The 72,089-nt window shown below is 40.8% G+C and overlaps 1 protein-coding gene across 1 annotated transcript; it reads right to left on the reverse strand.

Annotated features, from left to right (window-relative positions):
• Window positions 1-36,958: 36,958 nt before the first annotated feature.
• On the reverse strand, window positions 36,959-38,320 carry LOC145797818 (uncharacterized). The gene is made up of 4 exons (XM_082885246.1): window positions 37,833-38,320; window positions 37,515-37,590; window positions 37,308-37,431; window positions 36,959-37,137 (listed from the first exon to the last, which is right to left on the reverse strand). Exons 1-4 carry the CDS (start codon window positions 38,318-38,320, stop codon window positions 36,959-36,961), a joined length of 867 nt encoding a protein of 288 aa, XP_082741372.1.
• Between the last annotated feature and the right edge of the window lie 33,769 nt (window positions 38,321-72,089).

Consider the following 72,089-nt stretch of genomic DNA (forward strand, 5'->3'; position numbering starts at 1 on the left):
GAAGCAGCGGTGAGTTGCTTCTTAATCTCACATTTAGGGCCATTGTTGCATGCTAGCTTTTCCCTGTTTTTGTTTGCTGTTTGGCCATGCTTAAAACTGGAAACATGATTATTTTGGGGCTGCCTTGCTTCTGTATTTTCATTCCATGTACCAATTATGCATGCTTTGTATAGCTGTAAGCCATTTCATGTACCTAGTTTTGCATTTCGGGAGAAATTCCATGCATCGGGTGTCATTTCGCCTTATTTCGGGGCTGTTTTTCCCCTCATTTTGCTACTGATTTTTGTATGTTTGCATATCATACTCCATGTCTTTGCCATGTCTCATTAGAGTGGCATTTCGGTGCCTGAGGGTCGGTCCTCGGTTTGCGTGCACGCGTGCACGCATTTCGAGCTGTCTTGTTTTCATCTGATGGCCTCCTATGTGAGTGTGGCTGAGGCTCTTTCATGTTGATGTAAGCCCATTATTGCATTGCGTATGCCATTTCATCCATAGCATTGTGTATGCCCGGTTGTATATTACCTCGTATAGCGTGTATGCCATTCCATAACATTGTGTATGTTAGGATTGTATCTTAGTTGCATTTCATGCATATCATGCATATTGCATCGTGTTCGGGATAGGAGTTAGCCCGGGCACGCGAAACGAGGTGCATTCCGTACTCCGAGTGACGGAATGTGTCTCAATTCCCCAGTCACCAACACTCTGGATTATCCATGATGGAGTTAGGTTTTAGTTGTATTTTCATATGCATTCATTCTATATTAAATTGTGCAATTCGATTCCTCGGCCATCATGCCTCGTATGCGTGATTGGTGGCACGAGGATCGAGGCATGCATATATTTGTGAAAATACATTGCTATGCCCCTTTCCTGCTCTCTGTTGCAGCAAAACAAGAATCAGCGGTCTTCCGAGGATTGGCACGCATTTCAAGAACGGGTGCAAACAGAGGCTAATTGGGGCATCGTCATGGATTTCGCGCAAGGCAGCCCAGACATGCATCATTCATCAGAAGCAAGGCAGTCCCTGGCTTGCACGCCAGTTTTACAGCTTTCTTAGTTAATTTGTAAATTAATTAGGAATTTGTATATTATTTGGACTGTAATATTCTTTTATTCGGGACTGTATTATTTATTCGGACCCTTTGCGCGAGGGCACAACTGTAATAAGTGTGCGTGTGTGCGTTGTATGTCTTCCAACCCCACGTCTTTCTTCCCTTTTATTTACCAGCTTATGATGGTTACATTAGGGCATATTTCAATTAGCATACAGTATGATAGCATGTTTGCATTCATTCATCTGTTTTGCATGCACCAGGCTCGGTGCATCATACTAACTGCATTGTACTTTCAATTCCAAATTGAATACATGTTAGTTGTAGCATTTCATATACCATGTTTAGAATAGCCGAGCCTGCTATAGTTGCATTTTGCATGTGTTGCATTAAGCATTTCTGTATACTTAGGATCATGCATGATTTCTAATGTAAACTGCTGTTTTGGCTTGGAGTACTTGGTAAGTTTTGTGCTTTAGCATCCTTGCATGCGTGTGAGTGACTGCCATGAATAGCATGCTTACCATGAGGCTATGTGCTTATGTGATATATCTGCCTGAATGCCTGTGGGTGAAGGTTGGGTTACTTGAATTGGAACGAATCATCAACTGTGAGTTTTAAGCCCACTAGATAGTGGCAAAATCATATTTTCTAAGCCCACCTGAGGGTGGCAAATCCACGTCTTAGCCTACTTGCGAGTAGCACCATCAAACCATTTTCAAACAAACAAACATGAAATGTTTTGTTCCAATTCAGGCAACTCAGTCTATACTTGTATGCTGTGCGCATCACATAGCAACCTAGGCTAATAACCGGAATAAGAACATACAATGTTTTCAAAAATAGATATCATGGTTAGTAGAGGCCGATCTTTGATCGGGCGAGCGGGGGTGCTCACGAAGTGACCTTCCCCAATCGTACCCAAGTTCCCGAGCCGAGGCAACTTTGGTGATGACGGACACGTGGCCTTAGGCAACGAGTCAGGGTTTCCTAAATTTCCCAAAATAAAATATTTAGGTGGCGACTCTGTATCTGGCAAAGCAGTCCATGTTTGGCACTTCTTTCAAAAATCTGTTTTCTCAAAGTGATTTGCCGGATTTGGACTCTTTGGTTCAGATTAAGAACCGTGACATTTGAGAGTCCTGAGCTGTAGTGACCCCAAATGAATAGAATGGGACTCACCCTCTCGGGGCGTTCGGGGACGTCTACAGTTTCTGGCGACTCTGCTGGGGAGTTAGAGAACTTGACTCGAACTCATGATATCTGTTTTTGACTACAATTGTGTGTTTCTTTGCATTGCATGTGCATTGGTGCGCCTAGGACACCGTGTTTGCCATCTGCTATTCCTGAACGGTTTGCCGGAGGCTTGTCTTGTCAAGGCATGACCATAAGGCTGACCGGTTGTGGGCTCTGCCAGTATGGGAACACAAACCCCGGTTTTACCGGGGCACCCCTTTTGACCATTCGACCTAGTGCATATTCGGAATCCATAGTGACCATTCCAAGCTAGGACAGGTTACTTACCCAATATAGGTTGTTTGAAGCCGCTGCGTGCGTAGTGAAACCCTAGCTCCTGACAAAATAGGACAGGGAAACCCTACCCCAACATAGGGGTGTTTTGGTTGTCAATTATCTGTTATATGCTATCAGAGTGTGTCTCTACAGGAATGCATGTATCAGTTTGCAAGTTTGGGCATCAGGCCTGCGGGCACCAGTTCAGTATTTTGGGATTCAGTTTACCCGAGGGTAACGGTTTACAGGCCAAATTTTGGGGCAGAATTCAGTAGAGAGCACACTCATTCAAATAGGCTCATATCTGTTCAGGTGAAATCAGGCTGAGATGCTGCATGTTTCCCCTTTTGCTAGGTAGTCTTGGAACCATAGCTTCAGAAGGCTTCGATATCCCCCGGGTACATTGGACTAGTGCTGATAGACTCTGTTAGGTCAGAGATTCAATTCAAGGGCAACTAGTGTTCTTTCACTGAGGCAAGGTAAAGAAAAGCCGGTCAGGGCTCATCTGTTCATCTAATCCGTCAGTCGCCAGTCACATCACCTTTGTTCAGACTCAGCAGACCGTGATGGCACAAGGTTCGGAAGAATTTGCGGCCGTGATAGCAGCGCTAAATCAGGGAACTGCCATGCAGGCTGAGACCAGTATTGAAACGCAGCGCCCATCTGGGGCATCTGCCTCACATCCAGCTTTGGGACCCCAGCCGAACTTTGACCCAATTCCGCCAGTTGAAGATTTGCAGTGTCTGAATCCTCGAGAAGGGTTGGCTCAAGCTCAGGTGCTCAGACCCCTGGTGCAGCCTAATGAGAGAACTCAACCCTTTCATGTTGATGAGTTCAATCTGACTGCAGTGAAAATTGCAAACCTTGAGAAACAATTCAAAAAGGCACAGGGCCTTAACTCCATTCCTGACATTGAGGATGGGCACACCGAGGCTGCCATCCGGCTCCCAGACAGATTCAAAATGCCATATATCGACCGCTTCGACGGGTCTAGAGATCCAATGGTACATATCCGACTTTTCTTAGATGTCCTGAAGCCGATGGGTCTGACTAAGCCACAGAAACTGTCTCTGTATGGAAGAACCCTGTCGGGTGTAGCAGCCACTTGGTATGCCAAATTGGAGGATACAGTGAAGCAAAACTGGGAAGAACTGGCTGAGGCCTTTGTCGATCAGTATTCCTACAATACCCAAGTTGAAATGACCATCCAAGAGCTTGAAGCAACTCGCCAGAACCCAACAGAGCCTTTTGTGGAATTCGTTGCAAGGTGGAGAGCAAAGGCAGCACAAATGACAGATCGTCGCCCTTCTGAGAGGGATCAAGTGCAGATGATGGTCCGAAACCTCGAGCATGATATGTTGCAAAAGCTGATAGTCGCTCCACTATTCACTTTCAAAAGTTTGCATGAACTGGGGGTTCAAGTCGAGAATGCGTTCAACAGCAGGATCATTCCCAGAACAAGGGAACTGACAAGGAAGATGATTTCAGGGAGTACCAACGCTGGTAGTAGCGCTATTTCCAAACCCACCGAAATCAATACAGTCGCCACAGCCGACCCTTTTACCAAACCAAGCCTACAAACAGCTGGCCCAGCCCGAGCTCAAGGTAGAACTTTCACCCCCCTCTATATGAGCCTGACTAGCGCACTAAAATCCTTGATGGAAAAAGGGCATCTCAAACCCCTCGATCCTCAACCTCTTCCCGACCCACTCCCAGCCAGACATAACCCCGCCAAGTACTGTGTGTACCATCAGCAGCACGGTCATGGCACCGACCGTTGCTACCGCCTTCGTCATGAGGTCCAAAATCTCATCGACAACCGGACGATAGCTCTACCTTCAGACCCCAATGACCAAACATCTCCTGCCTACCTCAATCTCATCCACATACTGTCATCCACCTATGACCCCAGCATATACATCACCCCGGCCCATCTACCCAAGCCTGAGGTGTTTATCCCAGAAAGCATGGACTTATGCATGATGGGTGCACCTGAACCTCAACCATCTCAAACCCGTGAACCCACTACTTCTGAGTTGATGGGAATGATTAAAGATCTCCAAAGAACCGTGACGGATCTGGCCTCCGGGACATTGGCTCCATCATCGACCACACCACATACCGGGAACTTCATGTCAAAAGGCTCCCCGATGTTGGGACGGGCTGCATTTGAGGAAGGCCAATCCCTTGGCAAAGTGGGGACGAGTGGAAGGAACAAGATAGGGGAGGACATGGATCCCAATGAACATCCTCTGTTGGCTGTTGAGGCTTTGAAAGCCGAGGGACTGAACAAAGAACAAGTCCTCGCAGTTGTTGCAAAAGCTGTGGACGACACTTTCGCTGCTCAAGTTGGGGGCGGTCTGAATCAAAGGGAACATCGGGAGAAGGACTGTCATACCAGAGACGATCCTGCTATCTCTAATCCTCCATTCGGAAGAGATCGGCAAACCAGGCCAGCACCTGCCGATCCCTGTGCTGGTGCGCCCAGTAAAAATCCACAAGCCTTGAAGTACCAACCCCGAGGTCGGAGGGTCTTCCATGCCCTCTATATGCCTTTGTCCAAAGCTCTCCAAATCCTTGTTGGACAAGGCCATCTCAAACCCCTTGAGCCTCGGCCTCTCCCGAACCCTCTTCCGGCTACACATGATACTACCCAGTACTGCGCGTACCATCAACAAACTGGCCATACTACCGACGACTGCTTCCGTCTTCGCCATGAAGTACAAGATCTATTTGACAACGAGGTCATCCCCACACCAGGTCCTGTAAAGCCTATCGGCACTTGATCAGTGAATTTGGGGGATAATGTGATGTGATTGGGGGGATGAACCACCTGCAGGCAGCACTCGATTAACTCCAGACTTGGGGGTGGCATGCACTGTTCTGAGCATTATGCAAATACCAGTTTTCGTGCTTTCTGACTTGGATATTGGGTCAGTCTTGTTATGTCGTGCGGAGTCAGTCTTCTCTTACTGAGTCAGTTGGGTCTGTCTTGTTGTACCGAGTCAGTCCTGTTTTGTTAAAGTCAGGTGATCCCGGGGGTGTTACCTCGGACATCACTGTTTTATTTTGTGTTTGTCTTTTTGCTTTCTTTTGAGTCTGTTTCTGCCTTAGAGCCAGTTGTACCAACAGATTTGAATGAAACAACAGTGGTTTTTCATGCTTTTGTGCTGACTTCCGCCTTGTGCCAGTTGTGCTAGAAAGTTTGAATGAAACAGCAGTACTTTTCACCTACTCTTCTGCACCCCAAAATTCATTTCATTGACCTAAGTTTTTCAAAACGTTTTGAACACTGCGGTGAAAACGAAGAGGAAGGAATTCCTCGGGTTTTGCAAAATTTGATCATTTGAGAGAAAGAGAGGCGTGCTAAGCCCTTAATGAATGAAATCATGCTTGTTAGCGTGAGTACTGAGAAGGACCCTGGCTTGATCCAGACTGGTTTCACACTATCTTTAGCACGAGCGATTTGTCGCTTTCTTAAAAACTTTCAAAAACAAAATGTTTTGCGCGGTCCTGCGAAGACCTGTGTGGAATCGCTCTTGAGATTGTGCAGCCTAGGATCGCTCTCAGCCTCGAGACTCAACCCCTTTGCTTCCAAACCTTGAACTTGAATTCAGAGTGTTCAACGGTCAACCGCGATATGAGGCCTGTATGGTCGGATTTGAAGCAGCCCTCGAACAAGAGGCCAGGAAAGTCAGATCAAAAAGATCAGAAGTTCAGAAGAAGCTTGCAAAGCTAGAACAGAAGTACCCCTCGAACTAGGGGCAAAGATATCAGACATGCTCAAAGAGCTGAAGATGAGTCCTCTTGCAAATCAACAGCCACTCTCCTGGATACGGATGGCTTCGAAACCCTATAACCATTTGGCATGGACCAAGCTACACTTTTACCCTTGAGAGGCTCGCTGGGCCGAAAACCCGGAAGGGCGACCCAGGGAAAAGTTAGAGCAAGAAAAAGAAGAATAGAACAAAAAAAGAAAAAATACAAAAAAAGAGGAGAAAAGAAAAGAAAAGAAAAGAATATCAAAAAAAGGAAGAAAATAATTGAAAAAAGAAAGAAAGAAGAACAAAGCTCGCAAGGTCGAAAACCCGCAACGGGCGCCTTGGCAAAAGTTAGAGCCTAAAAAGGAGAGGTTAATACCCGAGTGTACCTTAACCCCGAACTACGTGAGGCTTGATTCCCATCTTTGGGATACGTAGGCAACTTCATTCTAAAGTCCAGCCGTAAAACAATTCGATTATGTCCATGTGATGGTTCTGGTCATCTTTGCCTTCTCTGTATTCGAGGATTTGGTTGTGTTCATCACTCTGAGGACTGCCTACAATGCACTGCGGTGCCATCCAAACAAGGGGCAACTTTCCGTTGCCATTCAACGCGCCGCGGTACTGTCCAAACAAGGGGCAACTTTCCGTTGCCATTCAATGCGCTGTGGTGCCGTTCAAACAAGGGGCAACTTTCCGTTGCCGTTCAATGCGCTGCAATGCCTTTCAAACAAGGGGTAACTTTCCATTGCCATGCAGTTCCCCTTAAGCAAGGGACAATTTTACTTCGAATCCGAGGTTGTGCATCTCGAGAGTAGGTTCCGTGCTTGTTGAGCAGTGGTCGTTTGCAAAAATAGTTTTTGAGAATTTTTACTGAGGTTGACTAATCTTCTCGAAAAGTACTCCATTTTTCAAAACTGGACCATTTATCGGACCCAAAAAAGGAAAACGCTCAGTGCTCACAACCTAACTTGCATGATTTTAAATCAGAAAATCGAACAAACGCGTTAATCTAACTCTCATGTTGGTCAAAACTGTTTTAGTAGAAAGCAAAAAACAAAAAAATGGTCAAAATGATGAACTAGGGGCACAGTTGAGTCAGGCTTCCTGTCTTCCCTCCCCCCGTTGTTAGTGCATTTGCCGGAAAGGGCACCGTATTTGACCGAAGAGGGCACGACAAAGGGCAGAAAGCTTTCACATCCTCAAAGCAACGAGGTATCAAGCAAAGTGCGAAGCACGAACTAGAATGGGGCAAGATATTCCACCCTATCATCTGGATAGATCTTATCACGTCCGAACTCCCCAGCAAAGCATCATCAATTGATGTTAGCTGCAGATTTGCTACACACCCAGTTGTAGCGTAACCTTTCCATGAGAGGAATTCACTAGCTGTGAGCAGAAGAAAGAGAATCTAGCAAGATGCTAGGGACACGAGCCCACAATTTGCTGTTTATCCATCAACCACCCAGGGGAGGGATGAAAAATGAGAGATTGAAGAATAAAGAGATGTGCGCTGAGAGAAAAAGTGAGGAAAGGGCTTTTTTAGAAAAACAGAGCCTGAGGGCCGAGTGATGTGAGAATCACAAATAAGGAAAGGGTGGGAAATAATACCCGCAGAAACTGGCTCCTCGTGCACCAAGAGGTCTCTCGTCTTTGTAACACGTCTGAGTGTTGTGTCTTTTGTTTTGTCTCGATTCTTGCTTTGAGTCAGTCCGAGTGTGTCTCGATGTGTTTAGGTTGTTTACCTTTTGTTTTCCATTATTGAGTCTTTTTCGCTGTGTTCAATTGTAGGCTCAATACTCGGTCGAGAACTCATTTCTCAATTTCAAAAAATCATCTTGTGCTCAGAGTGCTGTGCTATTCTCCGCATTTGTGCAAAACAGGATTTATTCTTTCATAAAATTGCAGGGTCCACCCCCGATAAGTGTGAATGGTAAAACAAGGACCTATCTGAAGCTATATAAGTTCCGGACTGCAAAGCAAAAGAAAAGGAGGAAAATTTTGAGCATCTGAGTGTGTTTCACCTTCAGAAAATTCTGAGATTGCATTCCATATGTACCTCTTCAGGCCTTGTCAGTGCTCCGAAGAATGAGTGTATCTCGATCCCAAGTGTAAGCCTGCCTCAAGTCAGAATGGCAGTCCAAGCAGCACCCGAGGGTTTCACATGCAGATGTTATCTCTCGCTCATATGAACATGGTGTGCCCTTTTTGAGCTGAGTGAGTTGCGAAGTCCTCCAAGAGGCAAATCAGAGGCACCAGAGTACATATTTGATGCTCCTCCATTGCATGGAATGTGGACTTTCATATACACTGTTGTTGCACGTGTGCCCCGCATCGTTATGATTCATGCATAGAATATGCTTACTTTTGATTCTGCATAGAATATGCTTTGTTTGTTTCATGCATAGAATATGCTTGCTTTCAATATTGCATAGAATGTGCTTCCATACTCGCATAGAAAATGCTCGTATCTTTTGCATGGAAAATGCCCCCATACTTGCGTAGAAGTTGCACTTTATCGCACTTTCTTGTGCATTTTATCTCACTCGCACTGTCTTGTGCACTTACATTTTATCTCACTCGCGCTGTTTAGCGTATCGCACTGTCTTGTGCATTTCAAATCACTCGCGCTGTTTAGCGTATCGCACTGTCTTGTGCATTTCAAATCACTCGCGCTGTTTAGCGTATCGCACTATCTTGTGCATTTCAAATCACTCGCGCTGTTTAGCGTATCGCACTGTCTTGTGCATTTCAAATCACTCGCGCTGTTTAGCGTATCGCACTGTCTTGTGCATTTCAAATCACTCGCGCTGTTTAGCGGATCGCACTGTCTTGTGCATTTCAAATCACTCGCGCTGTTTAGCGTATCGTACTGTCTTGCGCATTTCAAATCACTCGCGCTGTTTAGCGTATCGCACTGTCTTGTGCATTTCAAATCACTCGCGTTGTTTAGCGTATCGCACTGTTTTGTGCAGTTTACATTCGCGCTATTTTGCGCACCTCAATCGCACTGTTTTGTGCAGTTTACATTCGCGCTACTTTGCGCACCTCAATCGCACTGTTTTGTGCAGTTCATCATTCGCACTGTCTTGTGCATTTCAAATCAATCGCGTTACTTAGCGTATCACACTATTTTGTGCATTGTACCATTCGCGCTATCTTGCGCATCTCACCTGTACTTGTTAGTGCACTGTATCGCGCTATCTTGCGCACCTTATCTGTATCGCACTGTATTGTGCATTTACCTTGCTCGTACTGTTATGTACACCTTTAGCATCGCACTATTTTGTGCATTTACCCTGCATCGCACTGTCTTGTGCATTCACTCTTCATCGCACTGTCTTGTGCACACCCTGGTCTAGGAGACCTTAAATCCTCCGGTCTACGGAGACCTTAAATCCTGCATCTTTATTCGCACTGTCTTGTGCACTCCACGGTCTAGGAGACCTTAAATCCTCTAAAGGTGCAATTCCTTTCGTGTTTGTCGTGCCCGAATGACTTCTGGTGGTCTGGTATAGCCACCTGCCTGTGTTTGCGGTGAGTCCCTAGGAGACCAACTGAGACGGTGGAAACTAGAGTTCGAATGGCTTATGCCTAGAACGCAAAGGTTCGGGATTTCTGAGACTAAAGTCTGGTTTAAATACCCAGGGGTATATCCTCGGCTTGAAATCTGTATGGCAGCCCCATAGATTGAGATAGCATCTGTATGCACCTCAATTCAGGATACTGATCCAACCTAGTCTGTCACCCTGTTGGAGAATAGGGAAAGCTGCGACCATAGTCAGGGAGAAAAGTAGTACCTGTGGTTCAACCAAGAAGAAGCGAGAGATCCCCAGCACCATCAGGCACGATATTGTATGTACGGTTCATTTGAGGCTGGTGTGACCAGACGAATCGCGCAGGTATCGTATCTTCTCCGTGTGAGACGTGGCGAGGATTGAATAAATCTCCGCATTCTTAACGGCATGAAATGTAGTTGTTGCTTTGCATTCTTACTTAAAACTGTTGCATCTATTTGCGAATACTTGCTTCATTACAGCTTGCTGCATTTGCATGATCATTGAGTTACTTCCGGTTTTCTGCATATCATTCTGCATCTTGTCCCCCTGCCTGCGGGCACATCTCTGTTTATTTCATATGTTTGTCTAAGTCTTCGGTCTTGTCAAAAATGGGTCATCTCTGGGCTTTGACATTCACTCCCGTCACTTGTGACTTCCGAGTTCTGTCAAAGAGAGGCAACTGTAGACACCCCATTTTTGACCGACCTTGAGACTCAAACTTCACCAGTTGAGCGCTTGGTGATGTTGCATATCGTGCTCGTTCAGAAGTTTCAGAGTCTCGGCCGTGAGCCCTGCCTCCGGATTTCCGAACCCTCTTCTGTGCCTTGCCTCGGTTTGCGAACCAGACTCGGTTTTCTCTGTTTCTTTTCCTGAGGGGAGGGAGAGGTCCCGTAGACCATCTCTCAATGGCCGTGGGCTACATTTTGTGGTCGTAGGCCATTTTGTCCATTTCGGAGCCCAGTTTCCGGTTTTCGGAGCCGTCAGGTCGTGTGCCTCGGTTCGGGACTGCTTAACCATCTCCATTTGCTCTGATTTCTGGCATACATCTTATTTTCTCCCTTTTGAGGGACACTGAGGTCTAAGAGACCCACTTCGTGGTCAAATACCACTTTCGGTGCTTAACAGGCAGTTTCCGGGGCCCCGAACTGCGTGTTTTGGCCCCCGAACATTCGTTTTGCGTCGGTTTTCATTCATTTTTGGCAGGTACCTCTGTTTCATCACCAGGAAGGCCGTAGAAGGGTGGGAGGCCAGAAATTATTTTAGCAACCAGTTATATATCCTCTGACGCCCTCCGACGCCCGTTTTTCTCACTTCCGAGCCAATGTTGAACACCCTTGGGCCATTTTCTTGAACTTTTAACCACATATTTGTGATGTACACACATAGGAGGACCCTAAAAGTTGGTGGCCGGCCACTAATGTTGCTTGACCCTTTTGAACCCCTCCTAAAAGTGGGTTGTTCTCTCTCTTGGGTCACTTTTTCCAGTGTTTGACCACATGGTTGTGTTGTACACACATGGGAGGACACCAATATCAGATGGTCGGCTACTAATTCTCATTGACCTTTTTGTCCCTTGGCCGGCCGGCTAGGGAGGTGGCCGGCCGGCCACCTGCAGCTCCAAAAAGTGGCCGGCCATGATCCTCAGGTTGTGTGCATTACAGCTATGCACTTTTTTGCCCCAAAAAATCTATATCCGGGGGACAACCCTTTTGGGGGAAAGAACTTGGTCCTTTTCCCCCACTTTTTCCCACCATTTCTCCCTCTCTTTGGTCTATATACTTAGCCTCCAATATTGTAAGAAGGGTTAGGAAAATTTTTCTTCAAGCTTTGGCATTACATCTCCCTCCATCTCTCTCTTTCAAGCTCAATCCTTCAAACCCTACACCATTTTACACTACACCACCAAGCCCCACCCTTCCATCCTTCATTCCAGCAGCTGGAGGCTGTTCTTCAAGGTCTAAGGAGCCACAAACGCAAGCCAAGAAGCAACCAAAGACTTGTCTTCAAGGGTGAGTAGTATTTTCCCCTTTTTGATCCATTTCTTGTATCATTTATAAGCCATACATCCTTGCTGTTTTGAGCTCCGGACCTAACTGAAAGTGGCCTTATTTTGAGCTCTTTTTCACTTTTGTTTAAGGGCCTCTCACTGTTTGAGGTCCCCATCATACACTTGCTTCATAATCCCTCTTGTATGCCATAATCTTGCATAGTATTTTTGGCCTATATGTGATCTGTTTTGGAGCATGATGTAAACTTTAGATAGGCTTATTTTGAGCCCCTCTTCAACATTGAAGAAGGGCTCATCACTGTTTGTGACCTCCATGTGCCACTTGTCATTATACCCCTCTTTGGCCCATTTCTTGCATGAGAGCTTAGCCATACCTGTGTTTGTTTTTGGGCTATTTTCGGAACTGTAAAAGATCATATTTTGGGCCCCTCTTCAATTTTGTTGAAGGGCCCTAATCTGTTTGGGGGAAGCAGCTGTGAGTTGCTTCTTAATCTCACATTTAGGGCCATTGTTGCATGCTAGTTTTGCCCTGTTTTTGTTTCCTGTTTGGCCATGCTTAAAACTGGAAACATGATTATTTTGGGGCTTCCTTGCTTCTTTATTTTCATTCCATGTACCAATTATGCATGCTTTGTATAGCTGTAAGCCATTTCATGTACCTAGTTTTGCATTTCGGGAGAAATTCCATGCATCGGGTGTCATTTCGCCTTGTTTCGGGGCTGTTTTTCCCCTCATTTTGCTACTGATTTTTGCATGTTTGCATATCATACTCCATGTCTTTGCCATGTCTCATTAGAGTGGCATTTCGGTGCCTGAGGGTCGGTCCTCGGTTTGCGTGCACGCGTGCACGCATTTCGAGCTGTCTTGTTTTCATCTGATGGCCTCCTATGTGAGTGTGGCTGAGGCTCTCTCATGTTGGTGTAAGCCCATTATTGCATTGCATATGCCGTTTCATCCATAGCATTGTGTATGCCCGGTTGTATATTACCTCGTATAGCGTGTATGCCATTCCATAACATTGTGTATGTTAGGATTGTATCTTAGTTGCATTTCATGCATATCATGTATGTTGCATCGTGTTCGGGATAGGAGTTAGCTCGGGCACGGGAATCGAGGTGCATTCCATACTCCGAGTGACGGAATGTGTCTCAATTCCCCGGTCACCAACACTCTGGATTATCCATGATGGAGTTAGGTTTTAGTTGTATTTTCATATGCATTCATTCTATATTAAATTGTGCAATTCGATTCCTCGGCCATCATGCCTCGGTATGCGTGATTGGTGGCACGAGGATCGAGGCATGCATATATTTGTGAAAATACATTGCTATGCCCCTTTCCTGCTCTCTGTTACAGCAAAACAAGAATCAGCGGTCTTCCGAGGATTGGCACGCATTTCAAGAACGGGTGCAAACAGAGGCAAATTGGGGCATCGTCATGGATTTCCGCGCAAGGCAGCCCAGACATGCATCATTCATCAGAAGCAAGGCAGTCCCTGGCTTGCACGCCAGTTTTACAGCTTTCTTAGTTAATTTGTAAATTAATTAGGAATTTGTATATTATTTGGACTGTAATATTCTTTTATTCGGGACTGTATTATTTATTCGGACCCTTTGCGCGAGGGCACAACTGTAATAAGTGTGCGTGTGTGCGTTGTATGTCTTCCAACCCCACGTCTTTCTTCCCTTTTATTTACCAGCTTATGATGGTTAGATTAGGGCATATTTCAATTAGCATACAGTATGATAGCATGTTTGCATTCATTCATCTGTTTTGCATGCACCAGGCTCGGCGCATCATACTAACTGCATTGTACTTTCAATTCCAAATTGAATACATGTTAGTTGTAGCATTTCATATGCCATGTTTAGAATAGCCGAGCCTGCTATAGTTGCATTTTGCATGTGTTGCATTAGGCATTTCTGTATACTTAGGATCATGCATGATTTCTAATGTAAACTTTTGTTTTGGCTTGGAGTACTTGGTAAGTTTTGTGCTTTAGCATCCTTGCATGCGTGTGAGTGACTGCCATGAATAGCATGCTTACCATGAGGATATGTGCTTATGTGATATATCTGCCTGAATGCCTGTGGGTGAAGGTTGGGTTACTTGAATTGGAACGAATCATCAACTGTGAGTTTTAAGCCCACTAGATAGTGGCAAAATCATATTTTCTAAGCCCACCTGAGGGTGGCAAATCCACGTCTTAGCCTACTTGTGAGTAGCACCATCAAACCATTTTCAAACAAACAAATATGAAATGTTTTGTTCCAATTCAGGCAACTCGGTCTATACTTGTATGCTGTGCGCATCACATAGTAACCTAGGCTAATAACCGGAATAAGAACATACAATGTTTTCAAAAATAGATATCATGGTTAGTAGAGGCCGATCTTTGATCGGGCGAGCGGGGGTGCTCACGAAGTGACCTTCCCCAATCGTACCCAAGTTCTCGAGCCGAGGCAACTTTGGTGATGACGGACACGTGGCCTTAGGCAACGAGTCAGGGCTTCCTAAATTTCCCAAAATAAAATATTTAGGTGGCGACTCTGTATCTGGCAAAGAAGTCCATGTTTGGCACTTCTTTCAAAAATCTTTTTTCTCAAAACGATTTTCCGGATTTGGACTCTTTGGTTCAGATTAAGAACCGTGACATTTGAGAGTCCTGAGCTGTAGTGACCCCAAATGAACAGAACGGGACTCACCCTCCCGGGGCGTTCGGGGACGTCTACAGAGGCCTTCCTTTATAGACAAAGGAGGCCAAAGCTTCTCAAAGAAGTTAAAAACCAAGGGCAAAGATCCTCCATACACGTGTATGGAGGATGCAGTCTGTGCCTTCCAGCTGGCACAGTTGGCAACAACTCACAGAGACAAAACTGGAGGGAGCAGGCCGACCAGTTAAGGTGGTCGGCCGACCACTTTCCCTGGTCGACCGACCAGGGTGAGTGGTCTCCCTCAAGGAAAAGTGGTCGGCCTGCCCATTTGATGGTCTCCCAACTGAATGCAAGCTAGTGGTATGGTGGGAGACCAGCAAATGTGGCTCAAAAATCAAGGAGACCAGTTTCCAGACAAGAAAACTGGCTGGCGGAGAGAGAAGTGGTCTCCAAGGGAAAAGGTGGTCTCCCACCCTTATACCACATTCCAAACAATGAAAACAAGGTTCATGCCAAAAATGAACCAACACCGATGCAAAACGAGGGTTCGGGGGCAAAACGTGCGACCGGGTGCCCCGAAAACAGGCTGTTAAGCACCAAAAGTAGCGTGCGACCACAAAGGTGGTCTCCCGGGCCGCAGTGTCCCTCTAGACAGAGGAAACAAGGTGTGTACCACAAACCGTGCCAAACGGAGAATGTTAAGCGGTCTTGAACCGATGCGTGCGGCCGACGGCTCCGAAAATCGAAAACTAGTCTCCAAACGGGAACAGTGGCCTGCGACCATGAAAAGTAGCCTACAGCCACTGAGAGATGGTCTACAAGACCTCTCCCTCCCTCCAGGAAGAGAAAGCAAGACCTGGTCCATAAACCGAGGCAAAGCATAAAAAGGTCCTGAGGTCCGGGGGTAAGGACCTCAGCCGAAACTCCAAAACCTCAGAACAAGCACAACATGCACAATCACCGAGCGCTCAATCGATGACGTCTGAGTCTTAAGGTCGGTCAAAAATGGGGTGTCTACAACACTAAACTCTCCAAGAAAACAGGCACCAGATAGGAAGATGGAATACAAATTCAAGCACTCCATTACATAACACACATATAGCAGAGGCTTCTGACCCCAACACACCAATCCTCTATAGAAAACCAGCTGTTGTTAATCTCCCCTTCCAAGCTAGCCAAACGAGAAATTAAACCTTTGGGGGAGAAAAATTATTCCAAATTAACTTTGTTACCACTAGTCGAGATGAAGGCACAGGCAAAGAATACAGAGATGAGACAGAAAACTCAACAAATGGAGATGCCAACCACCCAAGACCATCCTCCCTATCCGAAAGGCCAACCAAATTCTGATCTAAAAAGGTACTCAATCTTCTAAGCTCATCATCTTCCCAACCCAATAACTGTCCTAAAACCTGAAATTCCACCTAGGTGAGCCTTCATTCCTCTATACCACCACTCTCAAAGACACCTCATTTTCAGTTGATAGACTATACGACCTAGGAAATTCACTTTTAACACAGCAAGCCCCCATCTAGTAATCAGTCCAAAACTGAATTCTATTCCCATTACCCACCATCACCTGACTATTATCCAGGAAAACACTCAAAAGCTGTGGATTTGATTGACCTATATTAATAATTCCATCCCAGATTTTTAAATAAGTACCAATGAAAGTAGTAATAGATAGCCAATTTCCACCCATTGACCCATACCTACTACACAAAACTCTTTTCCACAAAGTGTTTGATTCAGCCCCAAACCTCCACCACCATTTAGTCAACAAGAAATCATTAACCACCTTGATTCTTCTAATATCCAAACCCCCATTCTCTTTACTTTTGGTTGCTTCCAGCCAACTGACCAGGTGGACTTTTCTTTTCAAATCAGACCCTCCCTAGAGAAAATTTGTTTGAATCCTTTCTATTAGCTTAGTGTAGACGTCCCCGAATGCTCCCAGGAGGGTGAGCTCCCGTTCCGTTCATCTGGGGTCACTACAGCTCAAGACCCTTCAAATTTGTCACGGTTCTAAATCTGAACCAAAGAGTCCAAATCCGGCAAATCGTTTTGAGAAAACAGATTTTTGAAAGAAGTGCCAAACATGGACTGCTTTGCCAGATACAGAGTCGCCACCTAAATATTTTATTTTGGGAAATTTAGGAAACCCTGACTCGGTGCCAAAGGCCACGTGTCCGTCATCACCAAAGTTGCCTCGGCTCGGGAACTTGGGTACGATTGGGGAAGGTCACTTCGTGAGCACCCCCGCTCGCCCGGTCAGAGATCGGCCTCTACTAACCATGATATCTATTTTTGAAAACATTGTATGTTCTTATTCCGGTTATTAGCCTAGGTTACTATGTGATGAGCACAGCATACAAGTATAGACTAAGTCGCCTGAATTGGAACAAAACATTTCATGTTTGTTTTTGAAAGATGGTTTGCTACTCGCAAGTAGGCTTAAAATGCAGATTTTGCCACCCTCAGGTGGGCTTAGAAAAAATGGTTTTGCCACTATCTAGTGGGCTTAAAACTCACATTTGATGAATTGTCCCGATCCAAATAACCCAACCTTCACCCACAGGCATTCAGGCAGTTATATCACATAAGCAAATAGCCTCATGGCAAGCATGATATCATGGCAATCACTCACACGCATGCAAGGATGCTAAAGCGTAAAAACTCACCGAGTACTCCAAGCCAAAACAGAAACTACTTTAGAAATCATGCATGATCCTAAGTATACAGAAATGCCTAATGCAACACATGCAAAAATGCAAACTATAGCAGGCTCGGCTATTCTAAACATGGCATATGGAATGCTACAGCTAACATGTATTCAATTTGGAATTGAAAATACAATGCAGTTAGCATGGTGCGCCGAGCCCGGTGCATGCAAAACAGATGAATGAGGCAAACATGCTGTCATACTGTATGCTAATTGAAATATGCCCTAATCTAACCATCATAAGCGGATAAATAAAAGGGAGAAAGACGTGGGGTTGGAAGACATACAACACACACACGCACACTTATTACAGCGTTGCCCTCGCGCAGAGGGTCCGAATAAATATACAGTCCCAAATAAAAGAATATTACAGTCTCGAATAAAAGAATATTACAGTCCAAATAATGTACAAATTCCTAATTAATTAACAAATTAACTAAGAAAATAAATAAAACTGGCACAGAGCTCATTCATTTTTATACTGACACATGTATTCATTCTGAATGCAGGTTGGTTCTCGCGGTGTACGGGGATATGGCTCCACCGCTGCGAGGGATTGGTATGTTGAGCTCCCGAAGGCTGTCCGGGATTTAGTAGATCTGGCAGGGTTCGGGGCCTTCTGCGTTGGATTATCACGTTGTCCTGCCAGGAGGACACTGATGGCAGCTTTGGTGGAGAGATGGTGGGACACCACCAATTCCTTTCATTTCTCTGCCACTGGGGACATGACTATGACCCCGCTAGATTTTGCTGTGTTGACCGGCCTGGACATAGGAGCTTGGTCCATTCATTATGACGAGGACATAGGCGAGTGGGAGGCCGCTTGGATACATCTGCTGGGGGCCCGCCCGCCTGTTGACAGAGCCTTCGGGAGAGTCCGATACACTTAGTTCTCTTCCCACTTCCGGCGGGCGGAGATGGAGCCCGGGACTCCTGAGGAGACGGAGCAGTATGCCCGTGGTTTCCTGATGTTCCTCTTCGGGACTACTCTGTTCGCCGATAGAGGGAACACGGTTGGGCTATATCTGTTGAGCGCTCTGGTTGACCTATCACAGGTCAGTCGATACGACTGGGGTGGCGCCGGCCTGGCTACCCTTTACTGTTATATGAGCGCGACCTCCCGCGGGCAGGGAGACTTACTTGGCAGTTATTGGAGGGCCTGGGAGGTACTTTCTGTCCTCTTGATTTATATTTCTGCCCCTCATTACTTGTATATTGCACACACAGCGCATTTTACAGTCTGTATTTTGCCCTCAGCACTTTGTACTTACATTCTGCACTGCTTTTCTCAGTTATGGGTTTACGTATATTTTTCGACGTTAGCCCCAGAGTTGGAGGTGGCAGGGCCCCTCACGACCCCATATTCACTGGTATTCGAGGGCCCGCACCGGCCGAGACCCCGAGAGACTTTCATTTATCTGCGACAGTATTTTGACACTGTGCGACCATCGGAGGTACTTTAGAACTCTCAGTTCTTTCCATTCTCATCTTTGACTTGCCCTGCATGTTCCCGATTTCTGATTGGCTCATGCATTTGTTATCCGAAGATTACATGGCAGCCCTGGGCGCCCTTGGGTGATGGTCTCCAATTTCAGTACGCCGGAGGATCGGGCACCTCCCAGTACAGGGTCCTACTCGAAGGACCGGTTGGTAGGGCATGGTTTCTGGGGGAGCGCTTTCTGCGTCAGGTATGGGGGTACGATTCTCAAGATCCTCCCGCAGCACCCCCAGTTAGTATGCGGACTGCTGACAGACTCTCTTCCCAGGAGGTAGTCGGTGCTATGCTGGGTAGTGATGCTTTGCTACATCTCGAGGAGGGGGACTACGCCACTTATCGTCATACATATCTGATGCCTCCATTGACGGGAGTTCGCACCCGATGACGAGGTCTGCTGGTACGCCATCCTCGAGCCAGGCCCGGGCTCGAGCTGTAGACGCCCCTTCCACCAGCAGGGCTGGTACATCTAGAGGTGGGGGTAGATCGGTTCCCCCGATTCCTCCGACTTATCCTCATCCTGGATGGCCGGATATGCCGACTGAGCTGATGGGGTGGCAATATGGGGCTATCTCTCCGACTCCGATCCCGCTAGAGCCTCCGATGCCCGGTGATCGATACGCCATTGATCCTGACTCACCACTGGTATGCTCCACTGTTTTTCATCTATCATTCAAACATTTAGACATTCCTTTATTCACTGATGATTATGAGCTCGTATTTGCAGCCACCCCGAGAGTACATGGAGGAGGTGGTCGGATTGGTGGCCTCACTCGAGGGCATGGTCCTGCGGAGGGAGGCACAGTTGTCTATCGTGGGCATTCAGGTACCCTTTAGTTTTCTGGCATTTATCATGCTTCTGATGACATGCTGATTTCTACTGCATTGATAGGCTACTTGTGTAGAGCACATCTGACACACACCCTACTTGTACACTGTATTTGCATGCATTCATTTCATGTAGTTTCTACTTGTATCTGCATCTGATGTACACATTTGGACTGATGTATTTGAATTGAACTCTTTATTTTCAGATACCCTCGGTGTACGCTCAGCCACCGGCCAGGCCACCTGGGCCTTCTCGGGGAGCTAGGCCATCTAGGCCCTTTCGCGGAGCTGGGCCATCCAGGCCTTCTCAGGGAGCTGGGCCATCCAGGCCTTTTCAGGGAGCTGGGCCATCTGGGCCTTTCCGAAGAGCTCGAGGAGGGTCCTCTCGCCGACGCAGGGCACATGTCATAGAGGCGGAGCCTGAGGAGGAGGAGGAGGAGGAGGAGGAGGAGGTCACAGACCGTCAGTTAGAGACATCTGCTGAGGAGGAGGACTCTGGTCTTGGTTCCGGGAGTGGAGACGAGGCTGAGGGGGATCCTGAGGACGACAGCTCCGACTCGGATGATGATGGCGATGGCGATGGTGGCGGAGAGTCCATTCGCAGAAGAGGACGAAGAGGGCCTCTTATTACTGCTCTTGAGAGCACAGAGGCGGCTGTCCCCTGTTTTATTTATCTTTTTGCTAGTAGTTATAGCACATTTGTACATTATCAGGCAGTTTATTTTTTTGTAAAACTTGTGCCTTAGTCTGTAAAATGTTGTAACAAACGAGGCATGATGGGATGAAATGGCTTTTGAAAAAAGTATTGTATTTTAAACACTTAGCATCATCGCATCATTTTGCACCAAAATGAGATTTAATGGAAACATGTATTGTGCATTTTGCCCAGTCAGGTAGTGAACCGACACAACAACCTAACTTTCCAAGATATAACAAAATCTTAACAAGTTTACAACTCGATAAACGAAATATGATAATGTTGATAACGCAAATAAACAAGACTTAAATAAAGATTGCTTAAACAGAGAGCAATGACTCAAAACACGAAACACGACAGCTCGACAAACAACTCGATAAGCAAAACGACAACTCGATAATCAAAACAACAACTCGATAAACAAAACTCAACAATACAAAGTGTACTCCGGATGATCTGGGCAACGGAACGCATCCGAAACAGAGGGAAATGAAGGCCTTTGACTCTCCCGTTGCATGGAAATGCTCGAAACTTTCCCTTGGAGGGTAAAACAGGGCCAAGGAGGCACATTGGAGCATGGCCGGCCACCTTTGGGAGCCGGTCGGCCAGTTTTATAGAGAGGGAGAGGTGGCCGGCTAGTTTTGAAAAAGGAAATGGCCGGCCAGCCAGAAAAGGTGGCCGGCTGGCCACTTATCCCTGCAGCCGCCCAATTTTTGACACGTGTCCTCCTGAATAGTGTTTTTCCCTCTTTAAAAGCCCCAGCTCCATGGTTCATTCAAATCACCTCAGTTTTGCATCAGAAATGGAGGCGTTTCTTGTTGAAAACCTCGCAGCTTGGGTCGCTTCTCTAGATGGTTCCGAAAAGCTGAACTTCCGGGGTTTCGGTTTGAATGCACTGTTCACGCTGAGTCGCACTCCGTTGCACCCTCTTTTCCTCCATGCCGCGGCGAGGTTTTGGAACCCGGTGACGCATGTCTTCAGCTTTGGCGGGCAAGAGGTATGTCCGACTCTCGAAGATTTTCAAGTTTTGATGGAATCTGAAAGCCAAGAAGAGATCTTGCCCCAGTTTCGCTTCGGTCACGCCCAGGCCCTGGGGCGGATGTGCAGACTCACCGCTCATGATGCTCGATCTCTAATCAATAATGAGGAACTGGATATCCTTGGTTTGATCCATCGCTTTTCTGATGCCGGTGACCGCAGCAACCATTATTGGCAAGGTTTCCGGCAACATGCGCTCTGCTTGTGCTTGTTGTCTCACTTTTTGCTTTCCTCGGGCTCCGGCGGAACTAGCATTCGTCTGATTGAAGTTACCCAAGGCTTGAGGGAAGGGAAGAGTTGCATCGCCATGACCCTGGCCGAGACTCTGATGGGCTTGGATGCTTTTCATCGTCGGGACACGACTAGATTTGTTGGGAGTCCACTACTGCTGCAGGTAATGTTTCCCTCCCAATCTTACATGTATTTGCTCACATCACTCGGCCCTCAGGCTCGATTTTTTCTTTCGCACAAAAAGCTTTGTCTTACTTTTCTCTCATCGTACATCTCTCTATTCTTTATTCTCTCATTTTTCATCCCTCCCCAGGTATGGTTAATGGACAAATTACAGGTCGTGGACTCTTGCCCGGCCTACTCAGCTAGAGGTTATTTCTTTCGACAACGTCTAGTTGATGCCCTTGATGAAAGGTGGTGGTTTGACTGGATGTGCAATTTGTCTGCAGATTGCATCGCTTAGCGTTGTCCTTGGCTCAATCTCCCGGTAATGAGCTATAGCATGTCCCGGTTGATCGGGATCCAGTTGGTTGGTCTCACCCACTGTGTATTTTACTTTCCGTTCCGGTTCCTGCGCCAGTTCAGTCATGATCAGATTTGCCCACCAGAGGGGATGGAGTACCCGCTGCTTTCCCGGTCCGAGGTGCACAACTTGCGCGATATGCCACAGCATGGAGGACTAGAGAGCTCCTGGCTCCTGCTCCCACTTTCAGTTGCACTTTGTCTGACGAGTGCTTAGATTGGCTCAACGAGGAGGCACAGGTTGGGCCTAACTTGGCGTCAGAGGCATCGACCAACTCTGGGAGGGGGCGCAGGGATACTTGACTCAACTATGCCCCAGATTTATTGCTTTATTAGTACTTTCAAGTTTTCTTCATGAATGTAATAAAAAGCAGCTTCGATTGTATGCAAGAGTTGGAGAACCCTATTTTGAAATCAATGAAATTGAAGGTTGTGGTACTGAAAATTTTTCGCTTTGGTCCAAAAATGGTCTAAGTTGTAAAAAAGATTAATTTGAACAAAATCAACTTTTACTAAAACTTTTCAAAACCATTTTCGATATGGATCAAAACTGGGCACGCCTAAGATCTGTCACTGAGATGCACAACCCCAGATCCCTGCAACTGGAAAGTTGCCCCTAGTTTGAAGAGTATCGCGGCACTGCATGGCAACGAAAAGTTGCCCCTAGTCTGAATGACGCTGCACTGTCGTGGCAACGGAAAGTTGCCCCTAGTCCGAATAGCACTGTACCGGAGATCGCGATAAATGCTGATGGATAAAGATGACTGAGATGGTCAAAATGGACAAAGTTGATCGGGGAAACGTTTATGGCTGAACTTCAAGGTGAAGCTGCCCACGTATCCCAAAGATGGGAATCAAGCCTTACGTAGTTCAGGCTTAGGTTCGCTCGGGTATTTTCACTCTCCTTTTACGCTCTAACTTTAGCCAAGGTCGCCCTTTGCGGGTTTTCAACCTTGCGAGCTCAGTTTTTATATTTTCCAATTTTTTTGTGCTCTGACTTTTGCCTAGGTCGCCCTTTCGGGTTTTCAGCCTAGCGAGCCTCTCAAGGGTGATATTTCTTCAACTTGTCCATGTTGATCGGTTGTGAGAACTCCAAGCCATCTAGATCCATCAGAACCACAGCTCCACCTGTCCAGATAGCTTTGATGATGTAGGGACCAGTCCAATTGGGTTTGAACTTGCCCCTTGGGTCGTGGATGGGAGCTCGGTTGTCCTTGAGTACCAAATCTCCTTCCTTTAGATTCCTGGACTTAACTTTCTTGTTGAAAGCCCGGGCAATCCTGCGTTGATAGCTTTGAACATGGTACAGTGCTTTCAGTCTTCTTTCATCAAAGAGCATGAGTTCCTCAAATCTGCTCTGCTGCCAATCTGCTTCGGTTATTTGACACTCAGCCAATACTCGTAACGACGGAACCTCAACCTCAATAGGTAGAACGGCCTCCATCCCATAAACTAATGAATACGGAGTCGCTCCGGTAGAAGTTCTGATTGAAGTCCTGTAGCCCTACAGAGCAAATGGCAGCTTCTCTGGCCAATCCCGGTAGGTTTCCACCATCTTCTGTAATATGTGTTTGATATTCATGTTGGCGGCCTCGACCGCTCCGTTGGTCTGCGGCCGGTATGTAGATAACTTGTGAAAAGCCACGTTGTATTTTTCCAACAAGTCTATCACTTCCTTCTTGAAGTGGGAACCATTATCTGAAATTATCTCGTTTGGGACCCCATAGCGACAAATGATGTTGTTTCTGATAAACTTTACGACGGGTGACGCCTTCAACACCGCATATGATTGGGCCTCGACCCACTTCGTGAAATAATCTATCGCAACCAGGATGAACTCATGCCCATTTGACCCCTTCGGGGTGACAGCCCCGATCACGTCGATTCCCCAAACTGAAAATGGCCATGGGGAAGTCATGTTGTACAGCTTCGACGGCGGGATGTTCATGCGGTTTGCATGAATCTGACACTTGTGGCATCACCGAACAAAACCAATACAATCCTCCTCCATGGTGGACCAATAGTAACCCTGTCTGAGGATCTTCCATGCCAGCATTACCCCGTTCATGTGTGCACCGCATTCTCCTCAATGGATGGCCTCCATTAGGCGCTTTGATTCCTCGGCTTCTACACACAGCTTGTGCATTCCCAGATAACCTCTCTTATACAGTTTACCTCCACAAATGATGAACTGAACGGCCATTCTTCTAATTGCCCTTTTATCCTTGGCATTTACCCCTGGCGGGTATATTTCTTTTTCTAAGAAATTCCAAATGTCATAATACCAAGGGTTTTCGTCCTGAACCTCATCTATAGCGGCGATCGACTCATAGGCTGGCGCAAATTTCTGGTCAATGACGACTGGACGCATCCGGATTCCAAACGGGATGTCTATCATGGAAGATAGAGTTGCTAAAGAATCTGCGAACCTGTTATTCTCTCTTGGAAGATGAACGAAGTTTAGCTTCTCAAACCGAGGGATTAGCAAATCCAAGGTCTGGTGGTACATCATCATCTTTTCTTCCTTGACTTTCCAGTCTCCGTTTGCTTGAGATACAACCAGGTTTGAATCCCCAATGACGTCCAACCGTCTTGCCCCTAGTTCCAGGGCTGCTTCCAGACCGGCAATACATGCCTCATATTCAGCTTCATTGTTCGAGACTTTGAATCGGAGTTTGAAGGCTAGAGGGATACGGTAATTGTCGGGTGCTATCAGTAACACCCCTATCCCATACCCGTACTGATTGGACGCTCCGTCAAAGTACATCGTCCAATACTCGTCGTCGATGTGCAGAATGCCTTCATCTGGGAATAAGTACTCGACTGCTTCACCCCCTTCCACTGGATGGTCGGCCAAGAACTCTGCCACTGCTCTTCCTTTAACTGACTTGCGCGTCACATATTTCAGATCGAATTCAGAGAGCAACAGCAGCCAACGAGCTAGCCTACCCGTAAGTGCCGATTTCTCAAAAAGATATTTGATGGGATCGAGTCGTGAAACCAACATTACGGAGTGAGCTAACAGGTAGTGCCGCAGCTTCCTGGTAGCCCATACCAAGGCTAGGCAAGCCTTCTCAAGCGGAGTGTAACGGGTCTCATAATCTAGCATTTTCTTGCTCAGATAGTAGATGGCCCTCTCCACCTTATCTTCTGATTCTTGTGCGAGCATATAGCCCATTGTGGTCTCAGTCACTGAGAGGTACAATGTCAACGGTTTCCCCGGCTCTGGCGGCGACAACACAGGCGGATTCTGCAAGTATTCCTTGATTTGTTCAAAAGCAGCTTGGCATTGGCCGTCCCATTGGAATTTCTTTCCTTTCTTCAGGAGACCAAAAAGTGGTTCACAAGTCAAGGTTAATTTTGAGATAAACCGTCTTATGAATTGCACTTTACCCAGAAAGCCTCGCACCTCCTTTTCAGTCCTTGGTGGTGGCATTTCTAAGATGGCCTTAATCTTTGAAGGGTCAACCTCGATGCCCCTTTGTGTAATCAGAAACCCCAGCATTTTCCCCGCTGTGACACCGAAAGTACATTTCTGAGGATTCAGCCGCAACCGAAATTCTCTGATCCTTTGGAAGAACTTTTGCAAGGCAGTGTAGTGGCCCTCTCTTTCCTTGGACTTGATAATCATGTCGTCCACGTACACCTCAACCTCTTTGTGGATCATGTCGTGCAATATTGTGGTCGCGGCCCGTTGATAAGCAGCTCCGGCATTCTTCAACCCAAATGGCATTACTCTGTAGCAGTATGTCCCCTACGGGGTGGTGAATGCAGTCTTTTCTCTGTCTTCTGGTGCCATCACTATCTGATTGTACCCTAAGAAGCCATCCATGAATGAAAGTAAAGCATGCCCTGCCGTAAAATCCACCAACTCATCAATATGCGGTAAGGGAAAGTCGTCCTTCGGACTAGCTCTATTCAAATCCCTGAAATCCACGCATACCCGGATCCTTCCATCCTTCTTCGGCACTAGAACGATGTTGGCTAACCAAGTCGAGTATTCGGATACCTGCAGGAAGCGTGCGTCGATCTGCTTGGTGACCTCTTCCTTAATCTTGAGAGCCCAGTCGGGGCAGATCCTTCTAAGTTTTTGCTTGACAGGTCGGGCTTCGGGGTCAAGGGGGATCCGGTGCTGTACAATCTCAGGATCGATCCCAGGCATGTCTTCGTAGGACCACGCGAAAACATCTTTGAAATCTTTTAGTAAAGCGACTAAGCGCTCGCGTTCCTCCGAAGACAGCGTAGACCCGATCTGGACCAGCCGCGGGTCCTCCTCAGTACCAATGTTCACAGTAATGATTTCATCAGTTAAGGGTTTAACAAACCTCTCCTGCTCCTGCTCAATAAAGCGTTGCAAAACCGGAGGAATTTTGTCCTCGTCGTTTTTATCAAAATTTTGAAAGTCTGAATTTATGCAATAAATTAAGGGCACAGAGAAGTACTCAGAAACCACAGTCAACTGATTCTCATTAAGCTCATCCAAATCGTCCGAAATCTCGGTTACATTAGACTCAAATGAAAAAGAGAAAGACGACCTGGACATAACTGTGGTATCCGCGTTATCACCCCCAGGATTACCAGACTCAGACTCAGTCGAGCTGGAACCTGATTCCGACTCACAGGACTCGGTGGAATCAGATTCCGGCTCACTACCTGACCCGGTGCTGCTGGACAAGAATCCCTCTTCGTATTGCCAAGTGAGAGAGGGTGCGATAGATGCATCCAAAATAGTCTCTAGAAGGCGCGCAGCCGTTTTGTCCCTAATCATGGAAACCGAGGAGTTATCCCCCAAGCACATTTAGTCGATCGAAGGATCTGAGAGTAGACTTGCCAGTGCTACCCCCATCTCAAGTTCGGTGCCCTCAGAATCTACTGCCTTGCTCTGTTCAACCTCAGCTGATGGGTCTGTCTGCTCTTCGGCAACGTCATCCCCGGGTAGTTGCAGGTCGAAGAAAATCTCGAAACCAGGCACGCGCTTCCTCTCCGCGTTCAGCCATGGTTCTGGGTAGCCGCAAAATGGAAAATCTTCCCCCTCCCGGACGAAGCGTCCGTTCAGGGTACCCCAGATGGGCCTATGCATCAGTTCGAAAGGCTTCCCAGCCTGCTTAGCTCTGGCTCTTCCGGCCATTTCCTTTCCCTTCCTCACCCAGTCCTCTTTGGTGGGCAGATAACCTAGTCCAAAGGTGTGAGGGTTGTGTGGCACTTCGGCCAACGCTGAGACGCCCTTCCGGCCGCTCCTTCCCAATCCCATTCCGGGGATGTGTTGTAGCTTGTTCATGAGGTAGACGGATTGAGCACTGACGTACATTCCCTCATTCACAGCCATGATATTCTGTACCACTCGAGCCTCAGCCAAAGTGAACCCGGATAAGAACACATCCTCAGTGCCGTGCTCGATTTCTAATACTGGCGTGGACACTTCCGGTGGTGGATGGATTGATGAATTCCCAAAAACAATTGCTACCCCCTTCCCGTGAGGGTACTTCAACATCTGATGCAAAGTGGAAGAGACTGCCTTGACCTGGTGCAACCACGGTCGCCCCAAGAGTAGGTTGAAGGTTGCGGGAACGTCCAAGACATGAAATTCGATGTTGTATTGTCCTGGACAAACCTGGGTCTGGATCTTGACAGTCCCCATCACTTCCCTGCTAGTGTTATCGTAGGCTCTGATTACCTGCGTAGTTGGCACAAAGTCCACGGGTTTTAACCCAATTGCATATGCTGTTCTGGCTGGGCAGACATTAATAGCGGACCCGGTATCGACAAGTACCACCGGTATCCACTTGTCTCTACATTCCACGGAAATGTAGAGGGGTTTGTTGTGATTTATGCCCTCAGGCGGTAGTTCCTTGTCTGAAAAGGTCAACGCCGAGGAACCTCCTCCCGAGAAAACCAGCCCAACCAGCTGCTCTGGTGTAGTATCGATGGAGAGTTTGGATTTGTCCATAGCAGTTAAAACAGCTTGCCTATGTACCCTCGAAGCCATAAGCAGTCCCCAGATGGAGATGTCTGCTTGTATCTTCTTTAACTGTTTCAGCACAGCTTCCTCCTCAATCTGTTTCTCTTTCTGTTTTTCCGCTTCTCTATCTTTCCCGGATGCCTCGGGTTGGTCCAGGTGTGGGGGCTTGAAGTACCGCTCGCTTCTCGTCATGTGATCCACTTCATCAAGATACTAAGTGTCATCCGGTTGGCCACTTCCCCAGTCTTCGTCTGTGTGGGCAAGACATAAGTCGTCGTCTTCCCACCACATTCCGCTGGCAGCCAACAGGCACCTGTCTGGCTCCGGTCCACTCGCACTCGCAGTACTCTCCGTCCACATGCTCGCAGCATTCTCTATCTTCGTGCACACAGCAATCTCAGTCCCCTCAGGGCCCTTAGCTTTCCTAATTCTCTCGGCATCCTCAAACTTTTCTTGTTCCAGCTGCGTCAGTACAGCTGGTTGTTCAACAATTCCCATATCCATAATGCCCAAGTCTCGAGCAGAATTCTTAGCACCGGCGCTCTCCGGCGGTATAACTTGACTTCCGGCCCTTCCGGCCACAGCTGTTACTCTTGCCCTTGCCGGGCCCTGCTCTGGTTGGGGTTCCCCCATTACATCTGGTTGATCCTCGAGCCATCCAGTGGCCTCTGCTGATTCCTCATAGTCAAACCAGTTGATTGACGCATCCCCCGGTTCCTGGTCATCGAAAAATTGCAGGTTGGCGAAGTCCTTCTCTATGGCTGCCAAATCATCTGCCCCTTGCCTGAATCCGTCTCCCTGGATTACAAACAGTTCTCCCGCCTCTGGCAATTCTATACTCAGCCCATTCTGGCTTGTTAGCAAGATGTACTTGCTCGGATTGTAGGCTCCCCCAGTAAAGCTCTGTTCAATCTCAGATTCAACAATCCCATCATTTCCTGAAGCCTGCCCTGCCCCATCTTCGGTGGTCACCACCGTTGGCTCTGGTTGGGTAGTGGAGGTGTCCAACATGCACAAGAAGTCAGTGCAGTCGGGGAGGAACACCTCCGGCTTGGGTAGGTGGGATGGGGTGATATAGATACTAGGATCGTAAGATGCGACCCCAGTTTGGATAAAATTGATTCTATTGGGAGAGGGGGCTTGGTTATGTGGTGGAAGAGGATTGGTCGTGACATTGGGTTTGTCGGGAGGCGCGATCACCTGCTTGTCAATAAGATCCTGGATCTCATGACGCAATCTGTAACAACGGTCGGTGTCGTGACCGTGTTGTTGGTGATACGCGCAGTATTTTGATGGGTCATGAGAGGGAGGGAGTGGATTCGGTAGTGGTTTCGGCTCCAGGGGTTTCAAATGCTTTTTCCTGATCAATACCCCCAGAGCTTTGGTCAGGGGCATGTATAAGGGTGTGAAGGTTCTTTGGCCTCGAGGTTGAAATCTGGTGGTTTGTGTGTTGTTTCCGGACGGGCCGGAGAAGGGTGTGGCCGCCATGGGCCTTGGAAGGGGAGGGGGAATGGTGGTGACCATGCTCACCTCTGTACCTCTTGCAGTCGCAGCGCCACTCAGGCTCGCGTTGTTGTTTCGGTTGAATGTTCTCCGGGGTTGCTCCCGGTCTTGGTCGATCAGACCTTGTTTCATGGCATCCTCAATTTGCACCCCCATCTCGTGTAAATTTGAGAAGGTGGGGAAGGGGAGTACAATCATTCTCTACATCAGCTTTGGTTGGAGATTGCGCACAATCATCCGGATTTGATCTTTATCGGTGGGCCTCAAGGTCATCATCGACGCCTTTGCCCTCCACCGGGTTACAAACTCTGAAAAAGTTTCCTTGGGCTCCTGCCTTGTCGTCTCGAGATCACAAGTTGTGACCTCGATTTGCGTGTTATAGGAGTACTGCGCGACGAAGGCCTCGGCTATTTCATCCCACTTCCGTTTAACATCATCCTCCAATTTTGCATACCAGATGGCAGCTACACCCGATAGGGTCCGGCCAAATAGTGAAAGCTTCTGGGGTCTAGTTAGGCCCATTGGCCACAAGATGTCCGAGAATAGCCGAAGATGGACCATGGGGTCGCCGGACCCGTCAAAGCGGTCAATTTGCGGCATTTTGAACCTATCGGGCAATGTCACGGCTACATCGGTATATCCGTCCTCGATGTCCGGAATAGCTTTCACCCCCTGCGATTTCTTGAAGAGCTTTTCAAGCTTGCTCAATTTCAGAGCTGTATGGTCAATCTCGAACTCAAAGGGGGAGTCCGGGTGATTGGGCGTATGGGCCTTGGACAGTTGTGGCGGAAGCGGGGGCGGAGCTGGCCCGTTGGGAGGTTCGTGTCCTCTTGTAGGTTCTGGATATTCGGCACAGTATTCTGAGTGTTTGGTGGAGCGTTCTGAACAGTAGGTGTCTGCTCAGGTAACGGAGCCCCTGCCTGAGGAGGAACTTGATGCGAAGCAGATGCCGCATTCTGCTGTTGCAGTATGGTAATTAGTTCAGCCTGCTGGGCCATGATCTCGGCCTGTTGCTTGGCGAACTCATCTCGGCGAATGACATCCTGCTGCATGGCCAGCATGGTTTCTTGCATTTGGCGCATCATCTCTTCAACTCCTGTTGGTGCCGCCATACTGTTTTGATCTATCTGAACTACTGGCAGATCTATCTCTATGGCAACAATGGGGATCTCAATCCGGCTGTCCACTGATGGGGGAAACCACTGTTCTGGTGATCTCTGTTCAGATACACTGCGCTTTCTCTGCTTTCTTCTGACGACGGGGGGTAGGAAATGAAACACTGGTTGTCCGTCAATTAGATCCTCGGATCGATTGAGTCGACGACCTCGTGTCCAAAGTGCTTGGGGGGTATCTGCTGGGTTTGAAGCAATTGTGCTAAAAATGCCCTAGCAAAAAGATAAATAAAGCAATAAGGAAATGAATAAATAGATAAACGGACAGCATAACGGCGTAAAGTAAATGCATGACACACAGTCGGGCATAACAACACACAGTCAATAAGCTGAATACACACTGTCCTCGAACACTGATTATCATCCCTGTATCACTGTCCCCAAAGACTGAATCTGATACCCGCAAATAACTGATTCTCCAATACTGACTGATGCCCGCAGGCCTGATACCCACAATACTGAACTGACGCCCGCAGGCCTGATGCCCAAACTCATACACTGATACATGCATTCCTGTAGAGACGCACTCTAAAGCACATAACAGATAAGTGAGAGCCAAAAACACCCCTATGTTGGGGTAGGGTTTCCCTGTCCTATTTTGTCAGGAGTTAGGGTTTCACTATGCATGCAGCGGTTTCAAACAACCTATAAACGGGTAAGCAACCTGTCCTAGTTTGGAATGGTCACTATGGATCCGAATATGCACTAGGTCGAATGGTCAAAAAGGGTGCCCCGGTAAAACCGGGGTTTGTTTTCCCATACTGGCAGAGCCCACAACCGATCAGCCTTATGGTCATGCCTTGACAAGACAAGCCTCCGGCAAACCGTTCAGGAATAGCAGATGGAAAACATGGTGTCCTGGGCGCACCAATGCAAATGCAATGCAAAGAAACACACAAGTGTAGTCAAAAACAGATATCATGAGTTCGAGTCAAGTTCTCTAAATCCCTAGTGGAGTCGCCAGAAACTGTAGTCGTCCCCGAACGCTCCCGGGAGGGTGAGCTCCCGTTCCGTTCATCTGGGGTCACTATAGCTCAGGACCCTTCAAATTTGTCACGGTTCTAAATTTGAACCAAAGAGTCCAAATCCGGCAAATCGTTTTGAGAAAACAGATTTTTGAAAGAAGTGCTAAACATGGACTGCTTTGCCAGATACAGAGTCGCCACCTAAATATTTTATTTTGGGAAATTTAGGAAACCCTGACTCGGTGCCAAAGGCCACGTGTCCGTCATCACCAAAGTTGCCTCGGCTCGGGAACTTGGGTACGATTGGGGAAGGTCACTTCGTGAGCACCCCCGCTCGCCCGGTCAGAGACCGGCCTCTACTAACCATGATATCTATTTTTGAAAACATTGTATGTTCTTATTCCGATTATTAGCCAAGGTTACTATGTGATGCGCACAGCATACAAGTATAGACTGAGTCGCCTGAATTGGAACAAAACATTTCATGTTTGTTTTTGAAAGATGGTTTGCTACTCGCAAGTAGGCTTAAAATGCAGATTTTGCCACCCTCAGGTGGGCTTAGAAAAAATGGTTTTGCCACTATCTAGTGGGCTTAAAACTCACATTTGATGAATTGTCCCGATCCAAATAACCCAACCTTCACCCACAGGTATTCAGGCAGTTATATCACATAAGCAAATAGCCTCATGGCAAGCATGCTATCATGGCAATCACTCACACGCATGCAAAGATGCTAAAGCGTAAAAACTCACCGAGTACTCCAAGCCAAAACAGAAACTACTTTAGAAATCATGCATGATCCTAAGTATACAAAAATGCCTAATGCAACACATGCAAAAATGCAAACTATAGCAGGCTCGGCTATTCTAAACATGGCATATGGAATGCTACAGCTAACATGTATTCAATTTGGAATTGAAAATACAATGCAGTTAGCATGGTGCGCCGAGCCCGGTGCATGCAAAACAGATGAATGATGCAAACATGCTGTCATACTGTATGCTAATTGAAATATGCCCTAATCTAACCATCATAAGCGGATAAATAAAAGGGAGAAAGACGTGGGGTTGGAAGACATACAACACACACACGCACACTTATTACAGCGTTGCCCTCGCGCAGAGGGTCCGAATAAATATACAGTCCCAAATAAAAGAATATTACAGTCCCGAATAAAAGAATATTACAGTCCAAATAATGTACAAATTCCTAATTAATTAACAAATTAACTAAGAAAATAAATAAAACTGGCGTGCAAGCCAGGGACTGCCTTGCTTCTGATGAATGATGTATATTTAGGCTGCCTTGCGCGGAAATCCACCGGGATGCCCCAATTACCCTCTGTTTAGCAGTTATTCTTGGAAAGTGTGCCAAGCTCCAAAAAGTTGCTGATTCTTCATTTTGCTGCAACAGAGAGCAGGAAAGGGGCATAGCAATGTATTTTCACAAATATATGCATGCCTCGATCCTCGTGCCACCAATCACGCATATCGAGGCATGATAGCCGAGGAGCCGAATTGCACAATTCAATATAGGATGAATGCACATGAAAACACAACTAAAACCTAACTCCATCATGGATGATCCGGAGTGTCGGTGACTGGGGAATTGCGACGCATTCCGTCACTCGGAGTACGAAATGCGCCTCGTTTCCCGTGCCCGGGCTAACTCCTATCCTGAACACGATGCAATATGCATGATATGCATGAAATGCAACTAAGATACAACCCTAACATACACAATGTTATGGAATGACATACACGCTATACGAGATAATACACAACCGAGCATACGCAATGCTATGGATGAGATGGCATACGCAATGCAATAATGGGCTTACACCAACATGAGAGAGCCTCAGCCACACTCACATAGGAGGCCATCAGATGAAAACAAGATGACTCGAAATGCGTGCACGCGGGCACGCAAACCGAGAACCGACCCTCAGGCACCGAAATGCCACTCTAATGAGACATGGCAAAGACATGGAATATGATATGCAAACATGCAAAAATCAGTAGCAAAATGAGGGGGAAAACAGCCCCGAAACATGGCGAAATGACACCCGATGCATGGAATTTCTCCCGAAATGCAAAACTAGGTACATGAAATGGCTTACAGCTATACAAAGAATGCATAATTGGAACATGGAATGAAAATACAGAAGCAAGGCAGCCCCAAAATAAGCATTTTTACAGTTCAAAGCATGGCCAAACAGCAAACACAAATAGGGCAAAACTAGCATGCAAAAATGACCCTAAATATGAGATAAAGAAGCAACTCACAGCTGCTGTCCCCAAACAGATTAGGGCCCTTCAACAAAGTTGAAGAGGGACCCAAAACATGATCTTTTACAGTTTATGGAAAACCACAAAAACCAGCACAGATATGGCTAAACCCTCATGCAAGAAATAGGCCAAAAGATGGACAAAGGGGCAAGTGGTAGATGAAAATCCCAAACAGAAAAGGACTCTTCTACAACACTGAAGGGAGACCAAAAATATAATACTTTACAGTTGATGGCCGAACCCAAAACAGTATGCATGCAAGCCAAAAATATTATGCAAAATATGACCAAAAAGAGAGATATAACACAAAGTATATAAATGATGCCTCAAAAAGTGAAATACCCTTAATGAAATATGAAGAGGAGGCCAAAATAAGACTTTTTTCAGTTCTGAAAATCATCCAAAAATGGAAGCACAATAGGCTAATAAATCATGCAAAAATGGGGACCAAAAGAGAGATATAATACAAAGTGTATAAAATATGCCTCAAACCATGAAAGACCCTCAATGAAACATGAAGAGATGGCCAAAATAATACCTTTTTTAGTTCTGAAAATTGTCCAAAAATGGAAGCACAATAGGCTAATAAATCATGCAAAAAAGGGGACCAAAGAGAGGTATAATGACAAGTGGCACATGGAGGTCCCAAAAAGTGATGATCCCTTCTTTAATGTTGAAGAGGGGCTCAAAATAATCCTATCTACAGTTTACATCATGCTCCAAAACAGATCACATATAGGCTAAAAATATCATGCAAAAAAATGGCATTCAAGAAGGATATTGAAGCAAGTGCAAGATGGGGGCCTCAAACAGGGTTGAGCCCTTAATGAGATAGGAAAATGAGCTCAAAAAAATGACCTTTTCAGTTTTGGTCGGAGCTCAAAACAGCAAGCATATATGGCTAAGAAATGTTGCAAGAATGAGCTCAAAAAGAGGGAATTGATACTTACCCTTGAAGACCAAACTTTGGTTGCTTCTTGGCTTGAGAAGTGGTGCCTCTTAGCTGCTAGAAAGCTCCCCAAGCTTCTGGAAATGGAGTAGTGGTGGTGATGCTAGGTGGTGATGAAGAAAAGGTGGTAGAACTTAGGAATTTTTAAGAAAATGAGAGAGATGGAGGGAGATATGAATGTATAAGCTTCAAGCAATTTTTCCAACCCCTATATCCAATGTTGGCAGCTGGTTATATGGACCAAGGAGAGGGAGAAAAGGGAGGGAAAGAGTGGGGAGAAAAGATCAACTTCTCCCCCAAAAGGTGTCCCCCGGATGTAGATATTTTTGGGGGACAACAGCTATACAGCTGTAAAGTACATATTGCAAGGATCATGGCCGGCCACTTTTTGGAGCTGCAGGTGGCCGGCCGACTACCTCCCATGGCCGGCCGACTAGGGGTCAAAAAGGTCAACAAGATTTTCTGGCCGGCCACCACAAATTGGTGTCCTCCCATGTGTTGTCAACACAACCCTGTGGTTCAAAATTGGCAACTGTAAAACAGGAGGGACAACAAGCCATTTTTAGGGGGGGTCAAAAGGGTCAGGTGGAATTACTGGCTGGCCACCAACTTTTTCTGTCCTCCCATGTGTGCACAACACAAATATGTGGTTAAAAGTTCAAGAAAATGGCTCAAGGTTGTTCAACATTGGCTCGGAAGTGAGAAAAACGGGCGTCGGAGGGTGCCGGAGGAATATAACTGGTTGCTGAAACAATTGCTGGCCTCCCACCCTTCTACGGCCTTCCTGGTGATAAAACAGAGGTACCTGCCAAAAATGAACGAAAACCGATGCAAAACGAATGCTCGGGGGCCGAAACGCGCAGTTTGGGGTCCCGAAAATGGGCTGTTAAGCACCGAAAGTGGCGTTCGACCACGAAGTGGGTCTCTTAGACCTCAGTGTCCCTCAAAAGGGAGTAAATAGGAAGTATGCCAAAAATCGGAGCAAACGGAGACGGTTAAGCGGTCCCGAACCGAGGCACACGGCCAACGGTCTCGAAAAACCGGAAACCGGGCTCCGAAATGGGCAAAATGGCCTACGGCCACAAAATGTAGCGCACGGCCACTGAGAGATGGTCTACGGGACCTCTCCCTCCCCTCAGGAAAAGAAACAGAGAAAACCGAGTCTGGTTCGCAAACGGAGGCAAGGCACAGAAGAGGGTTTGGAAGTCCGGAGGCAGGGCTCACGGCCGTGACTCTGAAACTTCTGAACGAGCACATTATGCAACATCACCAAGTGCCCAATCGGTGACGTCTGAGTCTTAAGGTCGGTCAAAAATGGGGTGTCTACACTTAGCCACAGATACAGGAAGCTTGAAAATAGATAAGTAATAGATACGAAGACTAGATGACACAGATTTTATAAGCATTAATCTCCCACCAAAAGATAAGAATCGCCTCCTTCAAGAAGCTAATCTGACTCTGCATTTTTCGATGATTGGTTTCCATGTTTTCTTTAACCTGGGACTAGTCCCCAAAGGCAGACCAAGATACATCATTGGAAGCTTCTGACTTGCACAGTTAAGTCTAGAGGCAAACTCCTTCACCTCATCATCAGACACTCCAATTCCACATAGGGAGCTCTTATGAAAATTAATCTTCAACCTTGAAACCAGTTCAAAACACCTCAAAATTCGTGTAATTACCATGACCTCCTCCATGTTAGCTTCACAAAAAATTATTGTATCATCTGCAAATTGGAGATGTGAGACCACCACTTCATCTTTACCCACTACAGCTCCCTTAACCAACCCCAGAGATCTAGCTCGTTCTATTAACATATTCAGACCTTTAGCTACCAAATTGAAAAGGAATGGAGACAATGGATCACCTTGCCTAAGGCCTTTTTCAGGAATGAACTCAGTCGTAGGGGAGCCGTTCACTAACACAGACACTCTGGCCGATCCTAAACACTCCATGATCCACCCTTTCCACCTTGCCCCGAACCCAAAATTTTCCATCATAGATAATAGACACTCCCAACTGACAGAGTCATATGCCTTCTAAAAATCAAGCTTAAGAATCAACCCTTTTCTCTGACTCCCTTTCCACCAATCAACAATCTCATTCGCAATGAGTACACCATCGAAAATGTTTCTACCTCCCGAAAAGGCTGACTGTACCTCTCCAACCACCTTAGGCATCACCTTCTTGATTCTATGTGAAAAAACCTTAGCTACACCTTATACAAAGACCCAATCAGACTAATTGGTCTAAAATCTAATAAACTAGTTGGGCATTCAATTTTTGGGATCAAAGTGATAAAAGAATTATTCACACCAGCCCCCAATTTCCCATTTTCATAAAATTCTTTGAAAAATTAAATGACATCAGACTTCAAAAAATCCTAACACTTCTGAAAGAACATCAGATCAAACCCATCAGGACTGAGAGACTTATTCCCATCACAACTCCTAATAGCAACCCACACCTCATCTTCAGAAAAATCTGCTTCCAGAATTCCAACCACTTGATCCTGACCAATAGATTTAAATGACCCTTCAACTTTGGCCTATTCCTCTAATTTTCAGAGAACAGGCCTTTAAAATGCTTAAAAACCTCCTGTTTCACCAAAATGGGATCCTCAAGGAATACCCCTTCAACTGTAATTGAATTCAACAAATTACGATTCTGTCTAGAAGATGCAATGGTATGAAAATACCTTGTATTCTTATCCCCCTTCAAGCTCCAGTCCAGTCTAGACTTTTGTAGCCAAAGCCACTCGTCCCTCTTCCTAAGAGACCACACCTCCTTTTTTACCTCCATTCACCTGACAATCTCAGCCTCTGACAAGTCTCTAGACTCAGCCAACAGATCAAGTCTCTAGACTCATCCCTCTTCCTAAGAGACCACACCTCCTTTTTTACCTCCCTTCACCTGACAATCTCAGCTTCTGACAAGTCTCTAGACTCAGCCAACAGATCAAGCTCATGAAGCTGCACCTCTACTTTTTTGAGAGAGTAGGAAACATTGCCAAACACATCATTTTTCCACTTTTTCAATTCCAACTTGAGATATCTAAGTTTTGTTGCAATGATAAACCCAGCCCACCCAGAGACATTTGAAGCCTCCCACAACTGCTTGACCACATCTAGAAACTTAGCATGTAACGACCAAGCATTTAAGAACCTAAATGGCCTTGGCCCCCAATCCCTTTCATCATCCATCAATACCAAGGGACAATGGTCAGACACATCCCTTGGGAGGCCCCACAGCTTAAAATTAAACCTACTCATCCACTCAGGTGCTAGTAGAACTCTATCAATTCTACCCCCATCTTCTGAATTACTCCATGAGAATTGCCTGCCATGTATTGGGACATCAGACAAGGCTAACCCTTCAATAAACTCATTAAATTCTACCATCCCTCTATCCCTTCTTAAACACCCTTTTTTTCCCCTATATTTCTAATTTCATTAAAGTCCCCTCCCACACACCAAGGATTTGGAAATCCTAATTTGAGACTAGAAATAACTTTCCACACTTGCCTCTTGCTTACTGCATCATTTGGCTTATAAACATTAACCAAAACACATCTAAAATCTGGAAGTAATGTACCTGACAGTAAGAGAAACCTTCTTGAACAACAACACTGAGATAATGCAAACACAGAAGGCTTCCAAATGCACAACAGCCCACCAGCCGAACCATCCGCATCCACAAACATATACTCCAATTTATCAACATGCCAAATCGACTGTACCAAATCATCTAACATACCTTCTTTCTTAGTCTTTTTGAAAAAAGGCACAATCAATTTTTCTCTCTTTAAGTAATGTCCTGATTCTTCTTCTCTTCTCTAGCCTTCCAAACCCCCAAACATTCCAAGACAACAACTTCATTGGAAACCTCAAAGGAAACACCTATATCACCCATGAAGACCGTTTAAACTAAAACAGTTTCATCCCTTTGAGCTACCCTCTCCACATCATTCTTTTCCAGCTCCATAATTTTGTGTAATACTTCATTTTCCTTCCCTTTAAAACTGATGCCCAAAGATTTTCCCACATCCACTGTCGTCCGTGCTTCCTGAAGGACTTGGTCATCACCCTTATCTGCCACACAAGCCGAACTTCACCGAGCTAGAACAGTCGCAGCAACTTTGAACACGGGTCCTTTATGCCGCACTCCTTTAGCAGATGATTCACCAATTCAACCTCCCTTTCCCTCTTTCCGAAATAACTTACCTCTCACTCCCTCCAACCTGGGCTCAAGAGCTTTTTTCTTCCCTACAAGCTTGCAATGTTGAGATTTCGCCACTCTCCAATCCACACCAGAGTCCACACCCACCAATGTGAACTTGACCTATGATGATGGAGATAACATTTGACTATTTACATGGCCCACATTCTTGCCTTTATCCATCATGCCCAAACTCACAACTTCTGGGTTGGGCCTAGATACAACCCTAGTGTTTTGGGCCTTCTCTAACATTATTTGGATTCGGATCCCAGGCCTCTCAAGCTCAGATCCACTTATACTTTTCATAAACCTAGGAGTCACAATTTCCTCATCCTCTCCCTCCCTCTCATTACTCCCCTTCTTGTTTACCGTTGCATTAACACTATCTTTTCCACTTTTGCATGCTTCTGCCACTTTTAAATTCCCCATACTTGAGATAATTGTTTCTTCCACTAGCGACTGAGATGAACCGTCCACCTCTCACTCACCTGACCCTTGTATACCATGCACTCGACATCCCTCTACAAAGTTGCCATGTCATTTCTCTTCTGAACGGTCCGATCACCAAGTTCTGCCACTGCATATTGTAACTCTCCTTCCACCTCAGCCACCTCCTCTGCTACTCGCTCACCATTGTTGCCATACATGTTCTTCATATTGTTTAAGCTACATCTTTCATGAAGAGAGAACTTACAAGCTTCTGTAATAACTTTAGACACCCTAACTTATTCCTCACATACTCTAACTGGGTAATTTCTGCCTAAACACTTGAACAACTGTATTATTATACCCCATACAATTGGTAACAATTTTAACTCCACCACATTTGAAGGATAATTGGTTAGTTGTCTCCTCATCCAACCTGATTACCTCTCCCCACAACCTCCCAATTTTATTAAAGGTCTCTGAACTCCATAAATTAAGTGGAACTCCAAAACAGCTCAACCAAACTCCTCGTTCTTGCTCTATGTGCCCGAACTTCTTTTACTCTGAAACTAATTCGCACCATTCATTCAAGCAATCCTTTAATAATGATGCATTTTCCTTTATATCATCAGATGATTTAAATGACACCATTGCCATTCTTCCTCCCCCCTCCTTACCAGAATTTCTGCCGTTCTTTTGTCCATGATTGCTTTTTGAAAGTTTGAAAATGAGTAATAGCTTTTCAACTTAACAATAAGGCTATCATATAGCCATCCATTTCCTCCCTCATGTGCTACAACCGAGAGACCCACATTTTCCTTACTGGCCCCTAGCTACACTGCTTCTATATATGACCGATAGCCTATGTTTGGTTTAACTTTTTGGCCCCTTCGCCACCGAGATCCTCCCTCCTCTCTTCCAGGTCCTTTCCCAGTTTGCCCATCTTGACCTCCTCTGACACCTGATGCTTCCTTTTGAAACTCCGCTCTCTTTAATCTCAAGGCTTTATCATCACACCACAACCCATTAGCTTTTTGGATTGCCACTTCAGTAGCTACAGGACAATCGTACCTCACAAAACCAAACCTTGACCGTGTAGTTTTCCTTAACTTATTTGGAATGAATATATCTTGAACAATTCCAAACTTCATGAACAGATCATTGAGCCCCTTCGAGCTCATGGATGTGGGAATATTGTCAACAAAGATTGTATGAACACCAGATCGGCCTCTATCATGGCTCTGCGAGTGCCTATCCCTGCCATACAACACCGGTTTCCATCCTCCTCCCACTATCGCCATCAATGATCTATATCTACTTCTACATTCATTATGTCTCTCTTGTTGTTGTCGTGTAATTTGTTTTAAAGTTTGGTTCTAGTTTAGGTGTTTTCATGTGTGGTGTTCTATTAACTTGTTGGTTCCTCACTAATTTCGGGCTGTGCTAGCATATGATCGGATAATCCTCACGGTGCCAACCTAGTTGGGATGGTGCAAGACTATTGTGATGCTCTTTGCACACCCTCATATCTATTGATGTAATACTCATGGTTGTACTTTTAGTTATCAATGGATTTTCATTGACTGATAAAAAAAAAAAAAAAAAAAAAAAAAGCTACCGATGGAGCCTGAAAAATCTCATACACAGTAAAGATGCACACCTCCAAATTGTTTAAAAGAAAAATGTTATGAATGAATTTTTGGCTTGAAATTTATTCTAATATGAGGTGTATTGTATAGATTTAAAATGAGTGCCGTTAACAACACTTCATTTATTACTTTGGACAACTATGTTTTGAATTTTTTTTGAATTTTTTTTTATTACAATGATAACCTCAAATGAAATTATTAAAGAAGACATCAATCATTTTTAGATACTCCATCTCACAATTAAGTCCACACACCTATTAAATCATAAAATAAGATTTATGAGAATACTCACCTCCATCACCATCCATATATTTCAAAACCATCAAAACCTAATAAAATTTCATACAACTAATAATTTTTTTATGTAAATACAAGAATAAATACGAATATATTGTATATATTTCAATATTAAATAATTAATATTATTTTTTTGATTCATACAACTAATAAAATACTATTAAAAAATTAGCTAACTTTTATTTAAATTAAAATTTGAAAAAAATTCAATATGATTATGTTAAATTTAGTAGAATTTTTAAATCTTAAAAATGATTAGTCTATTTTTTTTATTATTTAAGTAATTTAATGTGAAATATTGGCGGTGTTTGGGAACTAGGAAGTCAGGCTATTTTAGCCCCAAATTGCAAAAAAAAAGTCTTTTAGCCTCAAATTGCCCCACCTAACCCATTGATTTAAAAATAAAAAATAAAAATAAAAATAAAAATAATTTGGAAAAGCAACGACTGTCCAGCAGCACAGCAGTCTACACTGTCACCAACAGTGTAGGCTTCAGACAGTTAAATGATGCTTTTACCCCTATAGATCAATTTTGAAAAAAATAAGGTTAGGGGCAAATTTATCATTTCAAACATATTTTTCAATACAACAATCAATCCAAAAATTTAACCTAACCTCCCACATACAAACTAAAATAACTTACTAAAATAATAAAAAAAAATCCAAAAACCTATAAAAAAAGTCACTTCTTAAACACCAACATTATATCCACTCATCACATGTTAGTTCAAAAAAAAAAAAAAAAACAAAACAAAACAAAAAAAGTCACATCACATTACCGGTTTTACAGTGACTCTCGGTGACCCATACATGTTAGATTAGAAATTACCGCCTTGATCAAGTGAACCACTCCTTACTTTTATATTAATTTTAGTATAAAAAATAAAAGGTATTCAAATGTTGAAAATATTAATCAAATCTTAAATTATTTTGCATTGTTCTTAATTTGTTATATTCTAAATATTTTGTTTTAAGTTTAATTTTTTTTTATAAATAATATAATTTTAAATTTACACAATCACTATTTTTGTGCAATCAATTAAATTGAAATTACTTCAATATTATGTTGCATTTAATTTATCTTCGATCAATCATCATGAATTGCCAAAAAACATCAAACAAAATCAATTTCTATAGTTGAATTCTGGTTTAATGGTTTGCTCTCATGTCAACCTCAAATCCAGATGAATCCATGAATGTCTAAAATTACAAATTTTGATTTCATGAAAATCATAATTGTGTAAAAACCAGAAACAGAGTCAAATTATAAGCCTAAAAAGATGAGAAGTTAATTAAAGCTCACAATATAGCTTTTAATGATTTGATTCCTTTCGATGCAACCGGCGTGACCAAACCATCTCTAGCCCCAAATTTCATGAGAATGAAGTAGATCAATTTCCTTAAATTTCATGAATCGATCGAATGAAGCAGATCGATGGCCTAAAAAGGACTAGCAAATAGAGTAGATCGGTCGATGATAGTTTAATTAGAGATGGATAGAGAGAAAGCGATTCTAATACGAGAAATCGCCTCCATTCTCTCTTTAATGTTGAGAAACAAAAAAGTTAGGTTCTCATAAGTATATGCTCAAAATTTTATAAGATTTTATATAATTCATATTTAGTTCTTGTATAGATTTATAATTAAATGAATTTAAATTATATGTTATTATTTTATTCTAATGTTAGTATGATTTCTTTTTGTACATATCATGATGTGGATGCTGCCGGTATTTTTCAGACATCGCTGACTTCCTAAAATACACAGTAATCATGTTTTGTGCTATCCTTTTTCTGCACTTCATTTGTTGTGTGAAAAGTGATTTCATTGACAAAACACAAATTATTTTTAATTTGTTGACATCATTTGAAAAAAAGGTGTGGCATTATCACAACGTACATTTAATTTGTAAAATATTATTATGAAGGCATTGGTCTTGAAGTTGATAATTGAGAAAACTTTTGGTGGAACTTGAAACTTCAATTTTTTTGCGGTTTTTGGCCAACTCTTAATAGTTGAAAGAAATTGTTTCAAAAATTTTCAAAGGGAGAAGTGCAATGTGATTTCAGAGAGTAGTGAAGGGGCAGTAAAATTTCAGAAATCTACAAGTGTGAGTAATTTACCAAAAAAACAATAATAAAATGAAGAGCAAAGGGGTAAATGACACACACCAAATCTTACATAACATTGTCTGAATGTTTGCAACTCTTTAACTCCTGGTTGGTTAGGTAGGAATCATTTGCTTGCACTACAAAAAATTCACTTCTTTGCGACGGTAAAATACCGTCGCAAATACCCAAAACCTCGTCTCAAAAGCTTTTTTGCGACGGCAGCTGCGTTTTAGCGACGGTAATAGGGGGGTCGCAACAAAGGAGGTTGCTAAAGGCCTTTAGCGACGGTATGACCCCGTCGCAAAATATTAGCGACGGTAAAATACTGTCACTATTAATGTGTAGAATTTTGAATTTTTTGAGACGGCATTGTGTTGCCGTCGCTAAAAAGGTTATTTGCGACGGTAAAAATACCGTTGCCAAAAGTTTTATTTGAGACCGAAAAAAATGCCGTCGCTGAAAATGGTTATTTGCGACGGTAAACATACCGTCGCTAAAAATAGTATTGGCGACAGTGAACGATGCCGTCGCTATAAGTCCTGTTGTTTCAATTTAATAATGATGCAAACATCTTTAGTGACGGCTATGTTACCGTCACAAAAACCTTTTTTGAGACAGTATAATACCGTCTCAAATGAAAAAAAAAAAAAAAAAAAAACTGCAACACTATTATTAAAAATATGAAAATTACCTGTATTAAATGAAAATAACTATAAAAAAATCGATAATTATATAATAATATAAAAATTCCTGTATATAAATAAAAATTCATCCATAATTAAAGTATTCTTCCATTCATAACAATACATCATCAAAATTATCCCATCACATAATGCTGTATAATACATACATAATGTTCACAAATCTAAATAACGTAAATCAAAAATAAATGTATTCGTCATGATTCTTCCGCGGGTTACAAAAAAAAAAGTTTGTCACAAACTTTACATGCCTGCATTCCACAAGAAGCAAACTGCTGCTCAGGAAATATCTGAAAATAAAAAATAAAAATAATTAATGACAATATAATTATGTGTTAATATTTTAATTACAAAAAAACATAAAAAAATTAACTATTATATAATTACAAAGATAGTTAAGTAAATAATTATGGCTAGATAGAAATCCGACCCTAACTCCCAAACCGGGAACCCGATTGGAGTCCCGTCTTCTCCCACAAGTCTCTCGTGCGTAGGCAGTCTTGTGTGCCAAGTTTCGTGCCAATCCGACCCCGTTTGGTGATTTTGGGGCGTCAACACCTCGAATTCAAGTTTCTTAAAAACTAGTTTGCCTAGACCGAAATAGGGCTCTAACTCCCAAACCGGGAACCCCATTGGAGTCTCGTCTTCTCCCACAAGTCTCTCGTGCCTAGGCAGTCGTTCTGTGCCAAGTTTCGTGCTAAACCGACCCCTTTCGGTGATTTTAGGGCGTCAACACCTCGAATTCAAGTTTCTTAAGGAATTAGTTTGCCTAGACCGAATTAGGGCTCTAACTCCCAAACTGGGAACCTGATTGGAGTCCCGTCTTCTCCCACAAGTCTCTCGTGCCTAGGCAGTCGTGTGTGCCAAGTTTCGTGCCAAACCGACCCCTTTTGGTGATTTTTGGGCGTCAACACCTCGAATTCAAGTTTCTTAAGGAACTAATTTGCCTAGACCGAATTAGGACTCTAACTCCCAAACCGGGATCCCGATTGGAGTCTCGTCTTCTCCCACAAGTCTCTCGTGCCTAGGCGGTCGTGTGTGCCAAGTTTCGTACCAATCCGACCCCGTTTGGTGATTTTGAGGCGTCAACACCTCGAATTCAAGTTTCTTAAGGAACTAGTTTGCCTAGACCCAATTAGGGCTCTAACTCCCAAACCGAGAACCTGATTGGAGTCCCGTCTTCTCCCACAAGTCCCTCGTGCCTAGGCGGTCGTGTGTGCCAAGTTTCATGCCAAACCGACCCATTTCGGTGATTTTTGGGCGTTAACACCTCGAATTCAAGTTTCTTAAGGAACTAATTTACCTAGACCGAATTAGGGCTCTAACTCCCAAACCGGGAACCCGATTGGAGTCCTGTCTTCTCCCACAAGTCTTTCGTGCCTAGGCGGTTGTGTTTGCCAAGTTTCGTGCCAAACCGACCCCTTTTGGTGATTTTTGGGCGTCAACATCTCGAATTCAAGTTTCTTAAGGAACTACTTTACCTAGATCAAATTAGGGCTCTGACTCCCAAACCGGGAACCCGATTTGAGTCCCGTCTTCTCCCACTAGTCGCTTAGCTTACAATGCAAAGAATTCAAATATACATTTTATACCTGATCTTCTGGTGGTGGTGTATATGGATTCTCGTCTTCTGCAGATTCCCTAAATGCCCGGTGGCCACTCGATGCATCAGGAGCCTATGATAGTCAATGCATAATGTGTTAATCATATTCGAATTTTATACATAATGTTGTGTGAAAATTTAACTATCAAACAATTTAATTTATATCAAACCTGTCTGTTGGGATCCACACTTGCCCCCTGTGACACAAAGGCCATCATCTCAGCTCTCAGCTGCTATAAATGTGTCGAGAACTCTACTCGCAGCTCCTCCCTCAACTCATCCCTTAGCTCTGCACGAACTTGCTGGGTGATTTGAACAATAGTCGATGGGTGGGGTGCTGACTATGATGGCCCAGCACCATCTTTGTACACTGTTCTCCGAGGCACATTTCTCCTGTATGTGCGACAATATCCATGATTGTCATGACCTATCAACTCATGGAAAATGGCATTCCTAGCCTCCAAAGTTCGACAATCCTCAGGTAGCATAAAGAGTTGGCCATTAAACTCATCCTGTATTAAATAAGACATACAAGTATATGCCAAATTAAGATGGTTAACACACAAAAAATCAAAAATAAACTTTAAATACAATCAAAGGTGTTTGGAAACTACCAAGGTCTGGATAACCTCTGGGTCGTCTGCTCTACGTGTCATAAGCCAAACATTCATCTTATCAGTAGACTCCCCCTTATTGGTTATCTACATTTTTTTAGAAATATGAAAATTAGAATCCAAATAATTTGCAAATATACAATGTTTATTTATATACAAAAATAAAACAATAAAATATAAACCTCATGCTGTATCTGAGCGAAAGTAGTACGCCCTGTGGTATGAGCTATGCCATGAGCTCGTCGGTTTTTAGCGTTCCTAGTTGCAATTTTCTATAACACGTTCAACAAATGAAAGTATATAAATATGATTTGTATGTTTACATATCATACATATAACTTATTTGTATACCTCAGCATCGAAAGTACGCCAATACTCCACAAGTTCTTCCCACTGGCTTGGCACAATGTGCAAAGGAACATCATCCTTCAAATTAGGATCTTCGTTTCTAGGCTTGAAATACTTACACTTAATCTTATTCTTGTGATCCTTCCATATGCTGCTACAGTTTTTCATGTAGATTGGCTTGTACTCCTCTGGACATATATTCAAATTGTCCGACAAAACACAATTTTAAAGTTTAAATAATAATAACACAATTTTGAAATTTAAATTTTTGGACAAAAATATACTTTTACCTTCACATCCTTCTAGGTAGCATCAAGAATGTCATCAGGCACAGTGTTCCAGTCAAGAAAAGTAAGAGGAACAATGTTACCATTTCGCACAATAATGCCAAGTTGAGTAGTTAACTTCGACACGTTAGGCCCTATTGGACAATAATTTTCATCAAATTGTATGTCCAACTTTGTACCAGTACCCCACTCCCTAATGCCCTTAGCACATTCTCTACCACGCCTACTCGAGGTTGATAAAGAAGTAACATGACCTGCGAGATACAATAAGAATAAACAATATGCAATGATAATAAACAAATGCAAATTGAAATAATGTCAATACAAATCAATTTCTTATACCTGAGGGAGGCTGTGAAGAAGTCGAAGGGTCTGAAAAATACAATGAAAATAAACAAATTATATGTAATGAGAACAAATAAAAATATATTTAAATAATTTTCATACAAATCAAAGCAAATTTATATACCTGCGGATGGCTCATAGGTCGATGACTCTAGCCGGGATGATAGCTGCTGCGATGCCACTGATGGGGGTCGATGCGGTGGCACTAATGGCCCCTATGATGGTGCTTGCTGTGATGCCTCCTCTAATGGTGGTGCCACTGATAGTGGACGCACCAATGGTAGGCGTGGAGACTGAGTAGATGATAACTGCTGTGGTGCCACTAATGGTGGTCGATGCGGTGGCACTAATGGCGGTCGATGCGGTGGCACTAATGGTGCTCGCTGTGATGCCTCCTGTAATGATGGTGCCACTAATAGTGGTCGTTGCAGTGGCTGGTCAGATAGTGGTGGCATTAATGGCCCTTCTGATAATGGTCGATGTGATGCCTCCTCTGATGGTGGTGCCGCTGATGTCCTCTTATGTACCACATCGGACATCATTCGCCGAGGATGATCAGGCTTCCTCTTCCTTTCCATAATAATCTGCAAGCAATATAACATTAATTGACATTAGAAACATAGACAATGGTTTGTCATCAACTATAATATGACATTAATTGAACTAATACAATTACAAAGACAAAGTAAATTAAGAAACTGATGATTAACTACAACCTTGGCCTTAATTGAATTACTGATGTTGATTAAATATCAACCTATTTGAACATAAACTGTTTCCCCTTCTGCGGCTTCCCTCACCCAACCAACTTCTTCATTACGAAGCATTATATTTTCTTCCAATTGTTGGCTCATATATGGCTCGATTTGTGGATCAATCGAACTCATATCAAATAAACCTCTTTGAGACATCTTCACTGCCACTTGCCAGTCTGGTTTGTAATGGGTCTGCAACATACCAAACTTGCTCTGCTTGGGATGCCAAGATGAAAGGTTCATTGGTAATTCGATCATCTCAGTACAACAAATGATTGAAGTTGACTAACGTGAAATTGAAGACATCTTGTATCTTCCCGTGAATGTTGTCAATCCAATCACACTTAAACAACACATGCTTCTTTTGATTGGAATATCGAATCTCAACAACATCTGTCAATTGTCCATAATAGTACACAGACCCCACACGAGGATTCTTGTCTTTCCGACTAGCATAACTTATGGTATCTGCCTTCAAAGCTATACCACAATTTTGTGTGGCTCGGCGGTCATCCATGGCCTTTACTCGATACCGAAACCCATTCATTATATACCCGTTGAACCTCCTTGCTAGGTTATGAGGACCATTTGCCAATACAGTAATCTCTTCAGAAAATGTGACATCACTAGTCCTTCGCAAAGTTTGAACTTATTTTAAAAAATAAAAATTGTAAAATTTAAAATGTAGTTTGACTTAGGTAAATATAATCTGTAAATTTAAATACATACATGTTCCTTGAACCAAATGTGAAAAGTTTCAAAATGTTTAGGCCGAAGCTGATGATCGTCAACACGAGGCATTTTGACCTTAAGTTCTTCAAGGTGTTTGCTGTGTAGATTGGAATTTTATCAAAAAACAAAATTTGGTTCAAAATTCAATGAAACATAATAAAATATTGAGTGAGTGACATAACTTACTTTATGAATGGCTGAACCGCGGATGTATTGAATAAGACATACCGATGAGTTTGTGCCCAAGAAGTGTTATCAAGATAAAAGCTTGTGATTTCACCAACAGCACGACCCATATTATCATCACCACTGTAGTTCCTCACGGGTCGATTAGATTTAGTTTCCACATCATTGAGATATTTTGCACAAAAATTCATGCATTCTTCCATAAGATATCCTTTAGCAATTGAACCTTCTGGATGAGCTCTATTACGCACATATTGCTTCAAAGTAAGAAGATACCTCTCAATTGGATACATCCATCGAAATTGAATCGCTCCACCCAATAATGCTTCGTCAGCTAGATGTATAGACAAGTGCTCCATTATATCAAAAAAAGTAGGAGGAAATATTTTCTCTAGATGACAAAGTGTTACGGCGATACGATCTTGAATATATTGCAAATCCGTCGCACGATTCACTTTGGAACACAATTGTCTAAAGAAATTGCTCAATTCAATCAAAGGTTCAATTACATTCTTCGGTAACGATCTTCGAATAGCCAATGGAATTAGTTGTTGCATCAGAATATGACTATCGTGGCTCTTAAGACCCCCAATACTTCTATCATGTAAGCACACGTGACGCGATATATTGGATGAATACCCGTCGGGAACTCTAACTTCCTTCAATACTTTCAAGAACAAATCTTTCTCATCCTTGGTCATCGTGAATTGTGCCGGTGGTAAATAAGCTTTATTCGACCCTCTTAACTGCAAATGTAGGGGTTTTCTAATATTTATTTCTTGTAAATCACGCCGAGCATTAACACCATCCTTCGATTTTCCTGCGACCCCTAATATTGTCTACAACACATTGTCACAAACATTCTTCTCTATATGCATCACATCGAGGTTGTGTCTAATTAGATTGTGCTCCCAATATGACAGTTCATAGAAGATACTCTTTTTTTTCCAGCTATGGGTGCGATGTCCAGCTTTCTCCTTCTTTACTTGTCTCCTATGCCTCTCCTTAAGGTCATCCCTCTTATATTGGGTTCAAATACCCGCAGATTCTAATTGTAGCAACATCTCAGTTCCAGACAACAATTTTGGTTTGAGTCTGACTTCCCGACTACCATCAAATGATACTTTATCCTTTCGAAATTTATGGCCAGTAGGTAAAAATCTGCGATGACCCAAGTATGATTGTTTCCTACTATGCTTCAACCAACACGATGTAGTTTCCTTATTGCAACAAGGACATGCATATTCACCTTTAGTGCTCCATCCTAACAAGTTTGCATATGCAGGAAAATCACTATTTGTCCACAGTAAAGCTGCATGCATTTGAAACATTTGATTTGTTGATGCATCAAATGTGGAGACACTGTCATTCCATAGTTCTTTCAACTCCTCAATCAACGGTTGCATATACACATCAATCTTGTCACCAGGTCCTTTCGGGCCGTCAATAAGCACAGATAAAATTAGAAATGGTTGTTTCATGCACATCCATGGCGGCAAGTTGTATGGAATGAGTACAACTGGCCAAGTGCTATGAACTATATTCATCGTCCTGAATGGGTTAAAACCATCAGATGCTAAGCCAAGCCTTACACTTCGGCAATCATTACTAAAGTCAATATTCCGACGATCAAAATCTTTCCATGCAAGGGAGTCTGCAGGATGCCTAAAGACACCGTCATTAATTCGTTCCTCTGCATGCCATCTCATTAACTTAGCCGTCTTGGATGACATAAACAACCTCTGCAACCTTGGATTTAAAGGAAAATACCTCATTTGTTTTGCGGCTATTTGTTTGCCACCGTTGTGAGGACCATTTGAACCACCATCACCGTTTGATTTCCATCTTGAACTGTTGCATATGACACATTTATCAAGATTGGCGTCCTCGTTTCGAAACAACATGAACTGTTGGGACATGCATCCCACGTCTCATACGTGAAGCCCAAATCTGTTGTGACCTTTTGAGCTTTATAATATGAGTCCGGGAGTTTCACACCCAACGGGAACGCCTTGTTCAATAACTCAAGCAACATGTCAACAGACTTGTCTGTCCACTGATTAAGCACCTTCAAATGTAGAAGTCGAACAATGAATGACAAATATGTGAACTTCTGACAACCCGGATACAATTCACTTTGTGCATCTTGAAGAAGTTTGAAATACTTTGCAGTCTCTACATTTGGACCGAGCTGGGGTTCAGATGCATGGGGATCAAGCCCCTGTGGTTCATTACCCTCAACACTTGTACCAGCATGTGGATTTCCCATAGCCCCTTGTATCATTCCAATCATATCATCCCCAATGTCTAAATTAGCTAATGTTTCATTCTCTCGATTACCATGCAGAGATACGTAAGATTTCCCATGATTAATCCAATGTTTGTATTTTTTTTAAAAACCATTCAAAATCAGATGCTCCCGTACACCCTCTCGTACAAGATGGTATCGATTCTCACACTTCCTACACAGACAACTGATCATCGAACCTTCAACCCTATTGGTGTAGGCAAACACAAGGAATTCATCAATCTCATTAATGTATTCACTCGACATCCTATTTGGCAAATCAATCCAACTCTTATCCATCATCTGTACTTCCCTCAAATGCACACTTCACTTCTTTTGTAATCTTCTCAATAATATATATAAATAGATTTAAATGTCAGTCACTTGGATATACATCTCACATGCAAAACAAATATGCCCTAGAAAAAAATATAATTACAACAAATGTAAGTCATAATGAAATGTAAGGGTAAAAATATAATTACAAGACATAATATCACATATTAATTGAACTTTTGCTGTAAATTACAAGACATAATATAATTACAAGGCACACAAGTGTCTTTAGGACAAATAACAGACTACGAAATTTTTTATGTTAATTCTCATCAAATACCACAACGCAACAGAGATTTAATCTAAATCAGGACCGAGTCAAGTTTCATCAAATAAATATGATAACAAGGCAAGAGAGATAAGTCTTAGATCAATCACTAAATTTATTGTGCTTATATCATTCACCAGCAGTGGCATATGAAAAAGAAAGACCAAAAAAAGATACATTCAAAATGACTTGTCAAGGTTGGAGATAACAGTCAATCATTCAGAACATCCACCTGTTCAAAGAAAGTAAACAAAGTTGATAACAATAATGTTCCAAAAATGTGGTTACTCAACCACTACTCGCATTAGAAGCAAAATAGACATTTCCTGATTGTAAGCTAGTTCCGAAGTACACTAAAAACCTCATAAGCTGAAAATTTGGGGCTCATCTTTGGCCTAAACGAGCCTCTAATATGGCAGTGGTGAAGGTAGTGGGGAAGGAGGTGAGGGAGGGGGTAGTGGCATATATGGCAGCATTGCACAGGCATGGTTCACTAGTGCAAACTATGAAGCACACAGTGGAGAAGCATAAGGTGGAAACAAATATGACTGGCACTTCGTCTTCAGATATGTTTAGATCGCTCACTTCATTTTAATTTTCGTATCTTCTCCATGTTCTTTTTCTTTCCTTTTACAAATCCAAGAACCAAACAAAACACAAAATAAATATTTTATGGGAAGATTACACAAATAACCCATGGTTTTGTCTAATCAAAAATTATACTTTTAATTTTTAATTTTTCTCAACTAAAACCCTGCACTTTATAAACTATATCTATGTCGACACTCTGTCCATTTCTGTCTAGGTGTCTAACAGAGCAAAAAATGCATAGGACACATGGCACCCATTACACTTCTCTCTCCCCTTTTTCTTCCTCTCATTCTGACACTTCTCTCTCCCCTTTTTCTTCCTCTCACACTACCATAGGCACTCCACCACTGCCGCTGCTACCCATTTTTAAAGAAGAAAGTTAAAATGAAAAATATTGTCTTTACTAGCAAAGAGAAATATTTTACTAACATGAAAAATATGGGCATTGTCCAAAAAAATGATATCAAAGGAGATTCCATATTTTATAGTTTGGTTGCCATTAGACCCTCACTCACTCATGGACCAAACATTTAATAAAAACTATCTAAGTCCTTTTGCGACGTGTTTGGATACTACCACCGAAACGACAAGATAGATTCTATCTAATCTGCACCGTTCAACATCTCCTCTTTTCAAATATGAAAATGATTTATAAATAAAAATTCATAGTACACATTTTTAAAGTGAAAGTAACATATTATTGTAATTGTGTCAAGTGTGTTATGAGTGATACATTATAAATGTTATAAATTATTTGTGATATATGTTATAACATTGTAATAAAATGTATGTAATGTATGGCTTTTTTGAAGAGCTCCCTAACTTGGGAGGTAATGCAAGCATAGAGAGAGAGAGAGAGAGAGAGAGAGAGAGAGAGAGAGAGAGAGTAGTGCAGAGAAGAAGGAACCAAATGAAATGGCTCAATTGTGCACGCCTCCCCTATTCCCTGGCATAATTTTTATTCAAATATATATATGATGTGATACCATTTACAACAGAGGAAGCAAACTAAAGGCCAAAAGCATACCACTTAATTAAAAATAAACTACTAGTTATTAATTCAATTTAGAAATATTAAAAAGAAGATCTGGACCAATAATAATAATAAATTCACCAAACTAATTTTTATTATGAGAGTTTGGCACATCTTTTAGACATAATTGTGCTAAACTTTGACCTTTAAAACTATATATATATATATATATATAGGGACTTCAAAGAGAGGGATGTATAATAAATCTAACTAACCATGATTGAAAAAAATTACAAAGATACCAGCCTGTGTCAATGTGAGTGGCCTTTCACTTTTACTTTCACTTTCATCATTTTTCCCATATGGTCTATTCAATCAAAGGCATCCCCCCCAACCCAATCAATGTCATTCCAAGCCTAACTCTCACAAGCAGCCAATACCTTTTATATTTTTTTTTCTTTTTCTTTTTTCATGTGGGAAAAAGTCAAATTAAGATGAGAATCTCTTCAAGCAAAACCAAAATACTGTTCCACTCTCTCTGTCTCTCTCTACACAAATTTTGGTGAAATACCAAACTTTGGCAGACACTCCCCTCTATCAATTGATGATGAGGACTATTAATATTAATATTTTACAGTACAAAAATGTTAAAAATTGATAATTTTGCTCCAATATTTATATCATTTTTCCAGCACAACCATCACCTCATATTTGTAACCCCTCTTCAATTTTTATAAAATACATCTAACTGTTAATAGAAATGTCAAAATTTATACTAATTTGACACTAAAAATAATGATGCTAAAATTAGACAATTTGAATGACAACTCCATTACAGCACAAAACTGTTATAATGCAAGTATGATAACTCAAACAACAGCAACACAATAATATGAATTGCATCTACAGAGAAACTATCAGAAAGAGACCAACAGGAGAAAGAATCTTCGCAGCCAATTCTTCTTCTTTTTTTAAAATAGAGGACGGGTTTGACTATACAACCTGATATGTTCAGAAAGCATATTTTGAATTACAAGCATGAACACGTCAATCACAATTTAAGAACAAAATTGTTCTTAAATCATACAATGATGCCTACACTCTCTTTTTCATGTTTAAGAAATTCACAGGAGATGGAATGAGAAGGAATGCACTGACCTTTATGAATGGCTGTTCACAGTCGCTGCTGCTCGTCACTCCAGCGAAGGCCGTCGTTCACCCTCGTCGGTCACCACTATTTTGATTTTGAATGATTTTGATTTGAGGATTTCGGGGATTTTGGTTCTACTAGTTGGATCAATGGATTGGGATTTTGGAGATTTTAGGGATTTCGGTTTGAGCAATTTAGGATTGATTGAGGCAATAATAGATACAATTGAGGCAAAAATGGCCTAAGGGAATGATTTTAGGGTCCTCAAATTCAAGTTTCGGTTTGAGCAATTTAGGAACCAATTTCGGTTTGAGGGATTTCGATTTTAGGGATTTTGGAGATTTGAGGAATTAAGGACTTCGACCGCGAAATGGGATACAAAAAGCGGGATACCAAATATTTATTTATTTGCGACGGTATGATTTAACCGTCGCAAATGAGCATAATTCTCAAATGAAACGACGTCGTTTTACCCATAGTTTTTTGCGATGGGCTTCTGTCGTCGCAGATGGTCCACCGTTTGCGACAGTAACATCTTACCGTCGCTAATAATACGTTTTTTGCGACGGTATACCGTGTGTCGCCAATGTTTCTGCAAATTTCTTTTTACAATCTTTAGCGACGGAATACGCCCCGTCGCAAAAGTCCATGTTTTCTCGACAGTAGATACACGCCGTCGCAAAATCCTTTTTTTGCGACCGCAACTATATACCGTTGCAAAAAACCCTTTTTTGCGACGGCAGTCACCCCGTCGCAAAAACCTTCGTGTTATTAGCCAGGTTTTCTTGTAGTGTTGGTTGCTCTCCAAAAACACTTTTTAAAAAATTTTATTTTTTTGTTTTTCGTGTTTTTACTGAATTTTTTTAATATTTTAAGTAATTTTTTTTTTAATTTTTTAAACCCAATATAAATATACCTAGAAAGTTTAAAAAAAAAAATTGTGAAAAAAAACCTTTTAAAAATTCACTAAATACCAAAAATACCAAAAAAATACGAGAATTTAGTACATTTTTTTAATATATTTTTATGTATTTATTAATTTTTTAAAATATTTTTTCATAATTTTTTACTTTTTAGATACATTTAAGTAAGATGCATCTAAATTTTTTTTTAAATGTTTAAAATTTTAAAAATATTTACTAAAAATAAAAAAATACGAAAATAAAAAAATTCAATTTTCAAAAAACTTAATCCAAAAAATTCAAACCAAATACAATAATAATAATTATTATTATTATTTTGAAAAATGAGTGAGAGCACTAATTAGTGCTATCACTAATGATGTGGCAGTGGGCCCCACCAGGAATGATTTGATGTTTTGGCCTTGGTGTTGTATTTTTTTTCTTTTTTTATTAAGTGTCATGTCATTAGTGGTATTTTAGAGCTCCAAAATTAGTGGTCTCTATTATTGTTGTATTATTTTTTTTTTTGGGGGGGGGAGGGGGGGACGATTAAAAGTTTAGTGTCATTATAGATATCTATGATATGGTATCATCATCAATAACAAACTTTGTCATATATGTCTAGCAAAAGGATTGTTTGGGATGATCTAAATAAGTGCACTTTTTGACTTTTTATGAAATATAGGTTGGGTTTGGGTTATGTTCGAAGTGATGTGTTAGAGAAATGATGTAACTTAAATAAGATGATGTGATTTGAATAGGATAGTGACTTTTTAACTTTTTGACTTTTTTCAAATATGCCAAACTAGGCCTAAATAACAAGAAATTATTGAATGATAATACTGATAATATGAAATTACTGTTGCATTTAAGTTATTTTCGGTGCATCAGATACATCTTATCCTCTTCTACACATACGATAATAAAATAAAATAAAATGAGATGAGAGGCCAAGAAGTCAAAGCATACAGAGAATCAATTATGATAATAGAACCAGACACGATGTTTATTGATACATTACAATGGAGGTCAACAGAACTCCCCTTTCACGCATAGAAAAACACAAAAAAACACGCCCAAAAAAAAGGAAGTAAAATTCGATTCAAAATCTACTAAAGGGAGAGATGGAGAGTGGGAAACCACACGCTGCATGAGTGGTGGTATCTCATTTTAATAGGGACTCAAACAAAGAGTGGGAGAGTGGGAGGAATCCGCTTGTGAAATTCAACAGAATATTTTATTAGAATAGGGAAAGTAATAGAGTTTGACAGTATCACCAGCCCTGAGAAAATAAATCTTCGCAAATTGAGGCCAAGTACCTCTCAAGGTCCGCCTACCACTACTCGGCTTTGCTGGCGCCTTAAACTCCCTACATATCCATTTTGATCCAACACTCGAATGATGGAGTTGCTTCGGCGGAGGCAAGTGAAGTGCACTCTTCGGTATCTCCAAGTAGCTGTGCGCATCTGTTGGAGAGAGTGTCTTTCCAAAGCACTCCCAAGCCATTATACTAGTAATTAATTCTATTCTCTATCCTCTATGAGACCTTAATGTGATCATAATAAGCTACTTAAATGGTAGATTATTATTAAAATGTGTAGCTTACTATATAGCTTGCGTGTTAAGCCATTCACTTCACAAACAAGTGGGGTTCATGAAGGTCATCGAGAGTTGATCGAGAGTTGTTTTCAACAGGGCCCAACTACACTTTACATATATATGTGGTTTTTTTTTTTTAACTAAGGCCTCGTTTGGGAACATACTAATTTAGTAATTTTTTAACTATTTAGGTAAAATATGAACTAAAAAAAACTAGTATGTTTGGGATAATTTTTTGACTTTTTACGAAAAAATGTGCAAAAAGTAGAGAGAAAAGAGAATCTTTGACTTTTTTGTATGAGTTGTTGGCTTTCTGACTTTTTTAGTAACTTTTTGACTTTTTGGCTAAACTAGTCTGTTGCCAAATAGGGCCTAAGGGTGACGTGACCTTGTTATGCAATGACCTCGTTTGATATAACGGTTAAAACAGATTATATATTATGATTTAATAAATTATAAATTATGATTTTAATCAGAAATTATTAATCTGTTGGTGTAACTGTTGGATTATAGATTTAAGTTGCTGAGTAGTGTTTATTAAATAAGTTGTGAAATAGTTTTTTGAATTGACTTTTATTTTTTATTATTCACTACTTGTCTACATTTCTCATAAAAAATAATAATAATAATTCATAATCCATTTGGATCTTTTTCTATTTTTTAAAAAATAAAAAATAAAAAAATCTAAAAGGCTGATAAAAATATATATCCACAGCAGAAGCTGATAATCAGAAGTAAGGGGTGAGCAGCTTCTCAGAATCAGATTTTTTGAATTAAAATAAGTTGCTAGAATTAGAAATTATTTGAAATAAATTTAACCAAACAATCCAAAATAGTTTTTCCAAAACTAAAATCTATAAGTTAGCCAAAATAAGTCACACCAAATACCCCTAATATTTCATATCAAATTATTTGTAAAAAAGAAAAAATTACAAATTAGTGGTAGTTTTCAAAAGTATTTATATATTTAGAAGAAAAAAAAATTATGACTTTAATAATTAAATTTTGTAAATTTTATCATCAATTGAAATTTTTTTTTCAACTACACGCTGATTGTTATTTTTCCTATTAAAAAAAAGTTACACTAATCTTTTTTAGGATTTAAAAAATATGAATATCATAAAATTGACATAATTATATTGGATAAAAATGATATTATTTCTTTAATATTGAAATGTATATTTTTTATTGTTATTTATCCTTGTATTTACTGAAAAATTTTATAATACTCATTTTTTTTGGTCAACACCATATGACCAATTATGACCTTTGTAGTATTTAGTTATAATTCATTGGGGTGTTGAATATGATGACACATTATGGTGTTAGTTATAACTTAATAATCTCTTGTGATTTTTAATTATGACCTCTTGTAATTTTTATTTTGATTATAACTGAAGAGGCTTTTGGTTATGTCTAAAGTGGTGTTTAGTTATTACATTTGGTCAAACCTTATTCTGATGTTGGATATGACTAAGGAATTTTTTGAGGTGTCCTAAATAAGTGTACTTTTTGACTTTTTGGACTAAAACGTTGAGGAAAAAAATATGGTTGTTTGGGTTGACTTTTTGATTTTTTATGGAAAATGTGTATTAAAAAATTGTATAAATTAGTGTGTAGGAGAAGATTATGACTGAGTTGCACGACCATACTGTCTGCGCAGTTGAATTGATGCTAAGAAATGGTTGCCTACTTTCCGGGCATTGCACTACACGGTGCTGTTCGGCCCAGAGTGATAATTTTTTCACTCTTTTAATAACTTTTTGACTTTTTCTAGGTATCCCAAGCCAAGCCTTATTGAGATTATTATTTTGATTATAACTAAAAAGGTCTTTGGTTATACCAGAAGTGGTGTTTAATTATGACCCATTATATTTTGTTTTTAGTTGTGACTAAAAGTGATCTAGCACTTGTTTGGCATAAAGAGTTGTGAGGTTTTTTTACTATTTTAGCTATAAAAATACAAAATAGGCTAAAAAGCCAATAAAACACAATATTACATTCAAATCATAATCATTTCATTTTTTCTCTGATAAAAGTCAAAAAAGTCAAAAAATTCATCACAAACGAGACTTTTTAGCTCCAGATTAAAATGGTAAAAAAAAATCAAAAGTAAAAAAATTAATCCACATCCCAAATGAACCCTTAGTTATGACATTTGTGTCATAACTTGTATATGATACATATTCTAAAAATAAATAATAAGTAGATTACTAACCAATTGTACACCGTCATTTGATATGTTGGGTTAGGAGGTTAAAAAGTTAAAATAGTCACAAAAACACAAAATAAATTAAAAAATTAATAAAATAAAATATCACATTTAAATTATAATTATATTACTTTTAACCGTTCCCTTTCAACTAATAACATTAAATTAGGACACAATTTATTCCAAAGCCACCACAGAATTATTTCCGCTGACATCTGGGGTAGTAAACTTAAACAAAAGAGTCGTAGAACCTAGGGTGATTCATGAATCAAAAATGTACTTTTCATAGAAAGCATATCTGTCCACGTAAATGGAAAAATTATTCCATGTGTTATACCCACACAAATAAACGACTTTAATTAATTTATGACAATGTCATGTCAATGCTTTGGAGCATTGAATAATTGCTCATATAAAAAGATAACAAGTTATATTTGACCTCACGTGAGTCTCGACCTTCACTATAATATTCCATTTGGTTGATTTTTATGATTACTTATTACTATCTAGAAAAAATGATTCATTCCTATCATTTTGAATCTTCAATTATATTTCAATGATGTAAAATTAAAGAGGATTAAAAATAAGAAAAAATAATTTATTTCTCTAATTTTGTCCCCTAATTCCATCTCTAAAGATGTGGAACTAAAAGGCCTATCAATGTGTGAGAGAGAGAGAGAGAAGGGTATATGACCACTTTATATAGATTTTATTGTCATTGGGTGAACCGTTTTCGGTTTGATCAATATCTCATACTAATTTTTTTTATTTTCTTAATTTTAAATAATTAAAAAAATCTCTATTAGTTACCTTCCATTTAACTTTTATTTTACAATCCTACATAGAGGTTTTGATTTTAAAAATAATTTTGTATGAGATTTTGAAACTCTTATAATATCTCTACTTAAAAGTACTTTTTTATAAAATATACAGATATATCGATAATCTCAATGTCACTCTAACTGCTCCTTAATACAAAAGTTATGAGATAATTATGATAATTTTAAATTTGTATTTAAAACTTATAAATTATGAGATAGATTATTATAATTTTAAATTTATATTGTGTCGATTTTAAATTTAAATTAATAGATTGTTTTCCATATTTGGTGAGAGTTTAAATTTTAATAAAATAAAATTTAAAAGTTTTAATTAATTAATTTTTGTGTAAGCTGATTGATCTTTTGACCTAACTGATTAATCTAAATTGTTTTTGGTTCAATGATTTGCTAATTTAATCGTAATTTTAATGGTTTTACATGTTACGATAATTCTTTCTTAATCATTAAGTTTTTAAAATCTTTTAATTATTTCCCTTTCAAAAACTAATATGATAATTTTTTTAAATTCATATATTTTTATTCTAAAATAGTGAAGTATTAGAACTATGCATTTTTTTATTTATAACAAGGCATAATTTTAATTATTAATTGTCAATACAATAATTTTAATATATATTGTATCTATACTATATATTATAGTAAATGAATATTTGAAACAAAATTTCTTATCCCCTTTAGCCCAATTATATCATGAATAAAAGTTGTTTGAAAAAATTGATCATGCATGCAAGATTCCAAGCATGCAACCCACTAGAGGAAGAGAGTGCACATGCTTCAAAAAAAGCAAAGAAGCACAAGCCCCTTATTTCCTCCCTAGTCAGCAATTGTCTAGAAGCACAAGCCCCTTATTTCCTTCCTAGTCAGCAATTGGCTAGGTGAGGTTTTCTCGTGGATCCCACCTTATTTCCTCATGTGCGGAAAAAAAAAAAAAAAAAAAAATAGAAAACGGCGAAATAGAGTCAAAAAAAGTTGTGACGAAAACAGAAAGTAAAAAACAATAACCGTACTTTCGAATATTCGTTTTTGGGGATTTAGTTTAATTGCTAATCATCTTATTTGGTTTTAATTTTTTAAATTGAACTTTTTAAAAATTAAATTTTTTTTTTTCATAATTTTTTATTTTTAGTTTTTTTAAACATTTTAAGTATTTTCTTTTACTTTTTAATATTTTATTTTATTTTTTTTATTTTTTAGATACATTTTTTTTTCCACATACACTTAAAAAGTATAATATTTGTATAAAAAAAAAAAAAAAACTTCAAAAAAATCATCCAATACAAAAATCCAATAAGTTTTCATATTTTATTATATTCAATGAATTTTTTTAATGATTTCCGTATAATTTTTTACATTATAAGTATATCAAGATTAAAGTGGATTATTCATCCCAAAAAAAAAAAGAAGAGATTAAAGTGGACATAAAAAGTTTTTTAAAAAAAATGATTAAAATATTTTTAAAAATTACTAAGAATATAAAAATACAAATTAAAAACTCAAAAAATTATTTTTAAAAACTCTAAATCAAATAAATTTCTCTCACAAAAATATTCGGTCAACAATTTCTTATTCATAAGAATTCACTCAATCATTCTATAGCACTCAATTCTTACCTTACCGGTAAAAATATGTTAATGGAATGCTTTTTCTGAGTGAATTTTGTGGGATTAAGCACTGTCAAAATTTTAATTCCATGATCCTAGCGGTCCAACAAATATAATCAAAGACCTACAAACATGCTGAGCCGCCCTGGCTGAAATGAGAACATATCAACTAATTTTGCTAGTCTATGTTTGGTTTTTGATTTTTTTGACTAAAAAAAATATAAAAGATCAAATTAGTTGCATAAGTTAATAAGATAAAATGTCACATTTAAATCATAATCATTATACTTTTTGTTTCACAAAAATTAAAAAAGCCAAAAATAAAAACCAAAAGGATTCGTTTAGGAACATGCTATTTTAGTACCTTTTGACTTTTTGACTAAAATATAAGATAACAAAAACTTGTATGTTTGGAATGACTTTTTGAATTTTTACGAAAAATGTGTAAAAAGTAGAGATAAAATGAAATTTTTGACTTATCAGTATAGGTTATAGGCTTTTTATTCTTTTTAATAATTTTTTGACTTTTAGACTAAAATTATTACTTCTCAAACGAGACCTAAAATACCTAAAAAAAATCAAAATCAAAATTCAAACTATTTTAATTCTTTCCAAACGAAGACAGAGTTTGTTTGTCATGTTGGATATTAAGCATATTTTTTTATTTTCTTATCTTTTTTAAATCATATTATTTCTTTAAATTAGAAAGTATTCTTTTTTAAATCATCTCAAATAATTCTTAATTTTCATATTTGCTTTGATTTTTTTATTGATGTGATGATTCTTGTACCAGTTATCCATGTCGATTTTTGATTGATGTGATTAGTGTACAACCTAAGACAAATTGCAATTCAGTGTAAATTTTTTAAACAAATTGTAAATTAATGGTAAATTTTATTAATTTTAATAATTGAAGTGATAACTTTTTTTAATGACTTTGTAATTTTTTTTTTTTGATCTTACCACTAATTTATAATATCTCCCAGAAAACTATCCATAACCAAACAAATCTATATTAATATACACATTCTTAATTTTTTTTTATTTTTTTTAATGATTTTTTTTATAAAGAAAATAAATTTATCAAATAAGTTAAAACTTTTTAAAGAAATTATTTATTAAAAAAAAATCATAAAGTGTGACTTTTGCAACAAAGGGATCACTAACTTCATAATTTCTTAAATTTAAATCCTACAATTTAAATTTGGCCCAATTTAAACTATCCAATCATTTTCATTTAAAGGCACTAAGAGAGATAAATCCATCAATTTACCTACCATAATTACATCTATGTGTATATATATATATATGATTCCGGATCCTCTGCCGTCCTTTCTTGTGGAGTTTCCTATAGTGCCCCAAAATGACGTCGTTTTGGGGCAAAATTTCCAAAAAAAAAAAAAGATAAAAAAAGAGTAGAACAGAACACACCACCGTCATCATCTCTCTCTCTCTCTCTCTCTCTCTCTCTAAGGAAAACCCACATCAGTTAGAACACAAAACCCATATCAATTAGAACAAATTCATGGACTCTAGTTTCCATTGAAGAAGATGAACAACAGAACACACCACCATTGAAGAAGATGATGCTCTTGCCTCTGTTGCAGACATAGAAGCTAGGTTCTCTGGAAACAAAAAAAAAAGCCTATATGCAAATAATATAAGGAAATGTGTAGGTTCCATTGCTACAACTTCCAACAATGGTAGTAAGATGAACAACAACGGTGAAAAAAAAATTCCTAACCATGATATGGGATTTGGGTCCTTGAGTGCTAAATTAGAACATGACATTCAGTAGGGCTGTTCAAAAATCCATTCAAACCGATAATCCGAACCGAACCAAACCAAATCATACGGTTTGGTTTGATTCTATTAAGAATTGGTTCGGTTTCGGATTAAGAAATATGAGAACCGTAAAAACGGTTCGGTTAATGAATTTTATGAAAAAATCACGGTCCGAACCGAACCGAACCGAACCAAATTTTAAAAGATATATATATATATAATATCAAGTTTTATTTTTATTAATTGGTTTTTTATAATTTTAATGATATTAGGATGGTATATATATGTAATATTAAGTAATGCCTTAATATTATCATGAGTTAAATGTAATTAGTTTCAGTAATTATTTTGCTAATATTAGCAATTTATTCTTGTAAATAGAAATTTTTGGAACCGTAAATCAAACCAAAATCGAACCATTTTTTCGGTTTGGTTCTGATTTGGTTTTACAAGTGTAACGGTCTGGTTTGGTTCTCAAAATCACAGAACTGTTAGGATCGGTTCGATTCTTGGATTTTCTCAGAACCGAACTAATTCGGACCGTGTACACCCCTAACATTGAGTTCTCAGTGAAACAAATTAAACAAAAAATACAGGAAACAAAAAAGGATTCAAATTAGAACATGAAAATTCAATGGCAAACACAAGTAACCCAAAAAACATATTTGAAATTTGAATCAAGAGTTCATAATTGGATGTTATCAAGCAAGCTTACTAAGACCCAATTGACAGACCCAAGGAGAGAGAGAGAGAGAGAGAGAACCCATAGCCGAGAGCCTTCTTTTCTCTTGATTCAAATTTCAAATCAAAGGAGAGAGAGATAGACAAAACCCAACCCAATTAACAGACCCAGGGTTTTATCTAATTTCCGCAGACAAATGAAAAAAACAGGAAAAAAAAATAAAGAAATAAATGTGTTTGGAAGTCGAGAAAAATGAGGGAAATTCTACTATTTGAAGTTAAAAGAAGTAGCCATACAACGCAATACAAAAGCTAAAATAGAAAAACAAAGAAATCGATCAACCGATCTATATATATATATATATATTATATCTGTTCTTCTTGATTGATAAAAATGGGAAAATCACTATAACGAATTCTGGGTTTGACTAGAGCCATAGAAATCGACAAGTCTCTGCAAAATCGAGACCTGGGTTTTGAGAAGAACAATATAGTCGGCAGTTTCTTGGAATGGCTAGTCGGCATTTCTCTCTCAGTCGTAGGTGGGTATGAGGCTTTTCAGAGCTTCAAATTTCTCAGAAACAGAAGAACTTAATTCGACATTGATGAGTGCTGTTGAGTTCTTGTGATGATTATGAGGTTTGTGAAGTTGTGTCTCTTTCTCGTCCTTCTCATGCGCCTGGACATGGCGTTCTTTTTCCTTGAGCTCGTGGAGACGGAGAAGACAGAGACAGATAGAGAAGAGAGAGAGAGAGAGAAAGAGAGAGAGAGAGAGAGAGAGAGAGAGAGAGAGATGTAATGAGGCTGAAAAGCAAAATAAGAAAATAAAATAAAAAATGAAAAAGGGTCCAAAACGTCGACGACCGCAGGGAAGTACGACAGATGATCCGGACTCATATATATGTACACATATAATAGACGCATGTCTCATAATGTCCTTTTTTCCTCTTCTTTTTCTTCCACCACTATCCCCAGCACCAACAAATTTTCCATTGCCCTTCCAACACCACCCCAACACACCCATGTCCACCCAGCCCCACCACTCACTCCTCTATAACCACAAAAAATCACAGGATGACAACAAAAAATCAATGACACAAGTCATAAATAAGAGAATGAAGAAAGTAATCGCATGAGATGGTGGTGACGATGGCAGAACCAAATTCGCTAAACAATAACAACAATTGGAAAGTTAAGCGGGAAAACCCCAAATTATCTTTTCCCTTCTAAAATTGCACAAAAATAAACAAGGAAGATTTGAGTTCATTCCAACATCATAGTAAAATAAAAATCAAAATCAAAATCAACAAGTTTTCACATTTTATTTGTAGTCACAAAAATCAAATTTTATTCATACATTTAAAATAATATTGTGGAGGGGTAAAAACATTGGCCCAAAAACCAAACGTGTTAGCCTAAGATACAAAATTTAAGTCCAGCCTAGCAACCTGAAATCAAGAAAGGCCTAAATCATTGATAGGTCCGACGAAGGAGGGGACAATGTCACATGACTAAAGCCTGAACAAAATCACCTTCTAGAAGGAGATCTGCAGAATGCAGGAATGCTGTTAGATTCATTCACAATTGACGGTGAAGATCACAATCGTTAGAGATAGGTGCATAGGCCTATGAAATGACCGTCCGATAAACCTGATCGGATAGATGAGGTAATTGGCATGTTGTCCGTAAGAAACTTGATATAATCTGATCCGCACACAACAAGGTAATCCAACGGAAAAGGATCAAAGCAACCTGCCCACTTGCCCCACCAAAGTCTGGAGGTAATTAGAGCCCTTAGATGAGGATGCCAATCCAATGATCAAGGCTAGGACCATAGCACTATAAAAGGAAGAGTAAGGAAAAGCAAAAGGTAAGCAAGAAGAACTAGAAAATCTATCTCCATAAATAAATATTATATTGCCAATCATATTTCTAATTTGATCGTTGGGGGTCCTCCCGACCATATTTGGTCAGGAATGATCACTGATCAATTGGTTTCTCTTTGCAGAGAAAAGGAAGGGTTATCTCGTCTTGCATTCCATGTGGAGAATCTTTCTACATTCCATAATTCACGTCGTGCCATCTGTAGGAACAATGAAGATGAATACCCATCATTCTCTAGAAAAGATATCAAGTGATCATCGAAAATACACCATCGGGAACATGGCCAACCTAAACTTTGGCCATGATTCTGAGCTAGCACCCAAAGACTCAGAAAAGAAAATTCTCCCACCAGATAATGACCAACAAATTTCATTCATAGATTAGTTGGTGGTACAAGTCGAAGCCCTTACAGAAGAACTATGCTTGGCCCGAAGTAGACCTACCGCCGAAGTAAGGACTGCCGATGATTAGAAGAAGACTAGTCCTCATAGACCTGCCAGTAAAACGGCTAGTAGCCACCCAGATCGGACACAGAGAAAATACCAGATCACTATAAATGAGGACTCCCAGGATGAGGACTCCCAGGATTATCAGAAGAACGACTTACGAAGCTGGCTTGATGGACGAACGAGGGGCAATCCTAAACCTATTCGAAGAAAGCTCTTCACAAAAAAACTAGCTTCACCATTCTCTCGGGCAATAGAACGAGCCAAGCCGCCAAAGAGGTTTACCTCACCAAAATTCAACCTATACGATGGAAAAAGGGATCGGACTAGCCACATTTAACATTATACTCAAGCCATGACATTATGGAGCAGTAATGGTCCAATCATGTGTCGAATGTTCTCCTCAAGCCTAGGAGAAATGGCACTTCGGTGGTACTATAAATTGGAAGCTCAATCAACCAATGGTTGGAAGCAATTGTAGCAAGCATTCGTTTTACGTTTTATCACCAATAGCCAACCACCAAAAGAAGTGGATGTACTCCTCACAATAAAGAAAGACGATACAGAAAGCCTACGAGAGTATGCCAGTAGATATTGGGTAGCCTGCAACGAGATTGATAACTACAACGAACAGCTAGCTGTGTCCTCACTCAAATTGGGATTGTAACCCACAGGTAAGCTTCGACAGTACTTAACCAAAAAGCCACCTACTGACGTGGGTAGTCTAATGAAGCGTGTAGAACATCACTGTAAAATCGAAGACGACCTACGAAGGACAAAAGAGCCAAAACCTGCCTGAAATCTAAGAAAAGAGTTAAACGCCATCGCCAAACAACCAAAGCCAAGAAAATAGGCTTTTCGAGCGATCGTCACCACCTTCACCAAACCAATATATCGTCTGATGGCAAAGATCCAAAATGAGCCCTACTTCTCTTGGCCTCCAAAGATGATCGAAGAACCATCTATTCAAAATGGCAGATTATGATGCTCCTACCATAAGTACTACGGGCATCTTATAGAGGATTGCAAGGCATTAAAGCAATTTCTGAAAGAGCTAGCTCAAAGCGGGATTTAAGATCATATATCAACCAGTCCCCTGATCAAAAAGAGAAAGGAAAGGACAAAGACGGCGATGCCCAACCAATGGCAGTCATTAATATGATATATTCAATCCCCTCGAAATAGTAGACGTTTACGAGGTCGACACATCATGGAGAAATAATGACTCTATTTGAAGTCCCCACCAAAAGAGTGTGATGTTCAAAATCAAGGATCATATTTTCCGATGACAACCTGAATGGGTTCATCAGCCGCACAATGATGCTCTAGTGGTAACCCTACAGATCGAGGGTTCACATTTAAAAGAAAATTAATAGACTAGGGAAGTTCTTTGAAAATCATGTACTATGAGCTCTTCAAACAAATGGGTCTGCCCCTTGATGCCCTACTCTCCAGTTGACTCACCACTCTATGGTTTCAATTCAAGCCCAATTTTTCCCTTGGGAAAAATCATTTTACAAGTAAAAGCCGGAGGAGCCATTCAACAAGTTGAATATCAAGTGGTAAATGTGTCCCCTCCCTCCAATATAATGCCACAATGGGACGAACATGACTCCACCAAATAAAGGCAATCCCATCCACATTCCACTAGGTTATACGCTTCTTGGAAGGAGATGGTATAAGGAAAATAAGGCAAGGTCAGGCAGTGGTGAAACAATACATGACTATGTTCACCACGATACAAGTAATTCAAGAAGTCTGAACACATAAATTCGAGGCCGATGAGGAGAAAGACGGTGCCCAACCTGGTGATAAAAGCGGCGAAGAACTTAAGAAAATACTGATCGATCCCACTAACGAGGAAAGGTTCTTTCTCGTAGGAAAAGGTCTTCCCTCAGAAGAAAAGAAACAATTGATTCACTTCTTACTTCAGTACAAAGACGTTTTCACATGGACCCCATATGAAATGGAGGAAATTGACCCGAGTGTGGTGTGCTACAAGCTCAACGTAAGTCAAGGCTCAAAGCCAGTGGTATAACGAAGTAGAAGATCAGCACTTGTAGACACTCCATTTTGACCGGCCTTAAGACTTGGGCGCTTTCTTTTGGTTACCCTATGATGACAAAACAAGGTGTTTCTCATAGAATCCTCAATAAGAAAACTTAGAATTTAAGCCATGTTTCCAACCTTGAATAACCACAAATTACCTTTCCAAGGGCATATTCTGACCTCACGGTTGCGTCTAGAATGGTTCGTTTAGTTAGGATCAACCTTCGTTGCACTTTCGGGGGCCTCACTGAAAAATTATCCCGAAATCTGGGTTACAGCATAATTATTTGAAACTTCTGGGCCTAATTGTAAACTCAGGGAATATTCTGTTATGTGAAGGAATATTCTGTTAAGTCATGGAATATTCCGTCTATATGCAGAATATTCCGTCAATGCTGACTGGGACGCTGACGTGGCATGACTGGATTGGTCCTTGCAAATGACGTGGCGCTGATTTGTCTTTAAACAAAAAAATGAATTTAAGGAATTTTAGTGAAGGGGTTTGAACCCCCAACCTAAGAATCTACACCCAACACCTTAACCACTTTGCCAAAGCTTTACCTTGTATTATATTTCTCCTCAAATAATATTTGACCATTTCAAACCAGCAGGTAAAGAATGTGTATTTTTTTGCATTTTTTCCTTGTGTGAGGGACACTCCCCTACCCCATTGGCTAACCCATATATCACCAAATACATACCTAATCATCCCCTATTCTCAAAAAGAGGTTTTGTTTGCATCCATAAAAGGGTATCCCATGCAACCACCTTGAAAATTTGCCCTCCTATTACATTCCTGTCTCCCACCTTGTCTCCCACCTTCTTTTTGACCTTTACTCTCCCTTATTTCCTATATGGAATGATTATATTGTAAGAGAGAGGGAGGACTACGAAATTGAAGAGAAAAGAGTGAGAAAATGGCGCAAAAAGAGAGAAAAATTGAGTTTTGAGCCAAAAACATTCGTATCTTCTATATACAACCCATACCTTCCATAAAAACTGAAATTCCATCTTTCCTACACCCAAAACTTCTCCAAAAATTCTAAAATAGCTAAATTTCAGTAGTGATTAAGGCCTCGTTTGGGAACAGGCTAATTTAGTAACTTTTTGGCTATTTGACTAAAAAAGTAGGTAAAAAAAACTTATATGTTTGGGATGACTTTTTGGCTAATTACGAAAAGATGTGCAAAAAGTAGAGAGAAAAGAGAATCATTGACTTTTTGGTATGAGTTGTTGGCTTTTTGGCTAAAAATGTAACCTTTTGACTTTTTGGCTAAAAATGTAAGTCCCCAAACGGGGCCTAAGTAAAGGAAAGAATGAGTGTTGTTGAAAGTGAGAAAAAATAAGAGAGTTTGCCACTTTTCCACCATACATACCCAGAGTTCCATTTTAGTTTCAAATAGAGGATTGAGAACACAGTTCATAAACTTGAGGGTGATTAAGAGGAAGTTTGGAAATCAAGAAGTTCAATCTTTCTTTGGAAAGTGAATGTTTAATCTTCATTTTCTTATATTTTTATCTCATATTTATTTTCTTACTTCTTATTTCATAGTGTTTTGTTATAGTTCAAGTGGTTTGTTTATCTCATATTTATTTTCTTACTTTATATTTCATAGTGTGTTGTTGTAATCTAAGTGGTTTGTTTAGCTCATAATTATTTATTTATTTATTTATTTTTATTCGCTTGCTTTAATTTTATATTAGTTTTGTTTTAATCTTACATGTTCTACCTCATATTTGGTTTCTTGTTTTAGGTTCATATTAGTTTTGTTGTAATCTTGCATGTTCTATCTTATATTTGCTTTATTGTTTTAGTTTCATAGTAATTGTGTTGTAATCTTGCATTTCTTAGCTTATCTTTTTCTTGTATTAGTCTCATATTAGTTTTGTTGTAATCTTGCATGTTCTACCCCATATTTGCTTTTTTTGTTTTAGGTTCATATTAGTTTTGTTGTAATCTTGCATATTCTAACTTATATTTGTTTTCTTGTTTTAGTTTCATAGTAATTATGTTGTAATCTTGCATTTCCTAGTTTATATTTTTCTTGTAGTCTCATATTAGTTTTGTTGTAATGTTACATGTTCTACCTTATATTTGTTTTCTTGTTTTAGGTTCATGTTAGTTTTGTTGTAAGTTTTCACTTATTTTATTTTATTTTATATTTGTTTTCTTGTTTTTTAATCTAACCGATAGTGGTTAGTTGAGCCACCTACATACTTCTTATTTGTTCCTTTTCTTGGTTTCACAATAAGACAGGTTTTGCTAGGCCTAGTCGGCCAGTCGGCCTATTTGGCCGGCCGGTTATGGCGTTGTCTTCTGATGTTAACCAACTTCCGATGGTTTCCAAGGCACATGAATTTTTTTTTTCTTTTGTTTATTTTATTTTGAGTGTATTGTGAGGTTTTTATTTTGTTGTAATATTCTCCTCACCCCCCTCTAATTTGGTTTGTAATAATTTATTTAAAGTATTGTAATAATTTCCCGCCCCACTTCTTTCTATCCCATTCTTTTACTTGCTCTCCTTATTTGTGAATATGCATTATATTTATTTTATTTTATTTTGTGTCATTATATCCATGTTTTGCATCTATGTTTCATGCATCTTGATTCGGCTAAGTTTGGATTTGTGGATTTAATCAATTCCTATGTGGTTATGTGCGCTACCTTATGTTCTTGAGATGATTCACATGTCATATCTTAGAAGCCGAATCTTTAGTTGCATCTCATGAGTGAATGGCATTAGGATTTTGTATATAAGATCATGCATGTTTTACTAACTTTGTTTTGTATCTGTTCGAGGGACGTCGGTAAATATGTAAGTTTTTATGCTTTAGCATCCCATTTGTGTGCGTTTTTCTTATCATGTTTAAGCATCCTACTATGTGGCTACTTGCTTACTTGATATAACTGTATGAATGCCAATGGATGGAGGTTGTGTCGCTTAATGTGGAATAGTGTTGCTTTTCATGTTTGTAAACTCAATTTATTTGAGTTGTACATCTCCAAAACTCTTTCAAAACTTCATGAAATCAAATTATTTCAAAGTAAATGACAAAGTCTATACTTGTATGCTTCACATAGTAATTTTTAGGATTTATTAAATAATCGAAATATGAACATATAAAATAAATAAAATTTATATCATGGTTTAGTAAAGGCCGATCTTTTGATCAAGTGAGTAAGGATGCTCAATTAATGACCTTCCCCTTTCATACCTAAGGTTCCGAACCGAGACAATTTTGGTTATGACGAACAGTGGCCTTGGCACGAGTCATGGGTTTCCTAATTTTT

Source organism: Camellia sinensis, chromosome 8 (genome assembly GCF_055761805.1).
Source record: "Camellia sinensis isolate YWXY chromosome 8, ASM5576180v1, whole genome shotgun sequence".
Lineage (NCBI taxonomy): Eukaryota > Viridiplantae > Streptophyta > Magnoliopsida > Ericales > Theaceae > Camellia > Camellia sinensis.

What these genes read in the sequence shown, in the direction of transcription:
- LOC145797818 (XM_082885246.1), bottom strand. Translation starts at nt 38,320, where the DNA reads ATGGTAGAATTTAATGAGTTTATTGAAGGGTTAGCCTTGTCTGATGTC. An exon ending in TCAGAAGCTGAGATTGTCAG is followed by an intron (nt 37,591 to 37,832) that starts GTGAAGGGAGGT and finishes TGCATCTTCTAG; the next exon opens with ACAGAATCGTAATTTGTTGA. An exon ending in CCATTTTGGTGAAACAGGAG is followed by an intron (nt 37,432 to 37,514) that starts GTTTTTAAGCAT and finishes TCTATTGGTCAG; the next exon opens with GATCAAGTGGTTGGAATTCT.